The sequence below is a fragment of the Ambystoma mexicanum genome, chromosome 6q (genome assembly GCF_040938575.1).
Source record: "Ambystoma mexicanum isolate Mex_15411 chromosome 6q, UKY_AmexF1_1, whole genome shotgun sequence".
Taxonomy (NCBI): Eukaryota; Metazoa; Chordata; class Amphibia; order Caudata; family Ambystomatidae; genus Ambystoma; species Ambystoma mexicanum.
In genome coordinates, this window is record NC_090937.1 from 1,267,448,912 (window position 1) to 1,267,521,000 (window position 72,089).

Sequence of the window (72,089 nt, forward strand, 5' to 3'; positions counted from 1 at the left end):
ATTTGCACAACTGATGTGTTTACCAGTCTTTCCCAGTGCTGTTGTAACCTTTGAATGTAGATGGTTGAAGCAATTGTGTAAGGGTATCTGAAATAAAAGGGACAGTGGATTGGATCTACTTCTCTCTTTGTAATCATTTAAATGGGGGTATGGATCTCGAAAATACCAGTGTTTGGTTCTCTTAGGTATTCATGGAGTAGATGTCAATTGTTGACTTCATAAATTGATGCTAAAGTCAGTGAAAAATCTTTGGCAACTGTTTTCAGCTCAATCATAAAAATTGCAGGAATGTTCCCCAAAGATGGTCCTTAATCAAGCCGCTATATTAGCCGATATTATTAATTGTAGTGGTTGAGGCCCAGTCAATGCACCTTATATGGTTTGTAGTAATGCTTCCTGTCTGCAGGCAAGTCGTCCCTGGGTACCATCCAGAGGTGACTCTGAAAACCAGGACAGACTGGGTTCACAATGTGAACTGGAGTGAAACTGGAATCCATATAAGTGCATGTGCTTCAGCTGGAACATTGAGCACTGAAATAAGATGGTCAGTGTAGTTATTTGTTGATCTGAATTCGTGAAGCGGGTAGGTCATTTCGCCCATTGGCCCAAGAGTCACATCTTATTTCCTGTGGGGCGCACTGAAGCTGAATGATCTCTCTTAGGGATGCTAGTGTTGGGATGCATTTCCAACACCCCAAATGTGAGAGGAAATACAAATTAACTAAACCCCTATAAAATCAGATATAGGTCTAGAAAATGCCAGTGGCCTAAGTTACAGACACACCCTTCCTGTTCTACGTTAGTGGCAAGGGTAAGTAACATGTTTCTGAGAAGCATTCCATGAAGAAATGTAGACAGAAACATATAGTAGAAATGCACATGGAGAGCATAGAGCATGTGGTGAAAATGCAGTAGGTTACTATTGTGCAGAAATGCAGGAGGTTTGAACACACATGTGTAAGCAGAGAAAGGTGCAACAGTGCACCACAAGTAGTGGAACAATGTTCTACTAGTAATGCCACATGTAGTAGCTATTAAACACAAGATAAATATGTTTTGCCATCTATTAAGTGCATAACAATTAGAGTAGGTCTCATTGCAAAAGTTGTTCCATTAGCCATTTAGACTTGTTAGGCCACAGAAACACTTTGATTTTTCCTCACAGTGAAATACACTCAAATTCATGCCAGGTTTGGAAGTTTATGCACAAGGCCAGTGCCTGAAAGACAGGGTATAAAGCTGCAGGGTTATTGTTCAGGAAGAAGAGCCGCAGCTGATTATCAGGCTTCGAGTGAGAAGCAATGATATAATGAAATGCTGCAATCTTGAGCAAATGTTTAGGCAGGCAAGGAACACAGGTTGATGGGACCATGGTAATGCTGAATTAGGGCTAAAGGGCCTCATTACTAGGTTGGCGAAATGGGTTTACCGGCACCAGTAATGGTGCCGCTGCCGGTAAACCCATTCCACCCTTTTACCAGGTTCCCTTGCGGGACCCACACAGAACGTCTGGTCAGACCTGACTTCCCGTGCGGTTCCTGCAAAGGGGACCACGGAGCTAATAACGGGCCCATTATTAACGGGCCCGTTATTAGCTCCATCCCCATTCCCATTGAGCCCTATGGGGGCTTGAATGGGAATGGGGAATGGTTTTGTGAATGCGGAATTACCGGGTCCTCCAAGGTTGGAATGCCCCGGTAATTTCTCATTCACAGACTCCGGAGCCCGGACACGATTTTGGAGGCAGCCATGGCGCTAATAGCACCATGGCTACCTCCAAACTCGTAATGAGGCCCAAAGAGAAGATATCAATTTGTGATCAACACTGCCCGCTTGTAGAAAATGGTCACTTAGAACAAAGCAACAGGCACATAGTTAGAAACCTGATTAACAAATAAATAATGAAACCAGGAAAAATGACTGCAGAAGGTAGCGTGCAAGTGGGCAAGGAAAGGGGATTAGAATAATGATTTATAACAAGATGGGAGAGAAAAAATCCATGCCCACACCCCAATTCAATGTTGCACAGGAAACCCAAGGCAGACTAAGAACAAACACATATTAAAGAGCCTATTCCCTGAACCAGTAGTGCTGAGTAGCATTCAGCATGATGTCATTGATTCCCATGAGAAGCAGGAAGAAGGTGAAACATGTGTCCAATGAAAAGTTGCAAATTAAACTCTAGTGCAGTTGTAACTGTGAGAACCATCATGGAATGCCAATAATCTGGTCTCCTGGGAAAAGGATGAGGTTTTCATTTCTTAAATGTCACACTGTCTGCACCTCACTCAGATTGGTCAAGACTAAGGGGTGAAGCACACCTTGAGACCCTGCAACCAACGGAAAAGGGGTTGCCATTAACCATTTGTATCATCACAGTAAATCAGTGAGAACCGTGAGACTGCATCTAAATTGGACATTAGGACATAATAAAGGGGGAAGGTACAAGTCTGGTCACAAGGGGAAGGTTTAAACCAATAGGGCACAGTAATGGATATTCGCACTGTGCTTTACAGCCTGCCATGGGAAATAGAAATCCCTGGTACCTACCCAAAGCAGCCCCTAACTTTGAAGGTTCAAAAGAGTGTTTGGATAAAGAGTAAGCGCAAAGCATGCACATGATAGAGATAGAGAATAGAGCGTGGAGGGTCCTAGAAGCAACAATACAGAGAACAGAGAAGGAACTGACAAGAGTGATGTGCTGATGCTCTCGGGGGTAGTACCCCACGATAGACACTGACACATAGAAGGCGGGGCAGCTACTCCTCAAGATGGACAGTGCGATTATTAAAGGCATCAAAATAGAGACAGGTGAAGCGATGCCCCCAAGAGAGTAGTTTACAGAGAGAGGGACATCACCACAGTGTAGACTATGACCCAGTGTTCACAGAGGGAGAGGCAGAATCGGAGGAAGTGGAGTGGGAAACAGATGAATAGCAAAGAGAGGTGGAGTGATGCCATGGGATGCACGGCTTACACGCGTCTTTGGACAACGGCAGTGGTAAAGGGAAAGAGAGTTAGGAAATCACACCAGAAGAGGAAGATGGGGACACCGTTCCCGCTGTTACAAAAAGGAATAACGAGATTCCATTATGTGCCATGGCCACACATGGACAGGAATAACCTAATGAACACATTACCATTGTTCACAGCAGAAGCAGGTAAATGGATTTATGCCTTAGAAAAACAAACAACAGGGATTGCATTAGCGGTAGGAGACATGAAGAGTCTGCTTGCAGCACTAATAGGCGAACAGACTAACACAATATTGGAGAAAGCAGGATACCAGAGTAACACACATGATGGCACTCCATTTAACAATTGCAGAGCTCATTTGTGGAATGCACTGAGGGATGCCTACCCAGATAAGCCAGACATAGGGTTGATAATGGCACGCACAATGACATCAGACGAAGACCCAGAATTATATTTTCAGTCAGTTAAGTAGATGTGGTAACAAGAGAGTCATTGGATGAAAGCATACCTGTATTTTATCATATGCTGCAAGGAGGACTGCCTGCAGTAGTCCAGGCAGATCTGGACAAGATAATGGACCCCTGCAACAAGAACCCAGTCAACTTCTCAATGGAAATCACGTGAGTGAAGGGAATCCTGAATTAAATGATCAAGCAGTAGAGTGCGATATGTAGGATCGCATGATTACGATTAAATCAGCAGTGGATGCCTACCTAATCCAATGAGTCTCTGAAGCCATAATGGCTAAACCTCCTGTGGCAAACAAAATACAAGTTGTTTGCCATGCAAAAGATGTATTTGAAGCTATCAATTCTAAATCTGATTCATTCATTGTGAGAAAAGATTCCTGTCCAATAAGGGAGGCGATCTGTCTAATCTCCAAGACAACGATGGGTGTCAGCAAACAATCATCTCAGTGTACATGTGCATTAGGTATTGCAGACACAAAAGGTAAAATTGACCCGACCATTTGCCAAAAAATGCTCATAAATAACAATGGCTCTACTAATTCAGGTCGTCACCAACATAAAAATACCTTTGCCAATTGTCATTCTCTTGTGGTGAAATGTCGAGATGCTCCCTTTGAAAAATATGATTTATGTAGAACAAGCATCTTGAATATTTTTGGTGCTGTACATGATTTGCAAGACATCCTCAAGCGACATTGACCAGGTTGAGTTTGTTTGTGACCAAAATGTGTCCATCGTGCGCCTGTGGATCAAATCAGGCCTGGTCCTGAACTCAATCTGGAAAGCAAAAATGGAATTGTTCAAGATAGGGTTCTTGGTAGCACAGGACCCTGAACGCCTGATAGAGGAAAAAAAGGCACCTTTTGAATGCAAAACTGTTGTAAATGAGGAAGCTCAGCAACAACCCATTTGTTCATGCTCTTATTGTCGCTCCATTGACATACCTCGACATGTGGAAGTGAATGCCCCAAGAACATAACCATTAACTGAAGCCATCACACATACTTTGTCCCTAGTGAGCTGGAATACCAGGACACATATTCACCTGCAATGGGATTCAAACCAATTTTTAAATCGATATGATATAGTGGCCCTGCAAGAATCCTGGTTACAAAGACCACCTCTGTGGGACGATCATGATGTCATTTTGCTTCCAGCAATTGTGGCCACAAAGGGGAGCCCTACCTCGGCCCTCTTGGTGGCAGTTAAAACAAGTAAAGGGTTGAGCATGACCAAATGAGCCGCCCCAAATAATTTTATCCAACTGGTCAAAAAATTTTATTACAATCGGTCATTGGCATTGATAAATCTATATCGTAATCCCGTAGGTATTTCAGAGGACACTTTTTATAGAGATTTATCTACTGTCCTAGAAAGTGTTGCACAAGATCATACGTGTTACAGCAACTGTTGATGTTGGCAATTTAAATCTTGATTGTTTTTGTTTGAAAAAAGGAACACGTGCTCCTGTCAGGGAGCGGTGGCTCAGGTTTGTGTCAGATCACAATCTTCATATGGCAAATGGAGCCTTTCTGGGAGATAGCCCTCCCCACCATACATGGGAGAGAGGATCCTCCAAATCCATAATTGACTATGTATTTATGATCGCAGGATTGTTCTCAAGGGTTGTCAAATTTGAAGTAAGTGAACAAACTGCAAGTGATCACTACCCTTTAACCGTGTTTTGGCAGTGGGACCATCATTTGCGTGAGCATAACCAACAATGGTCCACTCAAGTTCTACAAGTTAATACTGCCAAAACTCGCCTTAAATGGACTAATAAATCACTTGATGCTTTCGTGGAGGCGACACAGAAGTTCACTGGGATGGAGACTGATTCTTACACAGACTTTTTGTCTTCCTTGCAGAATATTTATCTTGATAATGGTCTGTATCACTTTGCACATAAGCACAATTTTGATCCTATTGTACAACAGTCTAGAATTATGTATAGGAGAGAGTTGAAAGCCACTCTCAGGTTGCCTCTAATTGAGCGCAATCAGGCACGTAAAGGGATCAAGGGCCGATATCGCAATTGGACTCGTGCAAGGAAAGCAAGGTTATTTCAGTCAGACAGCGAAGCTTTCATTCAGTCAGTATATAATAAAGACTCTGGTCAAGTGTGGGCCTTATTGAATAAAACTTCCAATCCGACACAAGCCAGTGAGCAACTGAGCGGGGTGTCTGAAGCCTTATGGCTTGAACATTTCTCAAATCTTTATGCGGATGTGAAGTTTGATAATTATAGATATGAAAATCAGAGTCCAAAAAGTTGGTGGTTAGAATGTTCCGAAGAAATAATAGAAGATCTTATAATAAAATCGTCATTGTCTCGAGCTGTGGGACCGGATGGCTTGAGCAATCTCATGTTCCAACAAAATCCAATCAGATGGGCTACTATCCTCAATAATATTTTCCAACAAATCATGATTTCCAAGACCATACCAACATCTTGGAAATCCTCTTTGATTGTTCCAATCTTTAAAAAGGGTGAGAGGGAGGCCCCGTCCAGTTATTGCCCGATTGCATTGCTTGATGCCCCGGGAAAGATATTTTCACGTCTAGTCCTGAGGGATTTTTCCAAGTGGTCCCTGGCTCAAAATCATGTTTTGTTGCAGGGTTGGGGACGGTAGTTAATCTTTTAACTCTTAATGCTCTCAAATCACAGGCCCAGATCCTAAAACTTCGCTTTTGTTGATTTACACTCAGCTTTTGACTCAGTTTCCCAAGTCAAGTTATTTGACAAGCTACAAGCCGCTAAGGGTCCTGCAACCTTATGTGACATTATTTTGGGTTGCACTTGCTTACTTCTATAAAGGTCAGATTGTCAATGATGGGTCTCTTATCCGCAGCAATCTCCACATCAAGAGGGCTGAAGCAGGGATGTATCCTTGCTTCAGCCCTCTTTAATTTATTCATACATGATGTGATGCAGGCTTTTATCCAGGTGTCTTCGGACTCGCCAAAAATTAATGGTGTGACAATTAAAGCATTGTGGTATGCTGATGACCTGGCGCTAATCTACAAAACTCCAACAGGCCTCCAACTCCTATTGACTTCATTAAGTACATACTTGGATGATAATGAATTAGTCATGAACATGAAGAAAACACAAATAGTGTATTACGCACCTAAAATGACTAAAAGGGCCAAGATGGATTGGAGAATTAAGGATGTGAGTGTGGAAGGGGTTCCAAATTATTTGCATTTGGAGATATTGGTGGATGGCATGGCGCAAGCTGATTCACAGTTAGGGTCCCTTAAACACAAATTAGCTTTCACCATTTCGCAGACAAGACTGGTATTATACAAGCATGGCAAATTTTCCATCAGACCTGCCATCTTGTATTGGCGACAGAAAGTGTTGCCAACAATTCTTTATGGTCTTGAGACTAAAAACATAATTAAAACATCTTTTTTAAACAAATCAGAGGCAAAATTCTGGAGGTCTGTGCTCCATCTTCCGCAATGTGCACCAGGTCCATGGCTGCGACATGAGTTGGGACTCACATCTTTGGCGGTGGAATATGATTGGCAGCTTTGTGCCCTGTTCCGCAAATGTTTAACCTACACACGCACTGAAAACATTTTGGCAACACTGTCCGTTTATATGTTAACATCGTCACATAGCTTTGTTCGTTGTTGGTCAACATATATTTTGAAAACTCTGGTAAGGGCAGATGTGAGTACTGATATACTCATCATGAATCCAACCAGAGCAAAAGATAAAATCTTTAAGTTGGACTGGATTGACACTAGAAATATGTGTGTCACTTATAAGGACTTTGATGTGGTTGCTTTTGCACATACAAAACTTAAAGATTTGGAAACCTATTTGTACAGAGCTCCTTCATCTCAGTTGAGATCCTCAATTTTGCGACTCTGATTTAACCTGTTTCCCACATGAGATGTTTTAGCAAGAAGGCATCTTATCAGTGGGGAAGATAATTTTTGTAGATACTGTGTGAATACATCTACTAAGGAGACCTTGAAACATATAATAGTAGTTTGCCCAGCTCTGATGGATATAAGAGCCAGATTTTTTGGAAACACTTGATGTACTTTGGTTGGATGGCTCCAGAATACAGATAGCCAACCATTCTGTCCACCAACATCATTAGCATGCGTATTGCAACCTACAACTTTATGAATGCCTTAAATTTGAATGTGGAAACTGTACTTTGTGACAACGCAGGATTCCCAGGCTGCATAGAAATTTAGAGGAGAAATGTAATCGAGACTGATCTCCGTAAATGTTAAACAATGTGACTTGCTTGAATAACCAATTAATTTCTTTTAGTTTCCAAGGAATCATGGAACACCCAATTTGGTCTTGCATATCACTCTTGTGTTATATGATTATTAAGGTTTAAGGTATGAATGTTTTAATTGGTCAATTATCTTATGATGTAATTATTCTTATGTGTAGGTGGCCACCCTTCTTTTGTTGGCATACCTTGTTTTAATTAGAGCACATTTCTACTTTTTTACACTCGTTGTTTAATTTTAGGTTGTTCTGATTGCTATGCTTGTGTTTGGGTGTTTTGTTTATCAGTTACCTTTGGAACATTCTTATAAATTGTTATAAATTGTTAAATTAATTGAAAACTTGTAAAATGTGAATGAAATGTTTAAATTTGATAAAAGTTGAGTTTGCTCAGCTAAATTCAATAAAAAAATAAGAATAATTGCCTTTTCTAACAATCTCTTGGTAATGTGTGTTCCAGTTTACCCCAAGCTGGAAATTCAATATAGAAGCATTGATTAAAGGTTGTATTTTAACTACTTCTTGACAGCCTCTTGACTGTTGGCAGTGTAAGTTACAAGTTTCCCCCAGTTGTTATCCCAAAAAGGGAGAGTTGCGCCCTTGTCGCCTCTGCATGATTTCACAGTCTCTTAGCTGTTGGCAATGCTGGTTACAAGCTTTTCCCAATTGATATCGCCCATATGGGGATATATGCTTAGGCCATTTTAGGGTGGTTTTCTCACAGACATTTGGCTGTTTGCAATGTTGGTTATACATTTTCCCAATTGTAGTCCCATATAAGGGGATTTACACTCTTGCCACTTTTGCTCTGCTTCTTTAATTGTTCAGTATTCAAAGTTATACAGTTGCTGCTTTGTTTCTTTAATTGTTTGGTATTCAAAATGATATGCTTTTAGCAATGGTCTTGTTCGGAGCACCCCGGTGTCAGTGTTAGCATTTGGCCAATTCAATGGCTTTCTCTGGTGTCTCCTTCTCGCTATCAGCTGTTGCAATGGACCTCTGGAATCCTGTCCGCGCTCTCTCCAGCTTCTGCATTCCTCTGGTGGGCTGTGGGTCTCTCCTGCGGCTTCTCGCTCACTGACATGCTATGTGCTGAATTGGAACCATGTCTCCTCATCAGCTGAGCTTCTTCTAACAATGCCACTTTCTGCTGTGCATCCTCTGCACTGCTGTTTTCCTGGTTTCTTTGCAACAGCTTTAATTGATGGACTTCCCTCTGTGGCTGTTCATGCACCTCGGGCAGCCTCTCCTTTAGTAATGCCTTTTGCAATGCCTCCTACATCTCCTTCTCCTCCCTCCTTCATCTGGGCCTCAGTTTGGGATTTAAATGTCCCGCTCAGGTGCCTGGTCTGCAACAACTAGACTGCACCTTTTGGTTAATAACATTCTTAATCCTCATTTCCTCTGAGCCCTTGCTCCTCATCCCAGTACCATAAGCATTATGGGTACTGAAGTCTACAATAGTATTGAACTTTGTATACTCAGTTAAGGGTGACTGTTTTATATACTGAGAGTCATCAGGGTGATGGGAGGTTGTGAGAAGGTTTTGTGATCCCATATTGGAGTGAGGACTTCTACCCAAGGCAGAACTATGACCATTACAGTATTTCACATTTGCTCTTGAACCCCTGAGGAGCCAACCTTATTCTGGCTAGATAATTTTCCATCACAGATTCTTTGAGTAGTTATATGGGAGGGACTTGTACATTGATAGCATGCCATTTGATATCTGGGAATGATATGTCTCTCATCCTCAGAAGAAGATGAAGGCTGCATCTCTCCGAACAGATTCACCATTTCCCCCTGGCCATCTCCTCCCATGGGATCCTCCCTCCTGATTCCACCGCCAGGGTTAGGATCGGGTAGCGTATCCCTTTCTCTGGCCACATGGAAGGAGACTTTATGCTGGGGTCTCGTGATGAGTACGCAGGATTCATCACATCACTAGGAAAGATACTGTGATACTCACAGGTACAGATGAGGAAGGGGTAGAATGGCGAACTGTCTTGTGTATTGATCTCACACTGCCATTGAGAGAAGTGTCAGATGAAGGGCTGCTCATGGACATAGATGAGGAAGGAAAGATAGTGTTCCAAATCTGCATCCCATGACACATGACCATACAACATTGAAATGTGCCACACACTGTAATTATTGCAACCACACCACTATCACAGTTGCATGAAGACGTAGCAGAGGTATACAGTCATTTATGGACTGACAAGCCTTATGATGTAGGGCTACTAGGATGCATAGGAGCAGTGAAAATCAAACTCAAGCCATGAAGAATACTTCTCCAGGTGAAGCAGTACCCCCTGTCTAGAAAGGGTATCAAGGGAATTTAAGACACCATAACTGCACTGATTGAGCAAGGTATCATTGTACCATCCACCTCTCCATTCAACACAGGGATTTACCTGATCAAAAAAGCAAAGGGATCCTCTTGGAGGTTCATACAAGATTTAAGCCCTTTGAATGACATAGTTAAAGCCGAATTCCCAGTAGTGCCGAATCCAGCAACAATTTTCTGTAAAATACCCACAGATGCAACCCACTTTACAGTGATTGATCTAAAAAATGCATTTTTCTCAGTGCAATTGCATCCAGACTCTTTACCTACTGAGGGAAAAAATTCCAACACACTTGTTTACCCCAGTGATACTATGAATCTCCAAGCATCTTCAAAAGGGTGCTTCATATGGACCTACCAAACATACAATTAGTAAGCACTGCCATCCAATATGTAGATGATCTTTTAATGTGTGCTGCCCAACAGAAGAACTGTGTGTGGAAGACACCATTCAGCTCTTAATGATCCATGCAGAGAAGGGATACAAGGTGGACAAAGAGAAATTACAGTATTGCTAGAAAGACATAGTATATTTGAAACATATACTATCATCAAAAAGGAGTAGGGTTACTCAAGAAAGAAAGGCAGCTGTATGCAACCCCCACCCACCTACCGCTGGCAATACAATGCACCAATTTCTAGGGTTCTGCAATTACTGCGGATCTAGGATATTTAATTACACCACATATGTAAGGCCGTGACTACAGGCATAGATAGATGCTACAAAGACAAACAAGCCTCTAAAATGGACAGAGGAGATGACAGAGAATTTGAAGGATTTAAAGACAGCAATCAGTGATGCCCCAGTGTTAGCTATACCTGGTTACAGCAAGCCATTTGTCTTGTTTTCACATTCTGATGGTCGGGAGATGACACGATGCTCACTCAGAGTATAACTCTAGGACACAAGCCCTTAGCACTACTATAGTGGACTGCTAAACCCAGTGATGCAGGGCCATTTCCCCTCTCAGCAGGCATTGTCCACAACAGCATTTTCCAAACAGAAATCCTCAGCAATAACACTGGGGTGTTCAGTAACATTATATGTGGAACACTCTAGAAATAAACATCTCTTCTCCTCCGCAACACAGAGAGCATCAGGCTATGAAGTGATCATATTAAACACACAGGCCCTCATTACGACTGTGGTGTTAACCAATGGCGCTAATAGCTAATTTACCAATTCCACCATTGGCCCTTCCCCATTTTTGCCCTATAGGGCTCAATGGGACTGGGGAAGGCGGTAATTACGGTACCGCAAATTGCGGTACCGTAATTACCTCAAAAGTCCCTTTGCGGGTCCCTACTTTAACGGTTGGTCCAGACCAGCCGTTAAGGTCGGGAGCCGCAAAGGGACCTCGTAATCAGGCGTTAAGGATTTAACGGCGCCGACACCTTTGACGGCGCCGTTAACCCCTTAACGCCAGGGTCGTAATGAGGGCCACAGTTTTTTCCATTCTAGAAAGTAACAACTCCACTCTCACAACACAGAGAGCATCAGGCTACAAAGTGTTCTTATCAAACACAGCACTACACATTGTCAGATGTTATATGGTAATCCCAGCAAGAATCATTGGCAAATCATTGGAAGAACATGAAGTAGTGCATGACTGTGCACCATACAATGGCACACCAGAAGAAGAAACTCAAGTGAGAGAAGACCCACTAGACACAGGAAAAGTTTTGTAAGTTGACCAGGAGAACGGACAAAGGCACAAAGGATCATCAGTGTGAGATATGTGACGGGACAGGAAGAAGAGTATCGGGTGGTTGCACAAACATATTGCCTGCATAGTTCTCAGCACAAGCAGCAGAGCTCATAGCACTCATCGAATCCTTAGGAATGTCATAAAATGATGAGGTTACATATACACAGATTCAGCATACATGATATCGACAGTACATTTAGGCTTATCTAGATGGTGAAGGAGGGGTTTCAGGAGATCTGATTGATCCCTTGTGCAACATGCAACACTATTGTCTAGATTAATTGATGCTTTGAAATGCCCCAGCAGAGTGGCCATTGTAAAATATGCCACCGATACAAAACAGGCCCAAATTCCAGAGGGAATGCAGCTGTAGACAAAGCTGCCAAACAAGCAGCAGATTTGCCATTTAAAGATTCACATGAAGCCCCAATATTTGCCCTACAACAGAACAACAGTACTGTACAGTGCATTTTCTATGGCCCACATAGTAGAATTACAGTAAGGGACTCCACCAGAAGAAAGGCCCAATGGGTTAAGAGAGGGTGTGCATTATCACCCACTGACCTGGTCTGGAGACAATGCATTACAGGTAAAGTAGGCAAGCCTTTTGAAGTTACTTGGCATTACCCTAGAACAGCTACACTATCCACACATGCACCCAAGCAGCACATTGCTGCTGACATCAGTGAAGATTTATTCCCAGTCTATCTGTCTGGAAAAATCATGATAGTTTGTTGTAAGACCACTGCCACCAGTCATTTTGATAGGAAAAGGTAGCATTTGACTGCTACATGAGTTTCTAGATACAGGGGATACTAGGTAACCCCTCCAGAACTCTATGGGAAGATAGTGTGTGCTGGGTCTGGGAATTTAGAAAGATTAGTAAAGTCAATTTAACTTGACCTTCTCTGGGAAACAGTAGTCTATTCCAGAGAAGGTATTTAAACCTTGGGACAGCCCTTAAGGCTTCCCTGTGTCACTTGCCCTGAGGGTACTATGTGACACAAATGAAAAGATTATGCCTATGGAGTTACCTAAAACCCCATTAAAAAGAACACAAGAGAAAACACACATCAAAATACATGGGAGAGTGGGAAAAAAGGCTCACTCTCTCTCCAGGTAAAGAATCATGTCCTCAAAATCCATCAAAGTAGCTGGGGGTCTCTAAGGTGAAGGGAATTAGCACATTTATGAGAAGTCTCCCTAACAGTGGGGAATATGTGCTGTCCTGGGTCAGATAATGGACGTCATTTTGCAAATTAACTCTTTCAAGAGATTAACAAATGACTGGGTATATGGCAATAAGCTCTGCTCAGCGTACCACCTACAAGCCAGCAGAGTTGTGGAGAAACCAAACGGTCTCTTTGAAAGTAAATTAGAAAAAATGTGTCATGCGTTCAAGTAATGTTGTCTCTATTGTCGGCTTTTGGCACTGTTCAGTTTGCACAATCAGCCAAGCAAGGACCACCATTTGAGTCCTCGTGAGGTAGTAACTGGGCAGCAAATGCATACACCAGCTCTGCCTGCCTGAAAAGTGTTGTAGGCACACAACAGTGCTAGGATTCTGGGAGATGGGTTTTGGGGATATTTGAGTGATATGACAACATGTGCAAAAATGTTATCTCATCAAGTAACTTTGCAAGTGCACCGACCAGCTGCAACACACCCTTGTAATGAGATACACCTTCAGCAGGCTCCTCTGTATCCAGAAGAAACCATCCAAACAAACAACCAGAAATGGAATCAGCCAACACTCAGCCAACATTCAGCAGTTCCCATTAACTATCTACTGGATGCCGACAGCAGGATCCACCTATTGGATATTTGCAGGGACACCCGCACAAGCCCAACCACACTTGGAGAAGCAGGAGAAGAGAGGACTGCCAGTTTAAGTTGAATACATAAAAACAATATGAGAAAAACTTTGTGCTCTGTTTATCCCTTCGGCCAAACAGGAGGACATCACCACAGATGATGAAAGCACAGAGAGGGAATGGCAGAAGAACCAAAAATATGTTTTTATGCATCTATTGTTTATTTTTCTCTAACTTTTTTTCTTATTTTTTAATGAGCATAATGAATATGGAAAGGGGGATTGGGGAAGAAAATGGACTAATACCACTAATGTATAAACAAGTAGTAGGAAAAATGTGACCAGACTCAAAATGGATGTTTCAATGCAGAAAAGTAAATATGCCACTATTGCAGGAGAAGAGCATTCAGATAATGGCATGTTACGCTCACTTGGCCCCAGGGGCTCATGGAAGGCTCGGAGATCTGGAAACCTAGATGCGTAGTTGCCCAGTGCTGAATAATTAATTTTTGTTATTTGTAGCATGAGCTATCCGTCCTGCGTTTCTTGTGCAGGGGCGCTTGACGTTCTTTGGTGAGCTGCCCGAGCTGCTTGACTGATGCAGTATGCCTTCCTTGGGCCTAGGCCTGCTGTGACCCTGAATCTGCTGGTAGGCAGGTAGGTTTGTTAATTGTAAGTCTTTGTTCTGTTTATGGTGGGAATTCGTTAATGTCTTTATCTCCTTCTTTTCAGGTGCGAAGGTCTTGATGCTGGCGTGCCGGATGGAGAGGCACGTTTTCTAGGTATGAGAAAGTGTGAAGCACAGTGCCTTTATTGTCTTTTAAAGCTAACCTGTGTTTTCTTCTTCTTTTCCTCACAGGCCGCTGTGGTGCTGAGAGTGGATGAAAGCGCGATGAAAAACGGGCCCCCAGAATCCTTTAAGGCAAGTACAGCGCTGTGCGGTTGTTTAATATTGAAAGCGAACCTGAATATGTCTCTTTTCCTTTGCAGATGTTGCTGTGGTGCTCCAGATGGAAGCGTGGCATAGTGCGATGAAATTCAGGTAAGACTAATGGAATTCGATGTTTTGGAAGCATGCATTTTAATATTGTTTTTCCCTTTCTCGTTATTGCAGGTCGCAATGTTCGAATAGCAGCTGTGGTAGCGGTTCACCGAAAGTTCTTAAGCTAGTACTCACAGGTGAGTGATGTTTCTTCTTCTCTCGGTTTCCACAGATTGCAGCCCAGTTGAGATGCTGAGTGCTGGATGGTGTTTTCTCAGGTAAGACAGAATAATCTTGTTCTTGTAAGATTACAGGAAGATGCTGAAGACCATGAGCTGGACACGGTGAGCGTCACGCTGCGGGTTGCAGAATAACACGAAGCGTGTTCTGCAGTCAGGGTGTGGTTTATAGCCCAGGTAAATTAGTACCAGGGAAAGTAGTTCCAGGTCTGCCACACCCAAAACACTAGACCGCATGGCTTGGTTCTTAGAACTAGACTGTGTGGGTGCTTCCATGTTGGATTTAGAGGCCCATGTACATAGATGGGACCTAGTTTGAACAACCCTTCCTTCCTACATATGAGCCTGGTGCCAAAGGCACCAGGACTGGCTCCAGGAGCCCTTTTGCAGTGGTTTTAAGGCCCTCAGGGTTCTGATGGAAGCCTGCTTGTGGCACAACTTGTGCCCCCCCACAGTGGTCATGACATAGCATCTCATAGTATGACACAATGAAAAAATAAGTAGGTAGAACACCTCATAATGACTTATGCTATGTGTTCACATGCAGTTGGCACCCCCACATTATAGTTATCACAGGAAGTATCACCGTTAGAGGCACAGTGCTAGGCACACATGGTTCTCTGTAAGGGCAGTCCCAGGGACACCCAATATAGGTAATATTTGAAAGAGTTGACAAAGCAGGATGTGATGTGAAGAAGGGACAAGAACATATTAGATGTATGACCAGGCCACAGATGAAAAAAGAAGGAGCACATCTTTGGAACAACAAATGGGTGAAGGGGCATGCTGTTTTTAAAGCAGAAGGGCTGGTGGTATATACTGAAGAAGTAATAAGGAATACTAGCAAATATTGTAAAAACATTTGGAACTCCCATGTGAATGGTTTGAAAAGTTTGCAACATCATGACCAACCTGTTAAGGCACAGAAACTCTCTCGATCTTCCATCTGTTTCAGAGGCAAAGGAACAGTACCAGTCATTAAAAGAATGAACAGCAATCCACCAAAATGGACATGTTCTTGCAGTATGGAGACAAAGGTTATTTCCATCTATCAGCATCCTTGAAATGAGTATGTACATTGGTCACATTGCAATCTACCATGATGTTGATTCCTGAAAAACACCTGTACTTTTCCTAAAAAAGAAAATGAGAAACCTCCTCAGCATCTCACCCCACCCCACCACAGCAGATAAAGACATTGACAATGTCCCGGAAGAAAAGAAGCTGTTATTTTTCACAGGAAGCAGAGAAAGCTTTACGCAAAGTACCCACCCATTACAGGTTGTTCTCAATGGCTTGAAATAGTGTGATGGGACATGGTCCAGCTCGCCAACACCACTGAACATGGCCTCAATGCTGTTCGAGAAGAGAGCTCAGGTTGTTAAGAATATGATTCAGTAAAACAGATTCATACTCAATCTCCTCACAGCCATTTAAGGAGGAGTCTGTAAGAAGTTAGGTACAACATGTTGCACACACATGCCCTCAAATGACAGATGAAATTGTTCTTTAAGCATTACAATCTGAGCACTCCATAATTTGCAACCGGGCATGGAAAAAGAAGAAGCAATTGTCAGAGAAAAAGACTGTTTAGCAGAAATATTCAGTTGGATTCCCACTAGTTAACCTTAACACGCAAAATTCTCTTCCCTGTCCTGGTCTTTTTAATGTTAATGTACAGAATGTATCAGATAGTAGCATCCTGCTGTGTGTCCCGTGCAATAACAGAAAAATGCTTACAGTGAAAACAGGTAATGCCACTTCTCATTGCACGCATGATAGCACCCAGACAGATGAATGGGATGTCGATAACAAACAAAAATGGTAAGAATAGAACACCCAATTGATCTACCAGGAACACTTTGGTCCCCACTCTCAGATCCAGCAAATTACCATTAATTCTGTGTAGCTCCCACAGCAGATGGAAGTTGTAGTTTCCTAGGAGGTAGCCTGTGGGCGGAGGACATTTAAAGAATGTCAGCAAAATATGGGTCTCAAAGATGTGTACAATTGGGTAAGGGAGCAGGAATTGAGGGATAAAGAGTTAATGAAAGAGTTTATTGCAGGAGTAATGAAATGTTGGGATGCAGTTCCAACACCACAAACGTGGGAGGAAATAAAAATGAAGGAAATCCATATAAGATTAGCTATAGACCTAGACAAATGGCATTGGCCTAAGTTACAGCTATACCTTCCACCTTTATGAGAAGCATTCCATGAAGAAATGTAGACAGTAACATATAGTAGAAATGCACATTGAAAGCATAACCCATGTGAGATAATGCAGTAGGCAAATATTGTGCAGCAGTGCAGGAGGTTTAAACACACACGTGTAAGCAGAGAAAGTTAAGTAGTGGAAAAGCTTTCTATTAGTAATGTCACAGGTAGTAGCAATGAAACACAAGATCAATATGTTTTGCCACCTATTACGTGCATAAAACATAGAGTAGGCCTCATTGCAAAAGTAGTTTTTCTGGGCCTTTTAGACATATTAGACCACAGAAACACATCGTTTTTTCCTCACAGTTAAATGCACACATATTCATGGCAGGTTTGGAAAGCCAGGGTGTAAAGGCACGCTGGTATTGGTCAGGTAGAAGAGGCACAGCGGATTCTCAGGCTTCAAGTGAGAAGCAATGATAAAATTAAATGTTGGAACCTTGAGAAAAAGTTTAAGCAGGCAAGAAAGGCAGGTTGGTGGGAACAGGCGAATACTGAATTACGGCCAAAGAGAAGAGCTCTAATTGTGAGCAACACTTCCCCTTGCAGAAAACAGTCACCTAAAACAAAGCTACAGGCAAGTAGTTAGAAACCTGATTAGCAAATAAATAATGAAACCAGGAAATAATGACTGCAAAAAGGTAGTGTGCACGTGGGCAGAGAAATGGGATTAGAACAATGAGTTATAAAGAGATGGTAGAGAAAATCTCATGTCCGCCTTTAATTCATTGTTTCACAGGAAATCCAAGGTAGACTAAGAACACACACTTATTAAAGTACCTATTCCCTGAACCAGCAGTGTTGTGTTGTTTTCAGTATGAGGTTATTGATTCCCAGTAGAAACAGGAAGAAGGTGAAACCTGTGTCCAATGAAAAGTCACAAATTAAACTGCTTGCTGTGCAGGTGTAAGGACGAGAACCAGCGGGGGATGCCAACAATTCTGGTCACATCAGAAAAGGATGAGATATTTATTTCTTAAATGTCACACTGTCTGCACCTTACTGAGATTGGTCAAGACTAAGGGGTGAAGCACACCGTGAGACCACGTAACCAATGGAAAAGGGGTTGCCAGTAACCATTTGTATCATCAGAGATAACCAAGGAGAACCATGAGACTGCATCTAAATTGGACATTAGGTCATGATTAGGAGTAAGGTACACGTCTGGTCACAAGGGGAAGGTTTAAGCCAATAGGGCACAGTAACGTATGTTCGTATATAGGGGATTTAAATTGTTTACCAATCAGCACACCAGGATTTACATATGCGTGAAACAATGTTTAGATAAGATCATGCCATTTTTGCTATATTAACTGTTTTAATGATAACGTGTTGAATGAAGCTTGCCTTTAATTCCTGGACAAGTCCACATGAAACAAACTTCTGTTATTCTTGAAACCTTGTGCATTCAAGTTTGCTCCTTGGATAGATTTCTTTTATTTGTGATGAGTTTTGGGCCTACCTTACACGAGTATAGAGTACTGGAATGGTTATGGTGACACACAGCATGGTGTTGTAGTGCGTTCATGTGGCTTTGATAACCATAACTGGTGAGTTTCTGTTGTTTCTATGTTTCTTATCATAATGAAAATGTCAAACATTATTTGAGGGAATTTGTACAGTTTTTTTGTTAACTAAGATTACTACCTAACCATACCAGTCAACTAAAACATCCATTAGTCATATTTCTTTAGCAACTTATTTCTGTTTTTTCATTATAGAATTTGATCATGTATACATAGCCACAGTGTCCCAGGACATGGCCAACAACGAAACCTTACAGGCACTGTACTTGAAACATGTACTTCAAACATACCCGGCGAAGACTGCTCTATCTACTGGGCGTTGCCTGCACCTATGTCTGTGGCCACTGAGTCATGGGCGTGACCTGTATCGATGCTGAGCATCAGTGCGCCTACATGTAGCACCACAGGTCATAGCAAAAACAAAGAGGTGATGGCTGGAAGGTTTAGAATGAATCTTAACCTCTGGCATTGCTCTGGGCAACCCTACAGACAATCGTTCTTCACCTGCCAAGCCATTACAGAAGTGGAAAGACCATATGCAAATCAGGCTTGGTCCCACCCCAAAAGGGGCTTACCAGCCCGAACTGTTAGGTCACATCCCTTCAGCACGAGACCACAAGCATCCCCAAAAATGTTTCATCCTTGTTGGGCCTCATCAGTGAGGAGTAGCATTGGTGGCAGTACCTTACTGATTTGCATATGGCTTATCCCCTTTTGCTATGGCGCAGACGGCCTAAAAAAACATGGTGTGGATGGTTGCCCAGAGCAATGCCAGTGGTTCAGATTAATTCAAAACCTTCCACCCATCACTTTTTTGGTTTCAGTTTGTCTCCCTATGTGAGAGAGCGTATGCCCAGACGTGGGTCCCTTGCTCACTGCGCCATAGGGAACCAAGCTGCACCTCACTGAGGAGGCCCAACAAGGCCAAACATGTCTGGGGTTGCTTGTGTTTCCTTGCAGAGGGGACCTGGCCTAGCAGTTCGGGCAGGGCTGCTCCCATTGGTGGCAGTACCTGACTGATTTGCATATGGCTGGACCCCTTTTGCAATGGCGCAGACGGGCTAAAAAACAGTGTCACTTTTTTGGTTGCACCAAAGGTCATGTCTATATGCAGCTTACCGCTGAATGCGGTGCTGAAATGGCTTAGCCTGGGGCCATGTCTGGCATCACTGTTTAATTGGCACAGCCTTCATCCATCCCTCAGAATATGTACACTCGGGTCTTGGGAGGAGCAACACAGGTTTGATCCCTGGGTCCGTGCTTGGAAACCTCTGGGTATTAAGAGCGTTATAACTAACCTATCATATCTTATCATACACTGGCTGCTGTTCGCACACAACCTTCGCCGTGGCCATGACATGCAGGCACTGGGCCCCATGCATGAGTTACAGCAATGCCTACGTATAGGGCCTCTAACTCCAGTTCCCACATGTCATTGCCTGCGACCATAAAAAGTGGACCCTGTGCCAGGGACTTTATAGTCTTCATTTTTCACAGGTATGCCCTTTATTTCCAACAGTCGTGAATGGGGAATAGACTTTGGCTTAGGAAAGCACCCTTCGATCCAGAGGAGAGAATGATTTTCTGTTTGTCTATGGTCATGTGACCCTGCTTGTGGAGCCACAAGCCACATACATATTTTTTTTTTGTGTTTGTTCCAAAATGGAACTTTACAAAATTGCGTTCCTTTATTTCCGCAAGTCCTCGGGGGCCTATGCCCAGGGTTTTCAGTGTTTCTTGGATGATCTTTACCAAGGCGATTTGCTACGTTGTTCGATCTCCTCCAATCAGTCTTAGCCACCATTGGTCCGCGTCAAAGTGTTCATTTGCGAGTAGGTGGTCAAGGTAAGCTGATCTTATCGCCTGGTTTTTTGGGCAGACCATTAGTAGATGGCGAATTGTTTCCTTTTCAGCACCACAGAATCGGCATTCGCTTGTTTCTGAGATACCTCGAATGTGGCGAATCTCGTTTGTTTCGATTAAGTTCAGCCTTATCCTGAGTAGGTAGTTTCTGGAAGCCCTGTTAGGGAATTTTTTGATGTACCTCTGGAGTTCATTTACTTTGCACTCGGTATGAGGAAGATGAGTTAGAAGTGTGTTTGCTGTGGCATCTCCTATGGTGATTGACCAGTCCAGATTTTTAAGTTTTTCGGTCACTCTGACCGGGTTTGATGACAGGTCAGCTTCTGTACAAGCTACTGAATCCAGTAAAACTAGATTTTCGGTTTTCTATTTTGTCAGCATTTTCACTGTGTCCATTTTCATCTCCTCGCCAATCATTGTGTAGATGTTTTGTTTATCTTGGGCGATGCACTTGCGATAAAGCATGACCGAGTTGATATTTACCGTGCCTGCTAAAGAGAGGAGGCTCAATGCTCGTCGAATCGCTGGCATTGAGGTTGAATTTGGCAAGCACAACACTTTTCTCCAAAAATGCCCTTCCAGCTTTGTGCAGAGTTTTTTGGGAATTTGGGGTATTGCTTCGGCTCCGTATGTAATTGATGGTACTACTTTTTTCTTATAGAATTCAATTACCGGGATTGTTGACAGTTTTCCGAATTTGAGGTCTATGGCTTTGCCTTGTGCTGCTAGTTTTCTGATTTTTATTTTCAGGCTTTCTTGCATTGCACTTTCTGTGTGGGAACTGTCAAGGGTCACGCCCAGGTACTTGAACTCTTTTGTTCTTTCAATCTCTGTATCTTCTAGATACCATTTGAATTTGTCCGATCTTTTCGATGCCGATTCTAGAACTAGTGTTTTTGTTTTTTCTTTGTTGATTTGCAGATTGTTTTTCACTGTATAGTGTAACAGATTTGCCAGTTGTCTCTGTAGGCCTATTTGGGTCTGGTCGAACAGAGCGACGTCGTCGACGTACATAAGGCGGCTAATTTGTACCTTGGCCAGTTTTGGCGGAAAGGTTTTTGTAAGATCTTCTGTTGCACTGTAGTCGCCCATGTATGCGAGAAATAACTCCGGAGCGAGAGGACAACCTTGTTTGACCCCCCTACTTGTGGGGATTTCTGCTGAAACTTGACCTTGCGGGGTTAATCGTACTCTTAGAGTGGTGTTTGTATGCAGGGCCTTCAGTGGTAGAAGGATCTCCTTTGGACATTTCCATCCTTCAAGTTTTGACCAAAGTCGTGACCTGTCTACCAGGTCAAAGGCCTGGGAAAGGTCAACGAAGGCCACAAAACATCTTGGTTTTCCTTCAAGGACCTTGCTTTTTAAAATGCTGATGACCAGGATGTTCGCTGCTGTGCCAACATTTTTTTTGAAGCCAGTTTGTAATTGGTTGTGGCGTGGTGCAAGTTTGCAGCCTTTTCAGCAGTAAGGCTCCGAAGACCTTTCCAATGCAGTCTAGGAGGGCGATTGGCCGAAAATTCGTGGGGTCACACACATCCCCCTTTTTGTAGATCGGAACGATGGTTGCCTTGGTCCAGGATGGAGGAATGGATTTAGATTTTGCCCATCTCATGAAGATCTTTTTTAGTAGTTTTGACCACTCAGCCGGATTTTTTTTAAGGTCCATATTGGAAATCCCATCCGGGCCAACCGCTCGTGAGTTTTTTAGTTTTTTTAGAGTCTCGAAGATTTCTTCTTGGTCATCGAAACATAACCAGCTCGAGGGGTCATTTTCTCTAGGCTCACCATCCTCCTTTTTTGCAGATTCAAAGAGCTTTGAAAAGTGGTCGATCCATTTCTGCTCCCCCATTGAATTGATAATGGAGTTTTTTTTTGATAATGTCGTGATTTTTATGAGGGACCAAAATTCTCTTGCTTTATTGCCGCAAATCGCCTTCAGTACTTTCTCTGAATCTTGTTGGTAGAGATTTGTGCGGTGGTTCTTGACCCAATTTCTGTAGTTTCTTGAGGCTTCTGCTAGTTTTGACGCCTGGTCGCTCGACTGTGTTTGCTTCAGTTGTCTCTTGATTTTTCGAAATTCACGTCTTTTTTGGGCTAACTGGGCATCATTGGTATATTTAAGGCTGGTGTCGGTAGTTTGGGCTGACTTTTTTGTAGAGAATGCCACGAGCAGAGGCACATAGTCAGGATCTGGGTTTTCTTCCGACGTACCCTCTTCGGAGTATCTTTGTGTGAGCTTCCTTACTGCCGATGTTGAGAGTTTTAGCCGAATTTTCCTGGTTATTTACTTCAATGCCAAGTGGTTCGTCGCTGGTTCTGCTGAAGTTAGTTGACCACGTTGTTATTAATTGGTTGTGGTCACTGTTTGTTGTTTTGCGCACCTTGAAGGTTGTTACGGTGTCCAAAAAGGGAAGGGAGACGTAGGTGTAGTCAATTGTTGCTCGCGACACTCCCTGTTCCCAAGTCAGCAAACGGTCTTTCTCTGAAAAGACCGTGTCGAGGTTTAACATATGCCGTGAGGTCATCAGTTTGCACAAAAGTTTTCCTCTTTGAGTTGCTTTAGTCGAATCAGAGTTTTTTCCCTCTTTTAAGCCGGGGCTTTTGAGGGAGATGTTGAGGTCTCCACAGATTATGAAGGACGAGACTTGGCGATTTGACTGAATTTCGTCGATTATTTCTTCCATCATGTGGGTGAAGTTTTGTGCGTCTAAAGCTGCCGGATTCCAGTAGGTATTCAAGATCGCTATTTCTGAACTTGGCGTCCTTTCGCAGCCTTCAAGATCGATGAGTACTGCCAGTATGGATTGGTTTGACAGCAAGGTTTCTTTCATTTTTAAACCTACACCATTTTTGCATGCCATGAGTAATCCGGATGATGGATGGCCTAAAAGGCCTTTTTTTGCAGGTGCCAGGACTACGTCGTAGCCATCCAGGATCGGTTTGTCGATGAGCCATGTTCCTTGAAGACAAATTACATCGAATGATGTCAAATCTGCGTTGTTTCGAGTCAAGTGGGTGTGTCCATGAGTGTTCCAGGAGCAAAGTGTTAGATCTGTGGGGAATTTGTCGGCTGGCAAGGTGTCGTTCTCGGCGCTCTGCCAACCTTCGAGTTGCTATTTATTCAAGTTTTTTGTGAGTACTTTTGGCAGCCAGGACCAGATTCCCTGCGGGTTGTCATTTAGTTGTTGGGTTACTGGTTGTTTTGTAGGGGGTAAGTTGCTTGTTTGCGGCACCTTAGCCGTACCTTTTTTTGACGGTTCGTTATTCGCTGAATTCCGTTGGTTATTTTGAGAGTTCAGGTCCCTGTTTGTCCCGCTTCTTGGGTTCCTTTCGGTTCTTCTTCCAAGGTCCGCCTGCTCCTGGGACGGTTTCTCAGTGACCGGGTGGTCCTTTATCCTGTTACTCGCAGTGGCTTTGCTTTTTGACGTCCTTAGGTCGTTTTCCTGGGATTCTCTCTGTTCTTTAGGTTTCGGCAGGTTTCCGAGCACCTTAAAGCCAAGTTTAGATAAGTCCTCTGCTTCGTTGGTTATTAGCATCTGTATTTTCTTTGAAGGGATGTGCAAGATTGTTTTTGCTCCATGGTTAGAATGATAAGGATCCACTAGTTTCAAGTCCTCTGATTTAATCTGGCGAAGTGCTGGGATGAAGCCAAAGAGGTTTAGCACACCTTTTCTGTTAAGAATTATTTCATCACGATTTTCTGACCGTTGCTCTATTTTTAGAGTCCAAATGGATATTTTGGTGGGATGGCGTTGGTCATGGTATTTTTCAGTTTTTGATTTGTAGTGAGGTCTCACTGACGGCTCGTTTTCTTGAGATCGGTGATCCTTTGAGCTCTTTTTATTTGATTCACGTCGAGAAACGTCTCTGCTTGATTTTCTGTCTCTTTCTCTGTGTTTATGTCGGTTCTCCAGTTTTGGGGTTTCTTGGTGCAGAGATGGGGGCTCAGATTTTGAGGTGAATGAAACTTTTCTTTGGCTAGTTTTGTTTTGGTTTGGTCTTGAAGTGTGGTGAAGATTGTTTCTTCGTTCTTCCATTGTATAGAATGGAGGGCTCTTTTGGTGATATAGTGGACTACTCCTATTTTCCCTTTTCTCAACTTGGTCATTTTCAGTTTGCAAACTACTTGTCAGGTCCTTTTCCAGATGTCCGCTGATGTTCATTAGTTGGTTGTCGTCCAGGAAGTCTTCTACAGTTCTTGGCGAGCATTTAGTTTCTCAGTCATTTGTGATCTTAAAAACGAGAGGAGGGTCCTGAGGAGTGGAGGGGCTACCCTTTAAGGGATGGATCTTCTTTGCCTTCTGGAGTGTGGGCCCAGGTTCCGATGTGTCCGTTTTCCCTGTCGATGTTCCATGTTGTAGGCAGAAGATCGGGTAAGCCTGATCTTTGTCGTTTGGTTCGATTAGATTTCTGTTTTGACTTGGAGATGGTTCTTTTTCAGTGTGTTCGATTCGCTGTTTGGGCGGTCTGCATGACGTTTCTTCACTAATATATATGATTTAACTTTGATCGTAGTTGACCGCGCCATTTTTAGTTATAGTACCCGAAAATACAAATTGAGAGGGTCCTTGTAGGGCATCAGTTTGTGTGTGCACACAAGAGCTCTTAGGCTTGGGTTCCATTACTGACATTTTGTTCACTTCCGAGCTTGTATAGGTAAGGTTAAAGGAGTCTTCGCTTGCTTTTATAGAGTTTTGTTTCGCGGTAATGAAGCCTTCGATGAAGATTAGCTTTGTGTGGAGCATAGCGATTAGCATGGTGTGGTTTTTTAATGTCTCGTTTAGGGACTCGTAGAGTTTCCCGAATGGCGATAGGCCTATCGTTATGGCCGACATTATTGTCGTTAAGTCTGGGTTTTTTTTGGTAAGGGTTTCTTTCTGCGCTCCCAATAGGCCTGATTGGTTTCTGTTGGGAGGCTCAGAGTCGCAGTCTTGGGTAACCCTCGGCTCCTGGTGATGGTTTGATGTTCGGAGTTCGCGTGTGAAGTGAGGGAGAGAAGATCTTCTCACCGAACTTTGTCTGCCATAGAGCAGCCATTCTGCTTCTCCGGATATTCTTGAGTGTTGGGATCTTGAGGGTTTGGGTTTCAGGAAGACTTCCGGGTGGTCCGGCGCGGATGTTGTTTGGCTTCCTCGCCTGCCTGTCTCCAGGCTTTCGGCCGCTTTCTTGGGTTCGAGGATGCAGGGCGGGACTGCCTCTACGTCTCCTAAGTCTTTAGTTGGTAAAGATTCGGAGGATCGATTTGTGGCTGGAGGCCCCGATGGTAGGGGTGGCTCGTCCGCCCCCTTTGCTGTATTCAATTCAGCTTTTGCGGGCTCAGCTGCCAAGGTTATAAGAGAGTTGTCTTTTGTAGTGTTTAGAGCCCTGCTGGCTGTGAATATTGGGGCAGTCTTTCTTGTCTTCACTGCTGGTTGCAGGTCCGACAGGGCCTCGAGTATTTCATCATCTGTTAGTTCCGTGAGGACCTCGTGTTTTCTTTTGCCCTATCTGGCAAACAGTTACTTTAAGGAGTTGCATATCATAGTTTTGGGGATGGATTCCACTGGTAGTTTTTGCTGTGTCTTCTTAGTTTGGACAAGTCTTTTTGGGTTTTTTTGTACTGTTTTTCTTTTGCGATTTTTTTGTGTTAGTCAGTTCGCCCTTTGAAATTTGGCCGCTGGTTTTTTTCTTTGTCTGAGGGCTTGATTTGGGATCATAGATGTATTCCCATTCTTCAGCGTTCTCAGGGGAAACAGTTATTTCTCCGGCTGTCGTTTCATTTTCTTCGGGATGTTCTGCAGTTCCACTAGTCTCCTCCGGGGGAGCCAGCAGATCTGCGCTGGATTCAGGCTCACTCGGGTGTGAGCCGCCCGCTGGTTCCGTTGACGGGTGGAGTAGTGAGCAGGAGGCTCCGGCGGGCTTGAGGCCGCCCGCGTGTATCAGGGCGCGAGTCTCCGTGGCCAAGTCCGCTAAAGCTGCCACGCCATTTCGCCCTTGCGGGTCTTCCACCCTTGGAGTCAGGGACTGCTTCCCAGTCTGGGTCGTGGCATGGGACGGCGATCCTGCTTGTCTGCTTGGAATCCTCTGTTCCTGGCAGACGTCCACGGTAAGAGCCCATTCTTGTAGAGCGCAGCCGTTTGTTTGTTTTGCGGCTTTTGCCTGCCTCTCTGCCGCCGCTTCCAGACCAAGCCTATGCTCCCGTGGAGGCAAAACCGTCGTGGTCGGTCCTCCGGCCGGCCAGTCGGGGCAGCCTGTGTCACAGGGCATGGGCTGGTAGGTCGAGGCGAGTTCCTCGTGTGCGTCGTTAGCGGCAGCGTTTTCTTGTTTTTAGAATGAAGTTTTGCTGTAGCTTCCGTCTCATTGGTCTTTCTTTTACTTGAAGCTTTTTGTATTTTTTAAGATTCAGACAGTGGGGAATGAGAGTTCGCCCCAGATTGATCGCTCCTCTTTGGGGATTTCTGGCTGGTTGTTGCTGCTTTTTTGGGGTGCTGTGATCCTGTTGATGTATGATTTAGGTCGCTGCCCGTCAAGATGGTGTTTATGGGTAGCAGAGCTTGTGGTCTCAGTTTGACCGGGCGTTTGGTGGAAAACAGTAGGGTAGCGGGCGGTTGGAGTTGCCGTGAGCTTCTGAGGCACATTGTTTCTTCATCCAATGTGTCGCTGGCGATGTTGGGGCTTTGCTGGTGCCGGAGGTCAGGGGCGGTTGCCATGCCTCTGCTGGTCCTGTCAGGGACTGCGGAGACTGCAACTGACTCTGCTCAGACTCCGCGACCGCTCCGCGGTGTAGCTGGGTAATTGTATCCACCCAGGTAGTAGAGAGCAAGAACAGACTCGGAGAGCAGGAGAACGGGTCTGACCTGCAGAGACTGCAACTGACTCTGCTCAGACTCTGCGACCGCTCCGCTGTGTAGCTGGGTAATTGTATCCACCCAGGTAGTAGAGAGCAAGAACAGACTCGGAGAGCAGGAGAAAGGGTCTGACCTGCAGAGACTGCAACTGACTCTGCTCAGACTCCGCGACCGCTCCGCGGTGTAGCTGGGTAATTGGATCCACCCAGGTAGTAGAGAGCAAGAACAGACTTGGAGAGCAGGAGAAAGGGTCTGACCTGCAGAGACTGCAACTGACTCTGCTCTGACTCCGCCACATACATATGAGATGGCAGGGGAAGAAGGGAAGTAGTGCAGCAAGACCGTTTTACATGGGTGATAGAACTTTGTGGAGCTCAAACACTAAAATAGGTGTAAAGAGATGACTGGTGGAGTGAACTGTGAAGGGCTGAAGGAAAATATACCTCCAAGACTGCTATCATATTTTAGGTAAGCTTTAGGTAATGGTCCCTTAGAACACTTCATACGAACAGCAGAACACTGCGTGTAGACACCTGAATATCACAGTAATTTGCACTGCAAGTTAAAGAAGGGCAGGAACGGTACATCATAGATGTGCAAAAGTTATATAATCACAAATTGGAAGAAATAAACAGACCTGTTTTAAAACTGCTCGATTATACACAGGTTTTGGAAATAGAGAAGTATATTTCAGCCCAGAAGTGGTGAAAGACCATAGTTTTGTTAAACAATGTGAAGAAAAGGCAAATACTGCATTCTCGGCAGAGTAGTCTAATTTCTGTGCCGCTTAGGCAGAGAGTAAAAAGCTGGAATAGTGTGATGTGTCTTAATTGGATTTTTTTTTGTCCAAATCTATCCAGCCGTGTCCTAAAACATGAGTCATGAGACTATCGATCTCCTCTATGAGACTTTGGGCCTCATTACACGGTAGGCGGTAAGGGTTTACCAGTACCGGTAAGGGCACCGGTACCGGTAAACACTTACCGCCTTACTACGAGGTCCCTTTGCGGGACCCGACCTTAATGGCTGGTGTAGACTAGCCGTTAAAGTTGGGACCCACAAAGGGATCTTGGTGCTAATTACGGTACCACAATTTGCAGTACCGTAATTAGCTCCTTCCCCATTCCCATTGAGCACTATGGGGAAAAAAATGGGAATGGGGAAGAGCCATGGAGAAAGGGGGAATTACCGTCCCGCCAACCTTGGAAATGGGGTGGTAATTCCCCTTTTCTCCATGGTGGTACCGGTATGGTACCGACGGCAACCATGGTGATAATGGCACCATGGTTTACCGCATAACGTGTAATGAAGCCCTTTGTGTGTGGTTATTGTCTAAATGAGTATAGAATAAGTTGTTGTTGAGATGTTTTTGAACTTTCAATCTATAGGCTTCCCTTGACCACAAGACTATACCTCGCCCTTTATTGGCGGGTTTTATGATAAAGTCTGGTGAGATTACAGATTTTCAAATGTGATAATTTCAGGATTTACCATTGCCACTGTTGAAAGAAAAGTGGATGGTGGTGTAACGCTCTTATTTATTTGTATTTATTTATTTCTATGGCGCCGCAGCCCACGGGCATCAGTGCGCATTACAGCTAGCAAGGACGGAACAAGAGGAGACAGGACATCATGGTATCAGTACAATTGTAATAGGCATATGGTTCGTCTTGTCAGATGGCTATTTCAACAGTGAGGTTTTCATTTTTTTCCTGAACTGTAGATAGTGGGATTCAAGTCTCAGGAGGCTTGGGAGGTCATTCCATTTGGTAGCTGCTTTAGAGGGGAAAGCCCTAACTAGTTCAATGTTATTTTGAATGGATGACTTTCACTAGCCCTTGGGTCTTTGACCTTAAAGCGCGGATTGGTTCATATGGGGTGATTGGATTTTCTAAGTGGGCGGGGGCCGAGCCAAATATGCAATGGTGAACAATGGACATTGATTTAAAGATGATGCGGTCTTAACCTGTTCCCTTCTTGATTTTCCTGCGATAGTCCTAACCACCATTGTTTAATTCATTTGCTACCGGCCCCCAGCATCAGTGAGTTCCTGTAATCCAGTTTTGATAGGATCGTGGCTCTGGCGATGATGGAGCTGTTTTGTTGTTTTTGCAGGGGTCTTATCCGAATGAGTAGTCTCTGATGGTATTGACAGTTGCGTTTCAAGTATGCAACGTGGGCAGCAGCTCCCAAGGATGCTTGTAAATAGACATCAAGGGCCTCATTACGACCCTGGCGGAAGACCATGGTGCTATGAGCACCATGGTCCATGCCGGTAAGTTACCGACTCTGCCGTGGAGAAAGGGGGAATTACCATCCCATTACACGGTTGGCGGTAATTCCCCCTTCCTCCATGGCCCTTCCCCATTCCTATAGGGCTCAATGGGAATGGGGAAGGCGCAAAGTACGGTGCCGCAAATTGCGGCAGCGTAATTAGCACCAAGGTCCCTTTGCGGGTCCCTACTTTAACAGCAGCCGTTAAGGTCGGGTCCCGCAAAGGGACCTCGTAATTAGGCGCTAATAGGTTAACGCCGCTGCAGCCTTTTACGGCGCCATTAACCCATTAGCGCCTGGGTCGTAATGAGGCCTCAAGTGTCCTGACTCTGTCAGAAACCCTGACCTTTGAATCTTTGATTTCAAAGGATGAGTAGGCTGGATCTAATTTAGCCCTGGCCTGAGGGTATCCAAATATCATGAGCTCAGTCTTGCTTCCATTGAGGCACACCCAGTTAGTCTTCATCCAGGCCTCAATGGATGTAAATGCAAGTGAGCTTATTGTTATCTGTGATGTGACATCTGCATAGTTCGATGACCAATTGTGTGTCATCAGCAAAATTTGTAAAAAAGACTCCTAGCTTGGCGAGTAGGGTACAAAGACAACGCAAGTAGAGATTAAAGAGGAGGGGTGAAAAACCAGCCCCCTGAGGTATGCCCCAGTCAACCAGTCAGGGGGTGGAGGAGTGGTTTCCCCATTTAATCTTAGAATACCTGTCCTCTAAGAAGGAGGTTACCCAGTCAATGGCTTCTTGAGAGGAGTTTCCTGATTTGTCTACGGCCTCCCGGAGTTTCTGATGGTCGAGCAAATCAAATGTTGCAGAGAGGTTCACTAGTATTAACATGCCGGCCTTTCCCTCATCAAAGATACTGAGCATCTTGGTCTGGAGATCTAGCAAAGCTGATTCCATTCCAGGTGCACTTCTGAATCCTGATTGCTGGGGATGCAGGAATTTGTTCGTCTCGACATATTCTTGAAACTGCCTAGTGGCAATTTTGTCTATGATTTTTAATAGAAAATTGCAATTTGTGATCGGGCAGATTTTTGCAGGGTCCTGTTGGTCTAAGCCTGGTTCCTTGACTAGCGTTGTTACAGTTACAGTTTTTATTGTCCTAGGTACTTTGTGGTCTCTAATGGAGGCATTGACCATTCTACAGAGATAGGGGGCAAATGTGTCTGCATTTTCCAGAATTAGTTTTGAGGGTGATATATTTTCTGAGCACCATGTACAGTTGGTAGTAGATAGTACTGTATTCATTTTGTCTTCGGTGATGGGAGAAAAACTGAATTTCTTCCTCTCAAGGTGGCTAGGCTCCGATTGGTATGGGCTTGGAGAGATTTTCTGTCTACCCTACAAGTTTATATATTTTCACAGGCTTTTAGAATTTTAATATGGAAGGCTGTTCGAACTTTCCCACAGTCTTCGTGAGATGGTTGAAAAGGAAGGGACATGGTCACTGATTTTTGACTGATTTCAAGATCTGAAATAGTTTACCAGTTGAGTTGGAGGCTGTAGTGATCTGTTCATTATAGTAGTTTTTTTTGTTTTTGTCAGTTTTTTCCCATAATTTTCTTACTTGAGTTTACTGGTTTCGTCATTGAACCAACTTTGATGGTTTAGATTGGGTCTGATTTGTGTGTTTTTGATGGGGGCATGTTGGTCTAAAAGCTTTAGAAATTGTTGTATGAGGACATAATTTGATCACAGGAGTCCTCATCCGTCGTGGTGTTCATGATGTTATCTATGCATTGTGCCAGGATTAGGGGCGTGATTATTTTGACATTCCTTCCTTGGACTTTGATAGGTGTGTTGATCTGTTTCCTAACTTTTTCTCTGGGTGTCAGTCTCAATTCAATGTTATGGTGGTGGGACCATATGCATGGAAATATTCTAAGTATAGTAATTTTCACCTTATTGGAGATTATCCAGTGAAGTTGGTTTCCTTTATTTGAGGTGGATTCATTGTTCATCCTGAGAAAGTCTATGGTTTGTAGATCTTTCTCGAGAGATAAGGCTTCCTTATCTTTGGTGTTCCCTCGCCACCTATTAAGGTTGCCCAGGAGCACCGTCCCTATGTTAGGTCCTTTTAGGTTGGTTAGCAAGTGGATTAGGTCATCGTTGTAATCAGAAGTCAGCGAGGGAGGTCTGTAGATTACGATGAGATTAATACAATTGTTTTTTGTTGGTGTTATTTTGAGTAGGAGTATTTCGCAATGTGTACAGTGCATGGGGGAAGGGAAGAGATTGAAATCTTGTTTCTGGATGATTCCTGTGATAGATCCTGTGATAGATCTTGGAAAAAATATTTGAATCTTAGTATCTGGAAAAAATGTCCTCCGCTCTACTTCTGTTTGAAACCCATTAGCTAATGTACTGGGTACAGAACCTAATCCCTTACCAAGTAAACTTGTTTCTTCCTGAGTCAGAACGTGATTAGTGAGGTTGAAAATAGGAGCTACCATTCAGGTTTCTGTCGTGTGTTCCACTGCCTGGTTCTCATTCTGTGATCTCTCTGTTGTCTGAACCTTCCTCTTCTGCCTCTCCCCTGAAAAAAATGTCGTTGTTTATTCTGTAATAACTAATTATAGGTCGATGGACCATCATGTGTTGTTTCTGAGTCACCACTGTTCCAAGTGCTGGACGTTTCTGAAAATGTGACACATTTCTTTTATACATTTGATTAGAGTGAGCAGGTGAAATTAATTTTTTTTTGTAAACCGATAATAAACCACACATCCTTGAAGAAATGTTATGTCCAGATGAAGGTCCCGTCTCTTCAGATCAGATGAGGATGTCCTGGACAGACAAATTAAATGTTAGGGACCGAAACACAATGTGTCGACCTAAACCCTGACTAAAATGATATATGAGTCAGTTGTCCTATCTGTTTCATTACATCATTTCCATAATGTATCACCTCTCTATACATAGATATCAAATAGAATACCATCCAAAGTGAGTTGAATTACCCAGACATGGTAATCTCAATATCCTCATTGTAGTACATCAAAGGTGCAACATGTGTCTTGGTTTTCTAGTTTGCAAACAAACTAGAATTGTTTTGTGTTCTGGTATGAAACAAGGAAATATGTGTCACTTTTGATACTAACCCCACAGTGTGTATTGGGGTGTCCCTGAGTGCTGGTACAGGGACGGCACACATTATTGTTGATTATGATATGAATTGATTTTAGAAAAAGTAATGAGTTAATGAACAGATTTCTAGTTACCGTGCAGTGAATTTGCTTAGCCATAGCACTAACTATAGCTCAAGGTTATTATTAGCGTGGAAAAGGGAGAGGTAGCCTGTCTCCTTTTTTGTCTTAGATTATATTGCCTCTTCCCTTCATGAGAGAGGCCCCCGTTATCTAACAAAGTGGGATGTACTAATAGTATATTCTATGTATTCCAAGGGAAAGCAATTTGGCTCAGTTGGATACTAGAAGTAAAGGTTCTGCTATACAAGCTGACATTCTTCCAACCAATTGGAAACCCATAGGTGAAAAAGAAATAAATTGTGTCCATTAAAGCAGAGAGACATTCCTTGACTACACTTGATGTTACCATTCTAGTGAAAAATGTGTCGGTATTAGTGGCAGTAATGCCTGTGCTTCCTATTTCTTTAATCTTGGGTAGTGAAGTTTCCTATTTTGATTAATGGATTTTTCGAATGTCACAAATAAAATTGAAAACCATGAAATGGCTTATTGTCTTTATGATGTTTCTGAAATACCCATTAAACCTGTTGCTGGGAGGAAAACTGGCATGACACCTTTAAATATCTCTAGAAAGGAAAGATTCTTTGAGACTTCCAAGATTAAAAATCCCCCATACTCACAAAGGTACAGTGAAAGAAAGCTATAAATACTGGTTTAAACACACTGCCTACCTCTTTTCAAGTAAACTTTAATGTTCCCTCTTTAAATACCATGCATTTAAATATAGGATGTTGACAGGAAACCTAATTCTGTTAGTTGGGACTACAAGTCCCATGATCACTTAAGTACTGGCATGAGGAAGAGGGCTGAAGAGGAATCCTGTAGTAGTAATTGGCCAGTTAAGCCTAATGACCCGCACCTGAAGGGAGCAGAAAGACTTAAAAGTCCCCCTCAGGTGTAGGCCATTAGATGTAGTAGCAGATGAAACTGTAGCAGGAAGAGGTGCATTTATAGCAGCAGCAGATCAGAAGCATGTTGTTGGCAATCCAGGCAGAAGTTGGGGGGATGCCAGGACTTTGATCAAGCAGATATCAAATGCCTGTCCTGACAGGGTCCTGTCATCCCTAAATCTGAAGTGCAGAGGTTGCACAGTTGAAGGCATGAACGAACATTGCTTTTCCCCATGTGAACCTAATTGCAGAGATTGCACAGCAGGAAACGTGCTGGAGAGCATGACTCAAAGTGATTGTACACGCGAGGGTCTCAGCAGCGAGAGGAGCTCCTTAGTGGTGTGGCCGGACTGAAGATACTGTTGGAAAAGAGGGGTGTTTGTCAAAAAGAAGCCAGACACAGTCCAAGTCCTGCAGCACACAAAGGGAGCAAGACAGACGTTGTGAGTGTTACTGAGAGTTCTGAGCTCTTGCAGAAGTAGCACTCGCGTGTGAATGAACCTCTGTAGCATTTACGTAAGAGTAAAAAACTCTAAATCATGTCAATTGAATATAAAACTCTCAACAAATGAAAGCCTGATCGCGTGTGATTACAAATTAACTCTGAGGTAAACATTAACCAGTCTTTAATGAAGTTTTTGAAGTCAATGTTGCACTGAGGTTAAGTGAATGAACATTGAATTGTGAGTTTGAAGGGAACCAACATTACCAAAACCAATAGGGAAAAAGGCATTGCCCAAGTCAAGAGTGAAAGGCGTATATTTTCTCACAGCCAAGCATGGTGCAAGTATTGTCTTAGCCAAGAGTGTACACGCTATGCTCAAGACAAGAGTGTACAAGCATTGTCCATGCCAAGAGGTGTGCACGTTTTGTCTTCAGCCAAAAGAGGCTAACTACAGGCATACAAACAAGCTTGGTGGGCAGAAAGCAAGGAAGCAAATGTGAAGTTGTTAAAGGGTGAAACCTGCTTAATGTAAATGTTCTCTCAAAATTGGTGTCACTCACATTACTAAAGCCATAAGGAGAAAAGCTAGAATTACATCCTTAAGGGCCAACTTTGGTGTTGTTTTGGTTGAAAGACAAGAGTGGCAAGGAGGCTGCCCTTTTGATGAAGTGGTTGTTCAGAAGACGAGTGCCATGCTTACTTGAAAGTGTTGAGAGGCACTAAAGTGGATCTTGTCTTTTCTGAAAAGTTGTTCCCAGTCACAAAGGTATACATTGCTCAGAAGACGAGTGCCATGCTTACTTGGAAGTGTTGAGAGGCACTAAAGTGGATCTTGTCTTTTCTGAAAAGTTGTTCCCAGTCACAAAGGTATGCATTGTTGCTGTTGGGCTGAATACTAATGCTGCAGTAAGAGAAATGGCAAAGAGGCTGCCCTTCTGAAAGTTGAATGTTCAGATAAAAAGTGCCTTGCCTACATGAAGGTGTTCAGGAGCACGTATGTCAATATTGTCTTTGCTGGAAAGCTACTAAAATCACGAAGTTGCAGACTGTAGAAACTGTGATAAATCGTTTGTTATCAGTAGATTTCATCTTCAGAAGCCCAGTTGAATGTGGAGCACTATGTGGCAGGCGAGTAGACCTGAATGGTGAATCCTTACAGAAGTTAACCGGGTATGGGAGTATTCCTGGTGGAAGAAAGACTTGAGAAGTGCTACTAAGAGGCTGTGCTCTTTTGCCTTGCCAGAAGTTGTGTTTATTGAATCTGACAAGGAATTGCATTTTATTCTATCACATTTCTAAAGTTTTTAAAGTTGTGGAAAAGCATTGTAACCCAGAACATCATTGATGCTGTTTGAAGAAGTGGAAATCATTATTTCAAGGAGAAAAATAAATATTTTTGTTGATTGACTGGATTTCCTTGTTTCTTTATGTTGAACATTGAAACTGAACTCAACTTGAATTCTGGGGAATGGGAGCTCACCCAGATTATAAAGAGAAACTGAGAACATATGAGAATTATCACTGTTGATGTTTATCATGAATTGCCATATATATTCTTGTGTATTTTGTGCTTAAGTCTGAGGGCCAGATATCCTTTGTTAGAGTGTTTTGTTTAGTTTCTGACAGGCAGGTACATCCTTGTCAGGGTAGGGATAGTGAGGCTTTTGATTAAAATTATGATCAAATAAATTGTCATATTTTGATAAAATCATCCAAAATGTGTCCACCTCACATTTCTGAACCCTCACAAGTGGCAGGCTATTCGGACAGATCTTTCAGCAGAGAGTGGGCAAACCTACTAGGTTGAGACGAACCACTGTTGCAGTTTTGGAGAAGAAAGTAGAGAAGGTGTGAGAATGGTCATAGCTGGTACTGAGGTTTCCAGCTGAAGAGTCATCTATGAAGAGTAGGGGAAAGTGTCATGTGGGAACTGGAAAAGCAGGGCAAGAGTTGAGAGAGAGTATTTGGCAGGGAAAAAGAATACCTCTGTTTTGGTAGAGTTTAACATCCGAGAAAGAAAAACCATCTAATATGTAATGGCAGAGAGACAGTTTTGATAGAGAGATAAGGGGGAGAGTTCAGGAAAACAGAAGAAGATTTGGGTGGCATCAGTAAAGAGTTGGTATGATAATTCAAAGGAGGATATTAGTGACCACAGAGCATAGGTGTAAAATGTAAAGAGGAGAGGACCCAAGACAGAGCCCTGTGGAACACCAACACTTAAAGGAGCGTGTTGAGAGGTGTTGTCACTCCAGGAGACAAAGAATTGGCAAAGTGCCTGGTAGGATTCAATCCAGGCAAAGGCTTGATCGCAAATCCTAAGAAGAAAGGGAGTATTACGGAGATCAAAGTGATTGACAGTGTCAAAGGAAGCAGACAGGTCAAGGAGAATTAGGATAGAGGATAGGTTGGAGTGTTTAGCAGAGGAGATGAAGTTGGAGACATTTATGAGAGCAGTTTATGTGGAGTGACGGGAGAGGAAACCGTTTTAGTGAGTCTCAAAGGTTGTGGATGTCTAAGAAATTGGTAACACAGTTGAACACAACCCTTTCAAGCACTTTAGAGTAGTGCAGAAGGAAAGAAACAGGGTGAATGTTAACCAGTAGATTTGGCTCAGCCCCTTACTTTTTCAGGAGAGGGGTGACCATGGGTGTTTTGACAATAGAGGGAAAGTAAACAGAGTCTAAGGACAGGTTGAAGAGGGTGGTGAGAGTCCATTAAAGGGGCAATAGTTTTGACTAGCTGAGGAGCAAGAGGGTCTGATGAGGTACAAGAGGGCTTAGCCTTCATCAGTAGATAATACTTCTTCAGAATTAATGTGATTAATTGTCATGGCCACTTGCCCAGGATCACAGGAGCGGCACCATCAAGTGGAGGGAGCAGGGGGCATCATGGTTCACGCAAGTCTCTTTGGGATGTTTATACATGAGGGCCTGGTTAGATGCAGTCCTGGCGCCTCCACAGCCGTAGTTAGGCCGCATTTCCATCTATTTGGGGGAAAACAAAGAGGAACGTTTTTCAGTGAAAAACAACAACAATGAGAGCAATAACATCAAGACATTGAGAGAAAACAGAAAGAGGGGTAAAGACACAAGACATTGAGAGAAAGCAGAAAGAAGGGAAAGACAAGAGACATTAAGAGAAAGCAGAAAGAGGATCTTAGTCGCAGCTGGACTGGACTATTACTTAGGAATCAGTGAAGGAACTCGATTCCATTAACAAGTGCCCATGCCAGAAGTAGCAGGATGGAGAGCTCATCATTCATACTTACCAGGTGAGTCGTATGGTCCGGTACGTGCCCACTTAAATCGCACCTTGGGTCGAAGGGTTTTGGAGATAGCACAGTCACCTATCAGCGCATTCATGTTTTCCCATATCCACGCAGGAGCTGTGCCACCGATTGTCACCACCAGAGCTGATCCACAGGGGACGAAACCAGAAGGCGGTGATCTAACTCCAGGGAGGGCTGCAACTGTGCCCCAACGCCTTCGCAGAGACCAGGTGAGTGTAACATTAATGTAGAAGATAGAGGCAGAGGATGATGGTAGAGTAGGCGGATTGTAGAATATAGGAAGAGTGTGAGGAAGGTCAGGAGAGAGTCTCTAATTTTGGAAATGTTTGCAGTGAAATATTCACCTAGGTCATTAGCTGTGAGAGTGGGGGTGATAATTATAGGTTTAAGATGAGTGAGAAATAAATTTAAGATGCCCTGTAGCCGGCGAGGATGGATGAAGTGAGAGTCAATGAGGATACAGTTGAAATCCGTTTTTGCTGTATCAAGAGAGATCTCGAGAGAGTTCAGGGCAGAGAGATAAAGTTTCAGGTCCTCATGCGAGTGGGTTATGCCTTCATTTGCCTACCAGCCCTGCGCATGTCTGTGTGGAGAGAGTGTATAAATGGGGTGACCCATGGTTGAGGATGCTGTGTTTGTGGAACCACAGCATCCAGCACACAAAACAATGCAGCTCAGTCTACCCAGCAAAGTATCAGCCCCACGAAGACCACCATGAATCAACCCGCCACTCACAACAGGAATACCACACTCAGATCCAGACTTCTAGAGTTTAAGCCTCACGCTCCGCCGGCCTCCATCCCAACAAGAAACTCCCACCTATTCTTTAGATCATGGTGGGTACACAAACACCCCTCTCTGTGCCACCCAAGCCTGCACCACAACACCCCACACATGTCTAGACTACCCCCATAACTACAGCCCACAAGATACACCCCAGCTACAATACCCCCTGCAAGTACATTCTGTCTCCCCACAGACCCACTAAACACAACATCCAGGCCATGCAGAAAGCACCACACACTCTCAAACACTCTCAGACACCCATCAGCCACTCCAAAGAGAATAGACCCACCCCATCCATGCCAAGCCTAGCACACGCCTCTGTAAGGCAGCACTCATCAATGCAAGGTCCCTACCTGCCCATGCCCTGGACAAACGCAACCTAATCTCCTCCCAAGACCTCGACCTACTAGCCATATCCGAAACCTGGCTCCACAGAGCCTCAGGCCCAGCACTTTCTCTTGCACTCCCCCCTAGCTACTCCATACTCAGAACAGATAGAGAAGATGCAAGAGGATGAGGTGTAGCACTAATCCACAAAGATTCCCTCAACATCAGACGGACCAACAAAACTAGGGATGGTTACCATGAACTCCTCACAGCCAAATTTACCACCTCCCCCAAAGACTCCATTACTATATACATCATCTACCGACCACCACTCAAAGAATACCTCAGCATTATAATTGGGGAAAACCTAAAACCCACCTCACATGCCTTACTACTCAGCGACCTCAACCTAGACCTCAATGACCCCACAGATCCCATGGCAGTTGCACTTGCCAACACCCTCTCCAATCTGGGATTCAAGCATTGCATCTCAACCCCAGCTCACATCAAGGGCAGAACCCTACACTGGTTATCAGATCTAAACTGCCAAATCTCCATCACATCCAACCTGCCCTGCCTCTGATCTGACCACCACAACCTTCAATTCGCCACCCCCCTGAAGCTTCTGCTATCACCTACCCCTGCCCCCTACCCTCTCACACAGCACTCGTAAGATCTCCAAAGAGTTCATATCACCTCTACTCACACACCTATTACCTGAGAGCATCAGCTCAACTGACCCTGATATTTCTGCTAATATCTACTCTGACACCATGACCAAGGTGATCAACTCAGTAGCCCCACTCCTACCCAGAAAAGCTAAACCAACCAGCCACATTAACTTGTGGTTCACCCCTGACCTCTATGCTCTTCGCCAAATTAAAAGACAAGCAGAATCGAACTGGAAGAAAGACCAATCAGACCAAAACAAAACATCCTTCCAATCTATAGCAAAGGACTACAAACAGGCCACTATCTCTGCCAACGCCACAGCCTACAATACCAGAGTAACGAATGCTAGCTCCAATTCTCAAGAAATCTTCAGAATTCTCAAAGAACTAGCAACCCCATCTTACACTCCGAACACCATCACAAAAGATTAGGCTTGGTGCATAGACATCCAACAAGCTATGAGAGCCAAACTCACCTCGCTTCAACTGAAAATAGTAAATAAACAAGCCACTATCACCACAACAACACCAAACCTACCCCAAGAGTCTGCACCACACACACCCATTTCACTTCATGGACATGACCGAAACAGAAATGGCCAACATACTCAATAAACTCAAACCATCCAAATGTACCGGAGATATCTGCCCAGCAAACATCATCAAAGACTGCGCAGACACCCTTGTCCCTTTCATCACAAAATTCATCAATGTCTCCTTCCCATCAAGCCAGGTCCCAGTTAGCCTCAAAGAATCCTGGGTTTGCCAACTCCTAAAAAAGCCTTCACCTGACTCCTCATTGCCCAACAACTACCGCCTGATCACTACAGCCCCATTCCTACTAAAAATCCTGGACAGGGCAGCGTACGAACATATACAAAGTTTCCTAGAATCAAATCACATCTTGGGGTCCCACCACTCAGGCTTCTGACCAGTCCATGAACATAAACTGCATTGCTAGACCTAAAAAAACAGTTTCATGCATTTGTAGACGAAGGCAAGCCATCCCTCCTTCTACTTCTCTACCTTTCAGCCGCATTTCACTTGATAAACTGCAAACCCTCTGCAATCATCTCATATTATCCGCTAACTTCTCACAGGAAGCTACAGTGTGGACAGCATCATTCCTATCATTCCTAGAAGACAGATCTATGAGAGTCCTCGCAGACACCACCAGCACCCCCATCCCCATTTCCTGTGTAGTTCCCCAAGGCTCATGCGTCTCCCCATCCCTCTACAACACCTTCACCAAACCCCTCTTTGACCTCTTGGATTCCATTGGTATAGCATACACCAACTATGCAGATGACACCCAAATTCTCCTCCCACTATCAGGCATCTATGACATAGGGCCTCATTACAACTTTTCCGGTCCAGAATGCGGTGATTCCGCGGAAGCGGTAATAAAGTCTCCGCGTCTGCAAGGTTGCGGAAAAACCGGCCGATTACGTGCTGTTGGTCGCGCGCACCACACGGACGCGGAAACGGTTTAATTGTTGCCACGGAAACACCCACGGAAATGGACATAGTGGCGCCACAAGTAGCATAAAAACCGTGTCCGCTGCCATCGTCGCCACGGACACGGAAGCGGAAATACCATGATCGCCAAAACCGGAAACAGAGAGGCGGCCATCATATAAAGCACAATCCATTGCTATCCAGAGTCAGCACAAGCAGATTCCACACAGTGAGAAGCCAAAAAGGACCACCAGCATGTCTGCCAGGATTCCAGCCCAGAGGCAACGCAAACAGCACTTTAGTGAGGCAGAGCTAACTGTTTTGGTGGACCATATAGTGCAGCATGCTGAGATGCTGTTCAATGCTGATCAACTGCGTGCTACACAGCAGCGCAGGAAGGAAGTGTGGGCGGAAGCGGCACACAAGTGCACCGCTGTGGGTGTGACTGCGAGGAGCATCAAGACTGCCACAAGAGGTGGGACAACCTCAGGCTGAGGGTGCGGAACCTGATCTCTACACACCGCCAACGCAGCAGTGTAGGGCCCCCTTCCCCACTGAGGCTGCAAACATGGGAGGAGCGCTACAGCAGTGTCCTCCACCTTGAGGGCATCCATGGGATCGGGAATGCTGAGGCAGGAGTGAGACCACCTGCAGATGCTGGGAAGTGCGCAAATATGAATGCCATATGAGTACATGTTGAGGCCAGGAGTGGCCCAAAGGACCCATTAACAACCCCCGCCAAGCCAGTGCATGAGTGGGCCAAAGGACCCATTAACAACCCCCCCAGCCAGTGCATGAGTGGGCCAAAGGACCCATTAACAACCCCCCCAAGCCAGTGCATGAGTGGGCCAAAGGACCCATTGACAACCCCCCACCAAGCCAATGCATGAGTGGGCCAAAGGACCCATTAACAACTCCCCCAGCCAGTGCATGAGTGGGCCAAAGGAACCATTAACAACCCCCCCAAACCAGTGAATGAGTGGGCCAAAGGACACATTAACAACCCCCCCACCCCCAGCCAGTGCATGAGTGGTCCAAAGGACACAATAATGATCCAGATGACGATCCACATCACTACAATACATGTCCGTCGACAAGCACATGCATGTAAATGCTACTGTTAACTGATCAACCTGTCTGATGCATGTGAAGCACCCATCAGGCACCACCACACAACTAATTCCATGCCCTCTGTGTCCCCACAGCCATATCAAGTGACATTGACACCGCACAACAGCCCAGGCAATCAGCTCCTGCACGTGTGCAAGCCAGCGCCCCTGCCTAGGAGGATGCTGCCAGCAGTTCTGCATCTCTGCCCCCAGTAGCATCTGCTACACATATGCCGGCCACCATCACCAACATCTCCGCCATCTCCATGCTGCCTGATGCAACACAGGTGCCACGGGCACCCATCATGCCTATACATCCCACCACAGAAAGTATCTGCACTGCAGAGGAGGCAGCATGTAGCGACAACAGTACCTCGGCACTGCAGTCTGATACAGGGCCACAGGGGGAGGTGCCCACCCTGGATGACTTGGCATTGTTCCATGAGCTGGAGTTCAGCCCCACATCTCTCCACAGTCCGATGAGGTCACCTACCCCCTCAATGGCTGAGCTCAATTCCCACATGCAGCGGATGGAGGAGCAGCAGGCTACCCTCACCCAGCTGGTGGAAAGGCAGCTTGAGGAATCCAGGCTGCAGAGGGAGTGCTACAGCACATCTGTACGTCGCCTCTCAAGGTCCATTGGACGCTTCGCCAGCACAATAGTGACCCTAGCATGCCATGTGCGGGAGGGCAATGACAACACTTCGAGGATTGTTGAGTCCATGTTGATTGGCCAACAGGCACATCTTGCACATTTGCCACCAATCCCAGCTTCAGTGCCATCCACTACTACCACCCTATCTAGCTCCACCTCTGCCAGTCCACGGAGGCACTCAAGTCAGCTAACAGGGCCCTCGGGCAAGGATGCACAAGCGCCAAAGCGCACACGGGAATGATGGCATGTGTGTCAGGTACTGCAGGACACATGGGGACAAGAAGGGTGTGAGGGGGTGGGTAAGTTTGGGTGGTGGGGGAGGTCCATTAGGGGGTTTGTGTATTGGGGCCTGGTTGGGGGTTGGAACATTTGGGTGGTGGGGGATGTCCATTAGGGGGTTTGTGTATTGGGGCCTGGTTGGGGTGGGTACGTTTGGGTGGTGGGTGGGCACGGGTGTACAGCTTCCCTAACGATTGTACCTCGATCCCTGTTGTAATGTCATGAATATATCATAATTTGAAAAAACACATTCATGAGTAGACATCCATCATTTCATTTGCAGTACAACAATTTATTTACTGGCATCACCATATCCATGCAATGCTGTGAATGTGCAGTCTCTCAAAAGTAAATGCGAATCAGTGCATCCTGTGCTGGGCCATCTAGTGGACCCCGAGGAAGAGGTTGAGCCATCCCATCCCCATCTCCATCCCCTTCTGCGTCTCCATTTCCATCTCCATCCCCATCTTCATCCTCTGTGTCTGGGGGGAACGGAATGTTCCTGCGCAGGCACAGATTGTGCAGCATGGCACAAACAAGCGTAATTTTACCCATCTTCACTGGGCTGTACAGCAGTGATCCGCCAGATCTGCTCAAACAGCGGAACCGGGCCTTCAGTTGTCCAAATGTCCTCTCAATCATGCCACGTGTGCGGACGTGTGCCCTGTTGTACGCCTCTTCATGCCTGTTCCTTGGCCTCCGTACAGGCGTCATCAGCCATGGCGTGAGTGCATATCCAGCATCACCTACATGGGAAGTAGATGTGGGGGACATGTCAGTGTTTGTTGTATCATGTCTTCATCAGATGCAGTGCAATCTCCTGTCATTGTTCATTCATGCAAATGTGGCATGCAGTGCTTGGACCGGTGGGTGATTTCCATTCTTTGGTCATTGTAGTGGACGTTGGCAACTGGACATTGACCAACGCATTGGTGTGCATGTGTACTTTGCCCTGTGTGTGACAATGGCTGGTAAGTATGGCATTGTGCAGTGATGTGCACACATGGCAGAGTCAATCAGTCGACTGTGATGATGTAGTCGATGCAGGATGTCTCATGTGCAGGCATCATGTGCATTGGGAGGGCAGTATTGCATATTGTGGGTGGGTGTATGCAGTGGCTCCAGGTGTATGTGCCAGCGGCAGTATAGGCTGTGTGTGTCATGTGGCAGGGTGTGTACGGGCACACTGTGGCAACCTGTCATGTGTTGCTTTGTGATGTTTGGGTTGTGCTGTCTATTCAGTTAATGGGCGCGGGGGTAATGCATGTGCAGTCGCAGCAGCCCACTCACATTGCTCATTGCCCTGGACACACACACACACACCACTTCCACAGGGCCGGTGCATTGGCAGCTGTACTCACCCAATAGCCATCTGCTTTGTCCAGCATAGTGTTCCATGTACCGTGGCAATGTGGAATTCCGCAGTACCATTGAGTCATGTGTTGAGCCTGGGAACCGTGTGCAGCAATGTGTTATCAGTTGTGTGGCTTCACATGCCATCTGTACATTCAGTGAGTGGTACTGTTTCCTATTGCGGAACACCATATCGACTGCACGTGGTACTGTCAGCTCGATGTGGGTGCAGACGACTGCACCTATGCAATTTGGCATGCCTGCAATGGCATCGAAGGCCAACTTGGTGGCAATGACCTAGGGAAGGGTACGGGGTAGGGCAATCTGTTCAGACACATGGCACAACAGGGCATCCAGTACCTGTACCAGGATTTTAGATAAACAGGGTTGTGATAGGCCGTGCAGCTCACCAACTGTGGGTTGATAGGTACCGGTGCCAAGAAAATGCAGTACAGACACAACCTTCAGGAGGGGGGGATGGCGGTGGGGGTGTCTATGTGGCTGCTGATGTTGTCCTCTATCATGGTGGTAATGTACAGGATTGTTGGACGGTCCAGCCGGTATAATGTGTGGCTCTGTCCTGGGGTAAGGTTCCAGGGTGAGGCCCTGATGTGTGGTATTGCAGGCTGCCTGCAGGGCGGTGCCGGCTGGACAATGGGGTTTGCCATGGGTACTGGGTACAGGGTTAGCTGGTTGCCGCCTGCGCCTCCTACGCCTCCGCCTCCTCCTCTGCACCATTACTGCCATCATGTGCAGTGCTGCCTGTTGGTTGAGTAGGCCCAGTCCCAATGCTACTAGAGCTGCTGCCTGCATGGTTCTGTTTTGAGTTGGCCTGGGTGTGGCTCTTTTATAGGCTTCCAGTGGCCTGCTGGGTCCAGCTGGGCTGATTTGGTGCAACTGTGCCCTGATTCAGGTCACCAGGCACTGTTTAACGTCATGTTCGCGGTGGTGGCGGTACCGCCACCGTGGTCACGGTTTTATGCCATTTTTGTGGCAGTGTTTCCATGTCCGATGCTCGCTGTGTTTAGTATGGCTGGTAACGGAGGGGTTTCCGTGTAGGCGAGGTTTACGGGTGCTTACATTGTGCGGGGGCAGTTTATGGTGGTGCTATATCTGGATCCGCAGGTCATAATTTGGCTGTGGCAGAAACGGTGCCAGTATGGTTATACCGGCAGCGTTAGGTCCGGACCGGTGTATTTGTAATGAGGCCCATAGACTCCATTAGTATCAACCTAATCTACACCACCATTCAAGCCTGGATGGCCACGAATCACCTCTGCCTCAATGACGATAAAACAGAGATTTTGTTGGTGGGATCCCCAGCTAAAGCTCATATTCCAGTTCTCAGCCTTCACCATAGATGGCATCAACATTCCGGTCTCAACATCTGTCAAAACCCTAGTCGTCTACTTGGATGCCAGACAGGTGAATGCAATTGCCCCCTCAGCTGCATGCACAGAAAAACTCATCAACGCTGCCAGACAATTCTTCACACCCTCAAGCTGCTTCACCATAGCCAAGCCTTCGCCGGAGCGAGGCTAGATTATTGCAACATCCTATATGCAGGAACACCTAAACAAAACATCAACAAAATGCAGATAATCCCAAACAATGCTCTTCGAGCAGCCCTCAGCGCAATCAAAAAGAAAACATCTCGGCAGCAAGAGAGGATACTCACTGGCTCCCAATCAGAGAAAGAATAATATTCAAGACTCTCTTTTTCACACACAAATGCATATCCAACATTGCCCCAGAACTACTTATCACAAGCAATTTACAAACAATCATCCTCGAGACCAATAAGATCCATCCATGCCCACCGGCTCACCCCTCCTACCTTTAATAAACTCAGAGGTGGGGGATCAAGCTTCCCTACAAATGCAGCAAAGCACTGGAATGCCCTGCCGCCCCCCCACCAGGAGCAGAAAAATCCTACTGCCCATTCCCTTGAGCCCTGAAAACCCTTCTCTTCACCCAAGGTCTTGACTCTGAAATGATCTGTATTCCATGTATTCCTGCATCAAGCGTTATGTGTGTAACTGGTTATCGCAACAGCGCCCTGATGCCTCCGGACTTGGGAACTTTAAAAAATGTAAAAAATAAATAAATGTGAAGCAGGAGAGTGAAAACTGTAGGTCAGCGACAAAGGGAGGAATGGCAGAAGGTTTAAATTACCTTTTAGTAATAGGTGAGGTAAGTGTTGAGGAGAGGTCAGAGGGTGGAAGAGAGATGGTGGTGGAAATAATTGAGTGATCCTATAGGGATGGTGTGACAGTAGTATTAGTGGCTGAGAGAAAGGTGGAGATGAATAAGAGACCCGAAGAGTTGGCCCAGGTGTGGGTAGGTAGGTTATTGATAGAGTGGAGAGTGTGGTCATTAAGGAAAGGCTGAATTTCAGATTTCTGAGAAGTCGTTGGAGAGTGAAGGTTAAACTGACCTAAGAGAATGAGGTGATGTTTAGTGGAAAGAGAATCAAGGAGTTGCCCAAGTTCATCAAAGAAAGATCCAGTAGGACTAGGAGGGCGATAGATGGAGATGTGAACCGAGTGATGCAGAGCAGTAGTAGAGATGGAGAATTCAAAAGAGATAGGAGAGGATGTGGCATTGGAAATTTGTGAGGCGTGAAGAGAATAGGTGTCCGATGCCTCCACCTCTGTCAGTCAGACGGGGAGAGTGAATGAATGATACCTTGGAGTCATGTAGGGATTCCAGGGTGACAGTGTAAAATGGAGAAATCCAGGTTTCAGTGCTAGCAAGGAGGTCTAGGAGAGGGGAGCTGGTGTGAAAGTAATCAGTGATAAAGGAAGTTTTGCTGCATATAGACTGAGCATTCCAGAGTGAAATGTTCAGTTGATGCGGCAAGGAAGAGTAGAGAAGCTGAGCCTCAGAGGAAGAGAGGTGAGGTGGATCAATGTTATGGGAGAAATGGTAAGTTTGTTGGCTTTGTTGGAAATATGAGCTGTTAGAGAGATGGAGCAGTGGGAGTTCTGAGATGTGGGTTCTACGATAGGGATAGGGAAGGAGGAAGTTGTAGCATGATTGGGGAAAGCATGGGTAGAGGTGAGTAGGAAGAGCAGCAGGCGCAGCAGGAGCAAATGGATTGGAAGTGAGTACTGCAGTGTGGAGAGACAGCACAGTAATTAGCAAGCTAGGAGTACTCAGAGGTGCAGCAGGGATAAAGGCAAAAGCTAAGGCTCATAAACTAATAGGCTAAGAGGCAAAGAGGCTGGTCAATGACTGGTCTTCACCCTTCACTGTCCCACCCTTAACTATGATTGATATGTTTGTCAAAGAGCAAAGCTAATAAAAGCGTTCTGTTTAGCAAACACAAACTGCATGTGATTTTTACATTTTTTTTTTTTAAAGCAAAAGAGCATGGGATTCTCGCTTTCTATTTTTTAGACACTAAGGTGTGCTTTAGTATCTTCAGTGACAAAGCACTAGGTAGCAAACGATAATTTAAGTTAATGGGGTTAAGGTTTTCATTTATACCAGTTTGAGAAAGAAGCATGGTTTTGGAAACCATTTTTTAGAAATAAATAACTTATGTTGCCATATTAATCGGCAACTTAGAGAAGGACACAGATTGCACTGACGAAATACGTTGCAATTAGTTTTTAAGCAATATTTTGTCTAGTAACGAATAGGCATATGTAGCTGTGAGCTAGAATATATAGGAAGCATTTTCAAAGCAAAGTTTCATGCTGTTTTAAGCAAACATTGTTGAATATTAGGCCTGTCACAAGTCGAGTGAAGCAACAAACTAAAATAAACCAGCATGTCATGTTATCAAAATGGTTTAGTAACAACTTGGAATACATTTCAAACATTATACGGTCGAACTACTGTTGCATTATGAAATCTTGAACCAATGTTCAATTCAGTGGTGGGCATAAAGAAATAGTTAATGCAATACAATTGGTACAATGCACAAGCAGATGTTTAGATAAACAGAAATATATGATTTTAATCAATAGTTTACATATTACCAAGCAGTGCTTTTGAGCCTTTCATGCTAGTGGTCAATTTAACGAGTGACTTATTTGTCATAACATTGTGCAACTAATATGCTCATGGACAGTATTGAAATATACATTTATTTATTTATTGTGCATCAAGAAAGTTGTGTTTCAAAGTTCCCTGGATATCTGGATATCCTCATAAATAGATATAAATAGACGGATGACCCATTGCCTACATCGGGTTAAGTGGGTCATTATGGTGCAAATCCATGCATCCCTCCATGCCTTGTGCTGCATACAGATAATGTACTCCTTCTCTTAATATTTGGCATAAACTATGGAATTTGCTTGTGCAATAATAAGTAATGATTTTCAATCAATGTTTTCAAAATGTTACACATTTTGAATGAATGCCAAATATGTCTATGTTATTGCACTACTAATATCTTATTTATTTGCATTTGTATAGCGCACTTGCAGCCCACAAGGCATTGAGGCATCTTAGCATCTGGTAAGGTCCATCGCCCAGAGCAAGATCATACTTAGTAAGTATCCATTGGAAAAATCATGTCAGAGCCGTAAACTGCCTTAACAGATGGGATTGTAGTGAAAATGATTTCGGAGACATTTCCTATGATTCAAGCCTTGATTATTGATGCGGGAGGGCCACGGGTATCTCGGACACACAATGCAGGATTCTTCAGCCTGGTTTTTTGGTCTTACGCTTACTATTCATGAGGTTTCTGGAAAGTAACGGTTCCTTCTCGAAAAGGTCAAGGGAAATTCCCTCCTTGAGATCCCCTTCTGTTTTGCCGTCTTTCTCCTCTCGTTCAGCTGCCATCTCGAAATGAATCTTTCCTTGTGTGCTTTGTCTCAATAGCCATGATTAGGGTGCGTTGATTCAGTTGTAGTACTGCCTTTTGCAAAAAAGGTGCAAAAGAATTGGTGAATTGCTCTAACGTAAGCATTTCTACCAATTCTTCCATTGTTTTGTTTTTAATCCAGAGGGCAACTGTATTTTTAATTTGTCTCCTAATTCAAGGGGGGTTTCCCCCGGCCTGAGTCTAATGAGCCTTAATTTTTGCCGATAGAAGTTCCAGGTTTGCCCTACCCTTTTTAGAAGCCCCTCTTTTATGGGTATAAAGATAGCACCTGGGAAAGGTTGAGTAGCTGGTAGGCCTTCTGTAGCTCACTGTTCAGCAGAGACCCTAAATTACATTTGTTTAGATTTTCTTCTCCTCCTAATTGCTTGGCTAATTGCTCAAAATTAAAAAAGAAATTCCCTACGTCTTGGCCCTCTTGGTATGGTTGTAGCATCCCTTGAGTTAGTAGGGGTCTTGCCTGTAAATCATCTTGAAGACATGTTTCAGCATGAATCTGATGGTCGGCCAGCTGGGCCATGATGGCTGTCAGGTCGGCCATGTCTTCCGGTGGGGTAAGGGTTCCCTTTGTCGTATTTTCTGAATCAGAAAAAAACAGGTCTTGACTCCCTCTGATAGGGTTTCAAAGTCATTTGATTCCTCCGAGTCTGATTCCGACAGAGGGGAAGATCTGGATAGGTTAATTGCTAAACCTGATGGACCAGGGATCAAAGCTGATTTGGTATCAAAAAGAAAAGGTTCAGGAAGGGTATCTGGTCTTTCCATCGAAAATGTATCCATCGAATGTAAATCCATTGAAGTTTATTCATCTAAATGCTTTTCGATGGATTTTAGGGTTAGGGTTAGGGATAGGGCAAGAGTTAGGTCAAGGATTAGGGCTAGGGCTAGGGCAAGTATTAGGGTAAGGGTATGGGTTAGGGTTAGTGCCCTTGGGGTTAGTGGGGGCGTTGGAGAGGGCCCACCCACCCCAAATAAACAATAAATACAAGTTACAGGGAGATGACCAGTGCTTAAATGCATTAAAGATTTCAGCACTGGACAAGGGTTACATATAGAAAATGGGGGTTGGTGTGGGGGGTTAGAGAGGGAACACCCCTGGGGGTAGAGGGGGTGTGGGGGGAGACCCCCCCAATAAACAACAAATATTACAAGTTACAGGGAGCTGTCCAGTGCTGAAATACATTAAAGATTTCAGCACTGGACAAGGGTTCAATTTTGAAAATGGGGGTTGTATGGGGGTTAGAGAGGGAGGACCCCTGGGAGTAGAGGGTGGTTTGGAGGGAGACCCCCCAATAAAAAATAAATATTGTAAGTAGACAGCTCCCTGTAATGTTATGTTCCATCGAATTGCCATGCAAAAAAAGTAAAGTCTTTTTTTCGATGAAACGGTTTCGATGGAAAAACACTGCATTTTATGTATAGGAATTCGATGGAACATATTTTGATGGAAGAAATGTGATGATACTTACCTTCGATGCATAATTTTCGATGTAAAGACCATAAACCTTTGGGAAGAGGTGGATTCAGAGCTCTAGGTCTAATGAAAATGTGTGTGGGTCGTATTTTTAAGCTTATTCAATCCCACTGTTGGATGTTATAGTGGGAAAGTGGAAGGGTATCTAATAACAGCTGAGTTTTGACAAATAAATCTTCATGACCAGTTGGCACGTGCAGCTGGGAAAACAAAACCGCTTTAAGAGTGGATACATGATCAGAATCGAGGAGTTAAACAATTCTATTTTCGCCTTTGTGTGGTACAATGATTATCAGCGTGGATTCCCAATTTGTGTCAATTGAATAATATCTCACTCTGCCACCATATGTAAGGAAGGCATGGTATCAAGACAGACACAGTTCAAGGGTGTTTATTGAACTTCAATTGGGTTTGAAAACCACCTATCTAATCCTAAATCTAAAGATAGGAGCAAGCTACGACCATCAAATAATAATAACGCAGTCCTAGTCTTGTCTGTCAAAATAAACGTGCCTATACTAACAAACCTATTGACAATCCTTACTTCTAAATACAAATAGTGTGGGAAACAATGGTATACAAAAATGTTCAAGAAATTATATGTCAGGATATTTACGCAGTTGGCTTCCCTCCTCCACGTTTTCAGCACGGGACAAGGTGGCACACCGGAACTTAGCACACTCTCTGGCTTCTCCAGCACGAGGAGCAGTTCAAAACCTCAACATCTGGGCCTTCTTTGCCAAAGTCTCTTTGCCATTCAAAGTCTCTTATTTCAGAAGGCCTGATGCAACACGACTAACCTTAAAGTTCCTTTCTTCTTAGGATTTCACATATACAACTTCTCAGGTGATTTACTGTTCACCCCCGGGTGTTAGGCAGAATTATATGCAGTAACCTTTGGGAACAACACACACAATTAAGACTACAAGTGACAGTACAAATTCACCGCTGGTACAAGCCTGTACTACACAGTAAAAGTGGTAGCGATGGCTGAGCAGCCAGACTTATCTCAAGAGTAAGTGAGCAGTATCAAATAGTTACACAAAGGACAGCAAGTACTATGATTCAAACAAACACTGATCCAAGGTTTCTGAGTAAACGAATATACATTTATTTACACATCGGTTGTATAACATTTCACTAAAGAGAAGCAGTCGAAAAATCACGTTACCAATAGACCACACCACTCCCAATACATTCTGGACAAGTTTAAACTCAAAACTAAGTGTGAGCAAAATGGCACTCCAGCAATTTAAAAAGGGAGGGAAAGACAAAGTTAGACTAAAATTGAGCAGTACCAACAGGTAAGTAAGCAGGGCAATCTAGAAAGAGGAACTACAGTGATGGAATCAAATCAAATAGGCTTAGGGCCAAAGTCAATAGTACAAAAGTCTTTTGCTCAAGATCACACACTTCAAGGAAGTTCGCGGTTAAGTATTTGCCAAGAGTTCCGGACGAAGTTGGTAGGCAGAAAAGTTAGTTTAAAGAGAAGAGAAGGACAAGCCCTCGAATTGGGTCCTCTTCTGTCAGCTCCTCGTCGGTTCTTTCGTTCCAGTGGCGACTCTGCCTTTCCAGACCCAGAGACCTGCTTTTTATGCAGTTTCCCCCCATTCACACAGCCTGGCTCTCAATCACACAGCAGCGCGGCTGTCCTGCTGAGACATTCAACACAGCCAATCATTTCAGAGTGTGTCATGGGTCTCCAAGGAGACATTGTGCAGGGAGTCCTAAACCCCTCTCCCACACCCTGTCCCCCCCAGACATACAGGTGCCTAACGAGGGCTTCTGTGTGGAAGCCCGCGAAAAGACGGTGAACAAAGGAATCAAACCTGGTTTGGCGCTCAGAGTAAAACACAAGAAAGACTTTTACACAAAGAAATGGCGAATAAACCCAGCCGGAACCGTAATAAAATATATATGGTCTAGCGGGTTTAAGTTTGAGGCTACCAAGATAGCCTAAAAACAATACCAAGGTAATTTAAGATAACCGTGGTAGGAAAAATAGGGTAGTTACCACTGCCACCAGCCAAGTCTTGATGAAAAGGGAGTGAAACATTGCTCCAAGAGAAACAGACAAAAAGGGATAAATATTAACCCTTTCCAGTACTCCATGTAAGATGGTGTGTACTGGGTATGTGGTTTTACAGAGACTAATAAAGTTAATGCCAACTTTATGTATTCTGGGAGACAGTAGACAACCCTGTGTCACTGCATTGAAGGTGCTGTGTAACAAACAGTAAAAAGATGATGCCTGTGGAGTAGGTGAGGCTCCACAGTGTATGAACACACAAATGTTAAACACACACAGCAAAACACATGTAAGAGTGGGAACAAAAAGGCTCACACTCTTATCAGGTGAAAGAAATAAATCCTAGGAATCCAGCAAAACTGCTAAGGGACTCAGGAGGTAAGGGAAATTAGCCATTCTTGAGAATTCTCCCTAACACGGGGTGCCCCTCTGCTGGGCTCAGACCCACTTTAAGACAAAGCCTTCAATTGGTCTTCTTTAGACAGGCTCGGACCTACTTTTCTTTACTTCATAAAAATCAATTACTTGCTCTCTTATTGATATAAACCTTTTCTCATGTTCGCTTTTGCCACTTCTCGGCTGGGTACCTTACAGAGAGCTTCGATTGAACATCCATGTGGTGCCGGACCACTCTGTCAAAGGTATTGTATTTTGCTTTTAAAGTTCAATCACTCATCCGCCTTTCAACTTTACTTGTGTCTCTTTTCAAACATGTTTTAACAATGTTCATTCCAGCGCTCGCCATACAATGTTGCTGCTTGCAACCTTGGATTCAACACAAACCGGTCTTGTATCGTTTCCCCAACTCACCGGCTATGTTGATTTCACTGACACTGCTTTGTTCTTGGAGCCAAGGACGGTACTGCAGCGGCTGCTGATTCTCCCCACCTTGATTATTGATGCAGGAGGGCCCCGGGTATCTCCGACACACAATGCAGGATTCTTCAGCCCGGTTTTCTAGTCTTACACTTCCTATTCTTGAGGTTTCTTGAAAGTAACGGTTCTTTGTCGAAAAGGTCACGGGAACTTCCCTCCTTGTGAACGCCTTCTGTTTTGCTGTCTTTCTCCTCTCGCTCAGTTGCCGTCTCGAAACTGCTGTTTCCATGTGTGTTCTCCTGCTCTGCCTTTTATACATGTGAGGAAGCTTAATGGAAGTCAGGTGTGTGTGATGTTCAGTAATTACCTGACCTCGCCTGACCATTGTATTGGGACACATCAGGTATAATGTTCGGTTGTTTGTTTTTTCCCAAAGCGGGCTGTCCGTGTGCAAGTGTTTGTGTTGTAAAAGGGGGAGGAAGTGTAGAGTTCCTAAATATCCTACCTGGTAGGAGGGGGTAAATGTGTTATAGGGTAGGGAATATCGCATCTCACCATCCGGTGTCCTGCTCCCACTCTCCAAAAATCCCTCACCCAGGTGATACTCCACACCGGTCCACTCCCAGGAACTGTATCCAAAAGCAATGTCAGTGTCCTGGCCACCTGGATGACAGATCCCTGTGGACTAGTGGGTGAGACACCTTCTGGTTTGTCACAGTTATGAATTGTGGATCTGACAATCAGGAGCAAGCAAAAGAAAACGAAGAAGTATTACATTTGGGTGGTTTCAGTTCTAAACCTCGAAAATCATAATGCTGAGGTGCTCATAAGTAAGAGAACCTTCCGGTGAGGAAGGATAGATCGGGGCAACGTGTTTGTCTTGGAAGCAAGACAACACAACACAACACAGGTTTGAATCCCAATCCCACTCTTAGAAACCACTCATTGGTATTAAGCGCGTTATAAATTAACAAAGGCATAGCACAGCAGCACTGGCAGATGAAAAAAAAAAAGCATTGCATTGAAGGCGTTGGAGTTCTAATTCCTCCAAAATCATAACTCTGAAGCAAAAGAATACCAAGAAGCATTAATATTGGTAGGTGTTGTTATAGAACTTCAACGGCCTGCAAGCAAAAGAGAAGCAAGAGGTATTGGCAAATGGTTAGTTTGGTGGCATTGACGAAAGAGAAAGAAAGAACCTTTTAAGGTCGGTAAAGGTTGTAGTAAGACTACCCAACAACACTCATCAGTGCCAACAAGCAAAAGCGAAGCAAGGAACACTGTACATTAGGAGGTGTGGCAATTGCCTTTCAATAGCACAGTTTCGATTTTTGGTTCTACAACTCCAGGAACTTTGAGCAGTAGTACTGCCAAACAGAAGAGAGCCAAGAAGTGTTATATGTTGGGAGATGGGCCTCTAAATATTCCTGATCCAATCACAGTGCACTGAAAAACGGAGGAGACATTGGAATAGTTGCATGTTCGGAGCTGTGACCCCAGACATTCCTGATCATAGCTCAGTGCTCAGGGCTGCTGAGAACTGAATACAAGAAATTGTAGTTTTAACCCTGCCAGAACACTAATAATTAACAAGAACTAAGAACTATCGAGAAAGGGCATCATTATTTATAGCAATCATGGCTGAAAGAAAGACAGAAATGAGATCCTGAAGGCTCAGAACCTTGGAAAATAAGGATATGCAATGAAATTGTTGCCAGCAGAAATGTAGTCAGTGGCCTGCGGAAAAAGGGCATGTGTGTTTAGGTATGGACTTCTCCCAAAAGAACATTCTCTATTTCCCTCAATGCAGGGCTGGATGAGACCCCCTGCACTGACTCCAGATATTGACAGCCCTCCAGATGATGTTAGGGGCAATCCCTCAACCCTTTTGCCAAAGCCGGATTCGGCTGAAGCAGACTCCATGCTCCACTATAATGATGAGTTCTCCATAGAAAGGCAAGGTCCCCCATATCACCACTGGGTTGGTGGTAAGGGGGGGACTGAACTCTTATTTAAAAACATACTTAATGTTCACATCTCTAGGAGCCCACCCGTTGATAACTGTGAGATTCTGCTTGCCTAGAACGTTATACCTCTATAAGTCTCTTGGTCCTGTATGGGCTCCCATATAAAATGCCCAACTTTAGGGACCAACTACTAGCTTGCTGCAATGAGCTAGTAAAACCCTCAGGCCATCTTATACTCATGGGCCACTTTAATCTCTTTAACGACCAAGATTCTGATGCCTTATCCCTTACTCACTCCCTTCAAGTGTTAAACCTCAGCTAACATGTGACGACTGCCACTCACCAGGGTGGTAATATCCTTGATTTGATTTTGATGTTTAACACAGAAATCTCCGCCCTGATGGTCAATACATGCCCATGATCCGACCAGCTTACAATCTCTTTAGATTTACTGTCACCTATATGCTTGCCCCACGCACCCAAGCTGCCTAAGAAAATGAAGCTAGCAAGAAATCGCAGGAATATAACTCCTGACACCTTGACAGACTCTGTCACACCCTACTTTGACAAGGTGTTTCACCTTGGGGATGCTGACTCTCTCGTAGCCTCTTTTCAACAGGCAATTGGGAAGGCAGTAGACACGCTACCCTCACTACAAGAAAAACCAATAAAAGATCAAAACAGAAGAAACATCTGGTTTAATACAGAGATCATTAAAGCTAGAAAAAACAAACGAGCTAGTGAAAGGATGTGGTGTAAAAATCCTTGTTCTAATACAGTTTGTAAATACAAGGAATCGGTACTCGAATATAAGCAATCTATTCTCACATCCGAACTGACCAATTGTAATGATAGAATCTGTCAAGCCAAGTCCAGCTCAAGGGAGCTTTTTACCATCCTTCGGGAGCTGGAAAGAAAGGATTCATAATTACCAAAAGAGATTCCTGGTGCCAAGCAATTCAGGATGAACTGATAAAAAAAGGTTTTGGCCAATCATCAATCCATCAAATCATGCCAACGGACCCCAGAGTGCCTTCCTGCCCAGCCAGCTAAACCATCCAACCAACAGCTGGAAGACCAGTCTTTGTTTTCTTTCTCTCGGGTCTCTGAGAGAGAGGTTCAGGTGATCTTAGCCAGCATGAAACCAACCTCATGTCTGGGTGACATCTGTCCAGCCTCTGTGATCAGGGAGTCTGTCTCACTAATACCATGGTTCACTTGGATAATAAATGCCTTCTTTTCAGGATCTCACATTCCAGCTACATTAAAGGAAGCTTGAATCACTCCACTCTTAAAAAAAGATGAGCTTGACCCTGAGCTTGAGGCCTATTACTAATGTTCCCTTCCTTTTCAATATCTTGTACAAAATAGCCTATTTGCATTTGCTGGAGTTCAAAGAAAAACACAACTTGTTGGGTTCTCAGCAATCAGGTTTTTTGTCTAGGCATGGAACAGAGACAACAGTGCTCTATCTTAAGTCCAACATATCGAGTATATTCAACGGCGGGCGAGTTGCACTTTTAATGATCCTCGACCTGTCTGCCGCGTTCGAGCTCATAGATCACTCTTTGCCCATCAAAAGGTTGATTAGTTTGGCAATTTTTCTGAAAGTGCTGCTCATGGATGGAGTCAGTTCTCCCTTCCTGTTTGGTCCGGGTTGCCGTTGAAGGTTCCCAAGCATCCCCTTTCCACCAGACCTGTGGTGTCCCACAGTGCGCATGTCTCTCCCCTACTCACTTCCTCCTTGCCACCTGAACAATCCATCCGGGCCGCCTGCAGAAGTCACCTGGAGCCCAGTCTTGACACAGCCGATATAGGGTTAGGCCCCGTTGGGCTGTAGAGGCCATTTGTATGTATTTGCAAGCTCGCCGAAGAGCACTATCTTCTTGTTTGCTGCCTTTATTGCTGAAGTGGTCCCCTGGCCCACACACTTTTCATTGACACATGTTGCTGTGTACTTCTTTCCATTTGGCCACGAGGTGCTCCTTCCTCATCTAGCAATGCACTGCTACGGTGTCCAACTTGCCTGCCATCTGATTGGCCCCCACAGCCCTCATCAACACTAATGAGGTGCCAGGAGGAATTAGCTGGCACCCTGTGACGAAGGCCTGGCCGCGGAGTGATCAGTGGGCACCCACCTTTGTTTCCCCTCTTCAAACTATGAAGCAGCATCCTGACTTCCAGCCTGCTACACCACGAACTTGGGCCTCTGCACCTCTACACTCTCTGCAGATATACCAGAGCGTAATGGCTGAACTTTTCCACTGACTCCTCCACTAACAACATCTGCACAAAAATTGTGCCTATCTCACTCTGCCTTCCTTGCCTCATCTAATCTACTTCTTCTTTCAGGGCATTGTGTGTTCCTCTTTGAAATTCAAATCCTGGTGTGTGGTTTTAACATCTTTGCACACCATTTTGCATTGCATTTTGTGTCCTTTTTTGAAATTCGAATTTAGGTGGGTGTTTTTAACATCTTTACATCCCATTTTGCATTGCATTATGTGTCACTTTTTGAAATTCGAATTTAGGTGTGCGTTTTAAACATATTTGCACCCATTTTAATTGCATTTTGTGTCCCTTTTTGAAATTTGAATGCAGGTGTGTGTTTTTATCATCTTTGCACCCCATTTTGCATTGCATTTTGTGCCCTTTTGCAACTAATAGGCCGCCGGGTGAGTTTGTGCTAGAACTGTGCTGTGCAGCCACTCCTGTTTCCTTCAGCTATCCTCTGCCGCCCCTATGGCACTCACCACCCCCCCTATCTTCCCTAACTGCTACACTATCACCTATTTTCCCTCTCTCACGAGGTCTGGAAGATAAAAGCATAAAAAAGACATCTTGTCCTCAAACCCTGGCCTACCCATCACAGACAGCTATCTCGGGAAACTTCCAGACAGGTCTTCACTGATATCCTCTTCTCTGTCCCTCCCCAGATCTTTGGACTCCTCCTCTCATATCTTCCCTGAGTGGGTCCCTTCTTCCCTCATATCCACCCTGCCATACTTTTCCTTTGAGAGCCTGGTCTGCAGGCTGGTCATCACTCCTCCCTCCTCTCTGACCATTGCCACTATCTAAAGGCCTCCTGGTTCTACCACCATGTTCCTCTCTGAATGGGCTGATTTCTCCACCTCTCTCCTCACGGCCACTTCTAAACTCTTTTGTGTGGGTAATTTCAACATCCACCTTGACTCTTGAATCATGGCATCCACTCTCTTCCGTGACCTTTGCACATTGATCTCCTTCTCCATCCTCCCTTCTGGTCCTACCCACTCGGCTAGACACACTCTTGATGCCCTCATCCATATGATCTTTCACTCTCCTCCCCACTGAGCACCCCACTCTCCTGGTCAGACCACTCTTTCCTCTCCTCTTACCTGGGCCCTCTCAGCCCTCTAACCGCTCCTCCGCCAGCCCTGCCAACCTCGTTCATGAACATCCGTGCAATTAAACGAGTGTCAGCTGCTGCCTTCGCATCTACCTTCACCCCCCCCCATATCTACTAGATTTGTCTGCTCCCTTAAGGTCTCCTCCAAACAGGTTTCCTCCTGCTCTTCCAGAACCATTGAGGACAATATTGGCTCTCTTGCCCCTGCATTTGCTGATCTCTGCAACCACTCTTTTGCTACTGGATCTTTCTCCTCCTCCCTCAAACACTCCCTTGTGTCCGCCTCCTGAAAATACCTTCTGCAGACCTGTCATGTCCAACCAAATACTGCCCAATAACTATCATCCCCTTCCTCAGGAAACTCTTGGAGAAGCGGGTCTTTCTCCAACTGATCCAGTACACTGAACTTGTTGGTTGCCTACACGACCATCAATAGGGTTTCCGATCATCCAGAGGCACGGAAACAGCGCTTTCGAAACACCTGTGAGGAACTGCTCACATCTCTTGATTCCAACTCCAGCTATTCTCATTCTACTCGATCTCTCCTCTGTATTTAACACAGTCAACCACTCCATCCTCATAAAATGGCTCAACAATACCCTAGGTATTTCAGAGAGGGCACTGAACTGGCTGACCTCCTTCCTCAGTGACCGTCCATCCCAGGTTATTCTGGGCTCTTTCTCCTCCCCCACCTCTATCTCCATCTGCAGTGTCCCCCAGGGCTCCAACGTTTCTCCTTGGTTTTTTAACAACCATATTGCCCCGCTTGCACACCTCATTTCCACCTTCTCCCCAAACTTCCAGTTTTATGCAGATGGCACACAACTCTTCTTTAAACTTCCCTCTAATCCTCTTCTCACTCCATCAATCATTTCTGGCTGTCTATCTGCCATCCAGTCCTGGTGTTCTTCCAATGTCCTCTGCCTCAACAACAGCAAGACTGAGATCATTCCTATTGGGACTCCGGCTCCCTCTTTCTCTCCCTCACTCTGGCCATCTTCTATAGGCTCTACCCCTTCTCCTTCATCTAAAAGCAGAAACCTTAGTGTCATCTTCAGCTCCTCTCTCTCCTTCATCCCTCACATCCAGGACCTTCCCAAGATGTTCCACTTTCAACTCCACCTCCTCAAAGGAATTCTTTCTTTCCTCACTTTCCCCAAATGTCTCTAGATCTCTGGTTCTCTCTAGACTAGCCTACTGCAATAGCATTTTACTTAATCTACCCTCTTCCTCTGTACGACCACTCCAGCTAATCCAGAATAGAGCTGCAAGACGTATCCTTGGCCTCAAGTCCACGGACCGTATCTCTCCAGCGCTAAAAACTCTCCACTGGCTCCCGGTTGCTGTAAGGATCAAATTCAAATCCCTCTGCATCAGCCACAATGCTTTGTGGAGCCGTGGACCACGCTATCTGCAACTTGCTCTCACAAAATACTCTCCCTATAGATCTTTACATTCCTCCGGCACCAACTCCCTGTGTGTTAAACACTTCACTAAACAGCAAGCTGGTGGCTGATCTCTTTCGTCAGCAGGCTCCCTCCTATGGAACAGCCTCACCCTTCCTCTTCTCTTGAGCCGGATCTCCTCAAATTCTGGAAGCTCCTCAAGACTTTCACCTCCGCCTTCCCTTCCTCCCTCCTCTGATAAACATCAAAGCTGCTGAGATTGGTGACCAGGGCCTTTATGTGTCCTCCTGCGCCCTGGCCTCCCACACCCAAACGCCTACAGCCTCCGCCCCTCTTATAATTTTACCTTGGCACCCACTGGCCTTTGCCACCACAGGCCTGCACTTACCTATTTATTGGTGGTTGTACACTCCACCTAGACACTTAAGTTAGAGCTGCTCTCTAGCACTTCCCACTTGATACACCTAGCACTTACCCCCTACTCCCCCACCCTTCTCTCTCTTTGCACTTGCACATTCTAAATGCTCACAAAGCCTAGTAGGTCTGCCTCTATTTTACAGTGTTATATCTAATTACTCCCATGTTCCCTTCCTGTTGCCCTGTGAGCGCTTTGAAACAAAATTTACTTGTTGTATAAGCACCTTACAATTGCACAACAAATAAATAAATAAATAATGTTCTATTCAATCTCTACAACAGGCCCTTTTTCTAACTCCCGGACAGTAGAGGTGTTTAATATGCAAACTATGCGGACAACACACAGGTTTTAATGGTACTCTTAGGGGACCATATCAAGGATACCGAGATGGTTAAGAAAATCTTTGCCACAATCCAAGCCTGGATGATAATGAATTCATTGGCAAAGAAGATGGACACCTCTTACAACTGTTTCTTTATTGCTGGCTGTTCAATTCCAGTAGCTCCCCATGTTGAAACTGTGGCCATATTTTCTGAATCTCAGTTCACTTTTGACAAACACAATGCACATCTATGATCCTCTTATGCCTACCTGAACTTTCTTCTCAGGCAAATTCACCATATCTTTCCGCAGGGAATCAAGCTGTTATTGCCTATGCACTAGTTAACTCCAAACTAGATTATTGTAACAGTTTCCTGTCTGGTATGTCGGCTGCTAACATCAACAAACTCCAGACTTCCCAGAAGGCTGCTGTCTGGGCAGTTTGTGGGCTAAGCAAGTTTCATCACATCTCCGGGGCAAGACGAGACCTACACTGGCTTCCAGTGAAAAAAAGGGATAACCTACAAATCACTAACCATAACCCACAAATGCCTTAATGTAGTCGCACATAAATACCTAGCAGCTCTCATAGTTAAGGCACTGGTCAGGAGAGTTTTGTGTTCCAACAATACCCACCTCTTATCGCTCCCACGCTACAAACTCCAAGCATAAGGGGGCTCCAGCTTCAACTGCTGAGACCCTCGCTCATGGAATGAGGTCCCTCTGACCTTACGATCTATTCCCCACCTGGCACATTTTTAAAACGTGTGAAAAATGCACCTCTTTGACAAAGGAGTAGACTAACCCCTTATATCAGCACGACTATGATAATCCTTTTCTGACGGCCAGACTTCCTTTCCCTTGATTCATGTATCTCCTTGTTTTGACCTGACTTTCTTTGTGAGCTCTGAGGCCTCTGCGTATGCAGCACGATATAAGAAACAAAGTTAAGTAAAGTAAAACGTTGTGATGAAAATACCTCTGCAGTGAAAGAGTTGGCAAGCAAAAAGCAGTCAAAAATGTAGTGCTGCTAGGGTCATTGTTAGGGTTAAGGAGGGTTTTGTGGGCTTGTGATTGCCTAATTTAGGGTTAGAATAGGGGTGAGGCTAAGGACAGGGGTTATGGCTATAGTAAAGATTTTAGATAGAATTAGGGTAAGAGTTAGGGTCATGGTGATTGCTGCAGGGTTGGTGATGTTGAGGTTTGCTCAGTTTTTAGGGTAGTCTAAGTGTCAGGGTAAGTGTTAGGTTAGGTGTTAAGGTGAAGCCAGGGCTAATAGAGTAATGGTCTTGGTAAGTGTTAAAGAAAGGGATAGGGAAGTTGGGTAGGGCTGATGATGTTCGAGTATGATGGGGTTAGGATAAACCTAGTGGTCAGAGAAAAGTAAGCATTACGGTAAGTATTAGAGTTGCAGTTAGGGTAAGGCTAAGGATAGGATTCGAGCAAGGGTTTGGGTTAGGGCAAGGGCTATGTCATTTATGGCAAGCTGGTGATGAGGTTGGAATTAGGTTCACTATTCATTTTCCATTGATTTTGTATTGAGTAACATGCGAATAAAGTACTTTTGCACTCTGAACGGTTAGTGTTCTGTGAGAGATCAGGGCAGCAAATAGAATTTGGGGAAGGTTTAGGGACGGTGTTATGGTGATTGTAGAGGTTTTATTAACTGTTTGTGTCATTGTCATGGTTATAGCCTTGTACGTGTGTGTATTTAAATATAGTTTTGACGACCTTTTTACTTGCAACATTGTCACACTTTGCATTGATTGTATAGAATGACCTCATTTTTTAAAACAACTTTTTGCTTGCTTCATTTTCACATGCCTACATTTTGCTAGAGACATTTTCACAAACAGCCAAAAAAGTTGCAGACTCAACCCATCAGAAGAATCGATCATGTGTTGCCCGACTTCATTTTCCCAAAATTTTACATCTGGCAGTAGTACTTAGTTTGCATTGTAGGTGGCCATATCCTGAGGGCACTGTGTCTAGGTCATGCAGTTTAACCATGTCCTTGGAACAACTTCCCTGGGTACTTTGCTGCAGGGCCTGTGAGTATGCTCTGTGTTGTGACATGGTTACGTGACGCCTGCAACGGAGTGAAGCAACTCCGTCGCAGGGCATAAATAAGACAGTCCAGCACATGCACCGCAGAGTGTAGTTGGAACCCGAACGGAATACCCGCGTGAGAGTCCATCTGTAGGGGGCCCAAGGCTATCGCAATGCAAGGCTCGGTGGCCTTATAACAATTGCGATAAGGAGGTCACTCGCCCGTGCCCACCTGCTTGATCAGCTGAGCTGACAGGTATAAGGGAACAATCAATCCGCTCGGCAGCTGTGTTGGCACACAAGGAGAAGGTGAGACACACCCTATGACACGCTCGCAAGAAGGAGGTCGCGGCTTCCCAGCCAGGGAAGTGCACGTGTGCCTGCAGGACAATTTTTGGAGCACTTAGAAGTGCGTAATTTCAACAAATGGCTCCTATGGGGCAGCCACAGACTCTCTGAGGGACCATTTCATCCTGTTGGTGAACTTGAATTACGAGAGATTCCTAATGTGCGGGCCAAACAGAAGGAAGACGAGTCGTTGAACACATTCCATGGCAGGCTTAGGCAACTGGCGGCCACGTGCGCTTGGATAAGTGAGGAGGAGATGGTGCGCAATCAGTTAATTCAGGTGTGCGCCACAGGAAAATTGTGGTGACAGATCCTGAGGGAACTGGGGCTCATCCTGGTATGAATTCTGGAATTGGGGCGATCCTATTAGCTGGCAGACACAAGGGCTTCTATAATGGGCAAGGTCATGAAGATGGTGAAGCTGGAGGATGTCTGCATGGTAGGGCGCCAGCAAGGTGCCAGGGGCAGTCGGTGTGGAATGGGACCAGACTTGCTGTCTCGTTGCATGCTGTGCGGATGCGACCTCCCACAGGCGGTTGAATACCCTGCAAAGCGATGAGTGTGTGTGAGATCTGGGGCAGTCGATAATTTTGCATGCTTTTGCAAAGCCCCGGGGCAAGTCGATACACCAAAAGGCCCTGCCAAGATGGGCATGTTTGCTCAAAGACGATTACTGAGGTTGGCCCAGGTGGATCAAGACGAGGACCAGCCCAACCATGATCCTGACCCAGATGATGAAGAGGAAGACGTGTTCTTCATCTCTAGTCTCAGTGACCCCAAAGGCAAGAAGAAGAGGCAGCTGAGATGCGCAGTGTTGGTGGAATGATGTGAGATCCTGGTACTTATAGATACTGGGGCAACTGTGAATGTGATGGTCTTGGAATATTATGAGGGGCTGCCAGGCCCGCTTGCTCTGGCTCGGGTGAAAGGGAGAATCTTCACCTTCGGTGGTTAACAGCCATTGCCGCTAAAAGGGGCGTCTGTCTCGAGAGTGGGTCATGGGCCAAACACCATCATGGTGAGATTCTTTGTCACCAATATCAGCAAGGACACTCTGCTGAGCTGTGCCGCAGCCCAGTCCCTCGAGATTGTCAGCTTCACATATGGGGTCTACGTGGAGTACATTCACAAATTGCTGCAGAGGTTTGAAGAGGTGTTTGTGGGCATCGGAAAACTGGTAGGGGATCCAGTGAAGCTGCATATTGATGAATCTAACCACCTAGCCTAGTAGAGATGGACATCATTGACATTGTAGAGGGTCCAACTCTGTGGGTGTCACCGATAGTGGTGGCATGGAAGCCGAAACACCCGGAGTCAGTTCGGATCTGTGTAGGCATGCGTCTGTCCAACAAGGCTATCAAGGGGGAAAGGCACCTCATGCCCACACTGGATGACATCATTGCAGAATTACAAGGGGAAAGGTTCATCTCCAAACTGGACCTGATGGCGGCCTACCATCGGGTGGTCCTGCACCCTGAGTCGCAGTACATCACAGAGATTTTCCAAAACATCATACGCGGGGTGCTGGCCGACCTGGCCAGTGTGATTAACATCAGTGATGACATTTTGATGATCGCTGGGTCCAACACTGAGCACACGGAGAGGCTAGAGAAGACACTGGAGTGTCACAGGGGCTCACTCTCCAGAAGGAGAAATGTGAATTCTTCAAGGAAAGGATCGAGTTCTTTGGATTTGTATTTCAGCAAGGAGGCGTGTTGCCGGATCCCAGGAAAGTGAGAAACATCAAAGAGGCAAAACCACTGGAGTCGGTCACAGAGGTGAGAAGCTTCCTCGGTATGGTGACATGCTGTGGGCGATTTACCTGGAATCTAGCAACGCTGTCTGTGCCACTGGGAAATCTGATGAAGAAAGAGCGTAAATGGCAATGGGGCCCACTGGAACAGAATGTATTTGAACAGATCAAGACGGCTCTGACAGCTGAGAGCACTATGGTATTCTTCAACCTTGCTGTAGCATCAGAGATTGTGGTTGATGCAAGCCCTTTTGACTTGGTGCAGTGCTGACCCAGCAGAACTTGAAGGATGATGTACAGCCGGTGGCATTCGCAAGCACAGCCTTGATGGAGACAGAGCAGCGCTATTCCCAAATTGAGCGGGAGGACCTGGTGGTGCTCTGGGGGTGCACGCACTTCAGGCTCTATGTGGTAGGGAGACCGGTAATGGTGCTGACAACCATAAGCCGCTGTTATCAATCATGGCAGGATCATCATTGAAGCCACTAGCTTGGATTCAGTGGTGGATTCAGTGGTGGATGCTAGCCTTGTTGGAATACAACTCCTGTTTGGTGTACCGGCCAGGGGCAAACAATGCCGCTGACTACTTGTCCAGACATCCTGGAATTTCTGGACAGAGTCTAGGAATGGAGTGATGGAAGTTGAGGAATTTGTCAGGCTGGTAGTGGCATCCAACATTCCAAACTCCATGTCCGTGCAGGAGCTGGCAGATAGCTCCCCCCGGAGTGTTTCTGACTACTCCGGGAGGCCCTCAACAAAGGAGAGTGGAAGTGGACTCTGATGGGGCTGGACAAACACACCCAGGACGCAAAGACTTTGCTGGAACATCTGTGGAAGGTGAGGAGTGAACTGTCATTCATGGACTTGGGGCTGCTGTTGAGAGGCCAGAGGATGGTCATGCCGTCAGCGCTGGTTACAAAAGTCATAACGCTGGCACATCAAAGGCATCAGGGGTAGGCCAAGACCAAGTCCCGATTGAGGATGAAGGTTTGGTTCCCCAACTTGGAACTGCTGATGGATGAGTTTGTGAGGAACTGTGTGCGGTGTCAGGCAGCAGCCCCCTGTGCAGAGAGAACCCCAAATCGAGTCAATGCCAAGAGGCACAGGACCGTGTGAAGTGGTGCACATAGGTTTTGGTTCTATAGGGAGAGACGTACACTTCCTAGTGGCCATTTATGAATGGAGCAGATATCCGTAGGTGGAGTTTGTCGAATCAATATAATTTGAGAACATCATACTTGGGGTGGAGAGGGTTTTTGCATCCAACGGGTTCCCAGTAGATGTGTGCACCGATAATGTCCCACCGTTTCAAGGGGAGAGTTTTGTGAACTTTCTGAAGGAGTTCAGAGTCAAGAACAGGTAGATATCAATGCTGTGGCCCAGAGAGTATGGGGAGGCTGAGCGTTTCATGCAAACACTGAACAAAGTAATCAGGATCGCCCATGGGCAGGGTCAAGCCCTGCATCAAGCGCTCTATCAATTCCTGGGGGAATACAGGGCCACTCCACACTTCTCCACGGGAGTTGCCCCTACAGAAGCACTATTCAGAAGTTGCCTGTGAGGAATTTGACCATCTGCCTGGGCTTTTTGATTTTTTGATAATGAAAATGAATGATGGGAAATCAACCTCCAAAAAATGTGTGAGGCCATTCTGCAGCCATTCCATCGGCTTTCCGCACAAAAAACATAGTTACGTGTACTCCGGGAAGACACATCCTACAGGTGCCGTCTTCCCCTGTCATATTCAGCTGGAATGTGACAGCCACAGGTACATCAAAGCATCTCAAGGAGGGGGAAGGCATACCTTCCTCCAGCCATGGGCAGCCTAGTTTAAATATCAAAGGCACCATGGATCTGCTTTCCTGTTGTGTTCATTCAGCTGGTGGCGGTGCATACTAACGAGAGATAGTTAAGGGAAGCCTGAAGGGGCTGGGTTGCCTAACAAGACAACAGGAAAGCAGGGCTAACACCCCTTTGGTATGCAATGTGTCAGCTTGAAGCTAGTTCCCACCTCTCTGTATGAAAGGCAGTAAATGGCCTGTCTGTGTCCAGCAGTTGCCGCAGGTGTCCCTGTGGAGCAGACCCCTTTCAGAGGGATGAAGGATGTGATTTGGGGGAGACAGGAAGTCTGCTCCCATCAAAAACACAAAGGGAGACCTGCGCTTCAATCAAGAGTCACAGAGGGCTCGGTTTACCAGAGAGACACTTTGATATACAACAGACAGGGAGACGGGTGGGACTTAGGTATATGTTGTCACCCCTTACCTGTCCTGTAGCAGAGCACTCTGTCCTGACCTCATGCATAACAGAATATTGTTGGTGGGGACCCAGGATTGGTACATTAAGGTGGGCTTAGCCTGCACCAATCACTGGGGCCCATTTGGCTTTAAGAGAGGGCTGAACCCCTCACTTGGCATATCATCTTATGACTTCGAAAGGAGTAAGAAGGACTCATTTGGACCACGGCTGAAGGTACAGTGTACCTTACATCTTCCACTAGTGAAGGGAGGCCAGGTGTTCCAAGAGGGAAGCAAGATCCCTCCCCTAAAGATTTCCCAGGGAACAGAGGGAGATACCGGACTCAGAGGACCTATCCAGCTGCTCCAGAACTGGTACCCAGCCAACACACAGCATTCTCTGCTAGGTTCTGCCAGCAACCTTCCTAGGTGGGAAGTGCCGGAGATATCTGAACTAAGGAAAAGGCTGTTTCCTGCAATCACTCTCCTGAGCTTTGGGCTGTCTGCCTTGAAAGGACGACACAAGCCCTGCGAAGAATCCAGGAAGAGTGCCACAAGAGCATCATCCAGCATCCATTGGACAATTTCGGGACAGTCAAGCCCTCGAACTGCATGCGGCTGCACCGCTGACTGTTGTCTTGCTGCAGTCACCAGAGCCGTCCTAGACACCTCTACCAGCATTCCAGATCCGCCAATGAGCAGAGAGACAGCGATTCTTGGTCCTGAGCCGCCACACCGGCCAGCCTGCGCCGTCTGTCCAGTCTAGCTTGCCGAACTGTCTGCCACCTTATACCTGAAGCTGTCTCCCATCACTAACTCTGTCTCAGGAGCTGCAAAGTGTCCTGGAACGGCCTTGACGCTCTCGAGCACCAAGAACTTCTTCGGCACCATGTACACTGTGGTTCTGCCCCCCTGGTCCCTCTCCAAAGGCCCCTAGAGATAGTTATGACCCTTTGCCCCCTTGTTGCTGGAACCGTATAACCTTGAACAGTAAGACTGATTACTTTACCAACTACCCTCCTGTCAGTACCCAGAGAAGATTCCTTTCCTTAGTGAAATGATCTGTCCTCTGTGTTCCTTTACAGGGTGCGTTGTATTTTATAGTGCTAGAACTGTCTGTTGTAGTAATAATAAAGTAGATATTGTTATACAACCTTGACTGGACAGTCCCTTTTATCATTGGGTAATAATTGTATTTTCACTGTGTTGCAACTAACCAACGATCCATGATCTTGCGGAGATAAACCTGCTGTTCTGTCCACGTTACCAAAATTGGGCAAGGTGGTTTATAATGTTCTTGTGTTCCCTTCTAGTGTACTAGAGGTGTGGGGCTGATTGATGGTTTAGAAACCGATATTTATCCCTGGACCACTGGTGCCCCGAAAGTTGATTCGTCACAGTGCCCTCATGGGTTTTTGACAGGCAGTGAGCACAGAGAACCTAGAGAGATTGACGAAGAGCAGGTGGCCGAAGAGTGAAGGATGCGCAACGAGTGGGAGAACATCAGGAGGAAACTGCATCCGCCAACCATATTCCTAGGCGATGAGGTGCTTGTCACGAACCAGCACCCGGAAGGCGAGATCTTGCAGCCCTATGACCCAAAGCCGCTGGATGTGGTAGGAGTAAAAAGGTCCATGGTGACTGCATCTGATGGAAGGACGACAGTGACCAGGAACTCAAGTTTTTTAAGAGGCTCATTGGCAGGAATCCAGTCGACCTAAGCCTCATACGGAGTGAGACTGACCAAAATACTGATCAAGCATGGAGCCGTCAGAGCTGACAGATCCTGGCCCTGGGGTAGAAGAAGAATCCAGAGGGCACACAGGTTGGAGATATCCCCTACGGGAGTCCAGGTGCCACCCATCACGTCTGAAGGACTATGTGGTGGACGATTAAAGTGCTGTCAATGCTGCACTGGACGAAACCAGAGACTGATGTGGTTCATTGTTGACGTTAACTGCATTGCTGATAAGTGTTTAGAGTGATAACAAGTTTGGTGGGCATATTATGTTAATTGTTATGAAAAAGGAGCATTGTAGTGACGTGGTCACGTTACGCCTGTGACAGAGTGACACAACTCCGTCACAGGGAATAAATGGCAAAAGTCCTGCGCATGCGCCGCAGGGTGCAGGCAGTGCCTGGAGGGAATACCTGCGTGAGCGTCCATCTGTGGGGGGCTATCGCAATGCAAGGCCGTGTGGCCTTATAACACTCTGGAGGCACAGTTCCACAGACAAGAAAGCAGACATGCCTGCCTATGGTGTCCTGCCAGCACAGTTACTTTGGCTGGAACTCCTGCAGCCATGGTTTTATGATGTGTATGACGCTGTGTATAATCCCTGGACAGCAAACTGCAACGGAGAGCAACCATGCTTCTGGCACAGTTACCCCTGTCTGTGGGGCAAGGCGGGCAGCCATGACCTGGAGGCACTCTGCTTGTAAAATGCCTTTGACCGTACCTCTCAATTCCTTTAATAGCACTATTTTGTGGTCAACCGCATCAAAGTTTGAATACGCTGTATCACATTGTATAGCCTGCTGTAGAGGAAGATATCCGTCCATTTTGGGACGTTCTGGAGTGGTAGCTTTAGAAGATTAGTCAGCCAGTGGAAATAAAATTTGCCAGTGAATAACAAATGACCTCCGAGGTCGTCTTTAGAATTCTGAAATGAATGCTATTGATTCAATTAGAGCTGATGTTCGAAATCAACCTCTTTCTGTCCATTCTGGCATGTTTACCAATTATTAAATGGTCAGTTAATATGTTAATCGTTTTCTGCTTGAAACGTGCTTATCGAATTAGCTGTGACGCATTCGCCATTCTTCTGCAGAAGTGACTTGCAACGAGGAATGCAGAAACACCCGAAAGGAAACTGATGAGAATGCTAACCTTAGGCAAAGGCTAAAGAAATTACGGAAGTGCGCAGTTACTTTTTTAAATGGTTGACCCTCTCATTGGGTGGGCCTCAGAGCTGAGATTTTTCTTCTGGTCGCCTGCAATCGCCCCTTGACGCTTAAAAGACAACATTCACAGAACAAACATAACAATATTTTAATAGAGCTACGACCACAGCTGTAAAAACTATATTAATTTCACAGACAACGATGTTATCATACCGCACCCGAAAACAGTGTATTCTGCATCTGCAAGGCATCGCAAAAGAATTTACGATAGGAGGCAAACAATAAAGAGGTTATTTTGTGAACATAAAACTAAAACAGCATTGTTGATCAGGTACTAGGAAACACTATCTATTTGACCAAGCTGCCCTGATGGTACTTCTATTGTGTCTGCTGCTGTGCTCATGTTAGTCCCTTTCCTTGTATTACCCTGTTTTTTTAATGAGAAATATAAGTATGGTGAAAGAAAATCAATTATTCTCGGCTGATAGCACTAAATCGTGTTTTAATAAAGTAAACATTTGCTAATTTCACACCATCGGAATCGGAAGTGCCAAGTGCTGTGCACTGCACCCCACACAAGGGCCCTCTAATTGCACTCCATAATTAGCAATAAAGCAAAGGAAGACAGGTGGTTATACTAAAGCACACTCTCCTCTCCTCGTGATTGGACTTCTTCTCCTGCTGCAATTCATCTCCCTTAGGCTGCGGCTGCAATTTCTCTAAGATATTTCTTTCTTAATTTTACTGCCGGTGCCAAAGATGGGGTTTCCTCTCGCCAGAGAAGTGTGCCTTGCGGTAGGAAAGTGAGGTGGCCCCGCCTCTTGAAACCAGCTACTCGCATTTTAGTATGCCCCTACCTCTTGCAGGGTTCAAAGGCTTTGAGGCGCAATAACACAATATCGTTCATTGTACTTGGAGGGCGGTCCTGTTATAATCAAATCTGACAAATGGCGGTCCTTCCCGGGGCCTTTTCTCTTTTTTTTTTTCAAGCCCACTTGTCAGTCCATTGTTTTTTTTCAGGAAAATGTGAGCCGTGTTTTTATGACAGCTCGACAGATAATTTTTGGCCACATTGCTGCTTTTGTTGCAGTAATTTCACGTGATAAATTCCGATGTGAGGGATGTGGCGTTCGCAGCTCTGAGTCACCATTTTGCTCGGTTCCCATTACAGTTATTCCAGCTGGAATTGACACGATGATTCATTCCATCAGCTTTGCATAGAAAGCTCATTCGTGGCCGCATTCGTCTTCTTCCTCAGCTGCAAACGGGCATTCGCCATGCTTATATCCTGATGGATAGAAGGCTCCTCTGTGGAGGCGCCTAATGAAAATCCTTTACAATTTGCGATATGGAGAACGCGGGGGACAGTTGGTCTTCTTGCAGTCGTAAAAACTGTTCTTTGAAGGGATTTCCAACAATGATGGAAATGGAAAAGTTGCAGCGGCCTTAATTCACTGGCGCCCAGTGCAGGGCATCTGTTCTCTGCCTCTGGGTGCTCCCTAATAAGTCTTGTAAATGAGAACACGTATGGCATCATTTTAATTTTCATGACTTTTTAATGCTCCTAGCATTTCAGATATGCACGGACAGTTCTAAAGGCGCGAGCATGCAGTTTCATTTTAGATTGAGAGAAAAGGTGTGCTTCCTGAAAACTGGGATGCTCCTACAAGGCATCATGTGGGCATCTAGGCCTAGTATGATATGATATGATAGTTTATATATCGCCTATACACAATGGGCCTCATTACGAGGTGGGCGCAAAGGGATACCGCGCACCGTTAAGGACATCGGTGCCGGTAATCCCTTTGCGCCCTATTACGAGGTCCCTTAGTGGGTCCCTTCCTTAACGCCTGGTTTCGGGGCCCGTTAAGGGACTTCAGAGCTAATAATTTGCGGTACCGTTATTAGCGCCTTCCCCCTTCCCATTGAGCCCTATGGGGGCTGAAATGGGAATGGGAAATGGCTTTTTCAATGGGGATTTACCGGTCCCGCAAAGGTCGGAATAGACTGGTAAGTCCCCATTGAACGAGGGCGGACTCGGTACCTGTATTGGAGGTAGTCATGACGCTAATAGCGCCATGACGACCTCCAACCTCGTAATGAGGCCCAATGTGTTTCAAAGCGTTTCAAGTCAA